Source organism: Peromyscus maniculatus, chromosome 10 (genome assembly GCF_049852395.1).
Source record: "Peromyscus maniculatus bairdii isolate BWxNUB_F1_BW_parent chromosome 10, HU_Pman_BW_mat_3.1, whole genome shotgun sequence".
Lineage (NCBI taxonomy): Eukaryota > Metazoa > Chordata > Mammalia > Rodentia > Cricetidae > Peromyscus > Peromyscus maniculatus.
The window spans coordinates 59496943-59557890 of NC_134861.1; the positions used below are offsets into that span (position 1 = coordinate 59496943).

At 45.7% G+C, this 60948-nt stretch overlaps 1 protein-coding gene across 2 annotated transcripts; it reads left to right on the forward strand.

Annotated features, from left to right (window-relative positions):
* Positions 1 to 29522: 29522 nt before the first annotated feature.
* On the forward strand, positions 29523 to 60102 carry Pgm2 (phosphoglucomutase 2). Of its 2 annotated transcripts, XM_042286015.2 has the most exons (15): positions 29566 to 29688; positions 31956 to 32148; positions 33417 to 33584; positions 35520 to 35626; positions 37483 to 37567; positions 39263 to 39346; positions 39464 to 39657; positions 41518 to 41707; positions 43016 to 43113; positions 43802 to 43982; positions 44341 to 44434; positions 46559 to 46688; positions 48228 to 48417; positions 52369 to 52502; positions 59553 to 60102. In XM_042286015.2, the coding sequence occupies exons 3-15, from the start codon at positions 33498 to 33500 to the stop codon at positions 59653 to 59655; spliced, it is 1677 nt and encodes a 558-aa protein (XP_042141949.1). In that variant the 5' UTR covers positions 29566 to 29688; positions 31956 to 32148; positions 33417 to 33497; the 3' UTR covers positions 59656 to 60102. The 2 variants fall into 2 exon arrangements, with proteins under 2 accessions (XP_006974655.1, XP_042141949.1); XM_006974593.4 differs by lacking the exon at positions 31956 to 32148 and having other exon boundaries at positions 29523 to 29688.
* The last annotated feature ends 846 nt before the right edge of the window (positions 60103 to 60948 follow it).

Below are 60948 nucleotides of genomic sequence, written 5' to 3' on the forward strand. Positions count from 1 at the left end.
TGCTGGGGTCTTTCATTCCCCCATTTTCTTATCTCAGGGAATGGAATCCTCCATTCATGGGGAAGAATAGGGATGTGGCTCCATTTCCATCTGGTTGAGTCGTTGGTATTGTTGGGTCAATACCAAGGTCTGAACAATAGAAACACGTTCCCTGATAAATTGGACAAGTCTGTTTAGGATGCAGGGCCCGAACGTCAGAAGGAGCAATAAAATCAGAAGGGGCCCTATAAGGGTGGAGATGAGGGTGGTGAGCCAGGGGGACCTTCCGAACCATCCTTCAAACCACCCCTGCTGTTCTTCAAAGAGTTTTTGTCTTTGTTCTAATCTCTTTCTTAATTTAGCCATGCTATCTCTCACCACCCCAGTATGATCCGCATAGAAGCAACATTCTTCTCTAAGGGCAGCACATAACCCCCCCTCCTGCAGGAAGAGGAGGTCTAATCCCCTCCGGTTCTGCAGAACTACCTCAGACAGGGAGGTGAGTGACTTTTCCAAGGCACTCACGGATTCCTCCAGTGCCTGGATATCGGTATGCATGGCAACCTGGAGTTGTCTGAACTGGTTGGTTTCCATGAGGGCAGTGGTACCTGTGCCTATTCCGGTGGCGATTCCTCCCATAGTTAATCCACCTAGTATTAGGGCCAGGGTTAGTGAGACTGGCTCTCTTTTTATACGGGGGACCCCTGTTTCATATCGGGCATAGATATCTTCAGGTGTATGGTAGACTATTCTGGGGTACAGTTCTATGAGCACACAATAATCGGCCGTGTTAGCTAGTATTGAGGGGGAGAGGCATGGTGTAAGTCCAGTGCTACAGGCCCAGTAAGTCCCGTTGGGAGCCACGAGATGATGGGGGTCCTGGAACAAGTACCTGGGTGCGATTACACAGGTGTTGGTGGGTGTAGGGTACTGTCCCCAGACATAGTCCTTGTCCTGACACCTCGGAGATTGTGAGCTTATGCTGAGGTGTCGAGGCACATCCTGATGGGGGTGAAGAAGAATTGGTGAAGCTTCCGACTACGGCCACCCCCTCATAATAGGGAGGTGTGGAAACTAGGCATAACCAGCACTCCTGAGTCCGATTTGGGTTGGTAACATTGAGGGCTGAGTAAGCGCCCTCTATAAGATTCAATAGCCGGTCTCCCGTACCGGGTCTGGGTGGCTGGAGGGTGACTGGGGTTATAGCGGCATTCGGAGCCGTGCTTGGGCGAATGGCCGAATTGGGTCGGGGGGGTAGCCCTCAGGGGTGCCGGAGCAGGTAAAGAGGGACGCTTTTGGTCAGAGAGAACCTGGTTGGGACCTATAAAGGCGGAGGGCTCCGTGATTTTAAGCTTAATCGTAAACACGACTCCCTGGTCCCGTCTTGTCATGTAAAGTCTAAGTCCCCATGTTTTACCTTTAATCCAGTCTTGTGTGATCTCCCTTCCCTTCTGAGTGAAAGATATATTCAGGGGGTTGCAGGTGAAATTTACACAGGGACCCCCCCCCTTCCAGTAAGTGTTATCTCTTCCTGACGCGACAGTTCCCCAACAACGTCCTTGGGTAAGGGGACGCCATGAGTGGCTTTTTCCTTGGGTAGCCCTTTTTACCCTAATGAGGTCCCAAGTGGATGAAGGCTTCCAATAGGTATTACCAGTTGTTTCACATCCCCATGCTTTACAGAAGTAACTTTCATAACCCCCACATTGGCTAATCATCTTTCTGTCCCTACCATCCCGGGGGCAGACATAGAAGGATAGTTGTGACAGGGCTGCCCTGGCTTCAGGGTGACCACATCCGTAACACCCGTCACTACATTTGCAAGTTCCCTTACCATCCTGACAGACGTCTGGTGCTCTGGGGTTCATGGGGTCAGTGGTAGGGATGTCCCAGTCCTCTGACCCTGCTGCTAATTGGCAGAGATCTGGATGCAAGTTAGGCCACCATGAAAAGGGGGTGTGAAGGGCGGTCGTTTGCCAGACCGTCTCCCCAGTTTGTGAGATGACCTGCCAAGTGAGCCTCTTAACTAGGTGCGGGCTCTCTGCCGCCCTAGTCCCCTGGGGGTAGGCAGAGATTAAGAGGAGGGGGAGGAAGAGGAGCCGCGGGCCAACCTTATTTTTAAGGGGTTTTGTGTGTGGCGCACTGTCCATGTTGACTTTCTGGATCCTGCTGGGTTGGGTTCCCTGGCAGCCTTCACATGAGAGGCGTGGATCCATGCAGCAATCCCGTCGACCTTGAGTGCAGTGGGGGTGGTCAGCAAGACAGTGTAGGGCCCCTTCCACCGTGATTCCAGGTTCTTGGTCTGGTGTCGTCGGACCCAAACGGAGTCCCCGATCTGGAAGGGGTGGGGGCACCACCGGCTTGTCTAGCTGCTCCTGATAAGCCTTGGCCAGGGGCTTCCAGATCTCCCTCTGCACCAACTGGAGGGCTTGAAGATGTGCCTCTAAAGTAGGGGTGGTGGCAAAAGAGGAAATATCAGGATGGAGGAAGTTTACAACAGGAGGTGGGGCCCCATACATGATCTCAAAAGGGGTTAGGCCGCGTGGGCCAGGAGTATTTCGGGCTCGATAGAGAGCCAAGGGAAGTAGGAGCACCCAATCTCTAGTGCCAGTTGCAAGCGTTAATTTGGTTAAAGTCTCCTTGATTGTTCTATTAGCTCGTTCTACCTGTCCTGAGCTCTGGGGGCGGTATGCACAATGGAGTTTCCAATCAACCCCCAATAGTTTGGCCACCTTCTGACTTACCTGGGAGACGAAGGCAGGCCCGTTATCCGACCCCAATATTTGAGGCATCCCATACCTGGGGAAGATCTCTTCCAACAGTTTCTTCGTTACCACGTTAGCCATCTCATTCTTGGTTGGAAATGCCTCGATCCATCCAGAAAAGGTGTCCACGAAGACCAGGAGGTACCGGTACCCGTAGAGTCCGGGTTTTACTTCTGTAAAGTCTATTTCCCAATGAACACCGGGACAATGGCCTCTTTGGCGGGCCCCCTTGTTTAGATGAACCTTTCCTGCGTTGACTTGAGCACAGGCTGGGCAGGTAGAAGTTACCTGCTGGAGTACCTGATCCTGGTTCAGCAGCACTGTCCAGGTATTTTCTCTGTCTAATAGGGTCTTCATTTTGTTTTTGCTCAAATGGGTCAATGCATGGAGGAATCTCAGCATATATCGGGTATGGGAGGTTGGCATGACCATCCAGTCCCCTAGTATATATACCTGTCTTCTTTGTTCCCAGTCCGCCCCCATTTTCTTTGCTAGCTCATGGTCTTCTGGGCTATATGGCACGGGGTCTCTCTTAGGCTGTGGTTCTTGTATAGCCATCAACTGGCTGTTTCCTGCTGGCTGGGAAGCCACTGTTCGGGCAGTCAGATCTGCCAGCTGATTCCCTCTGGCTACCGCAGAGTCATCCTTTTGATGCCCCGGGCAGTGGACAATACTGAGTTGGAGTGGGAGGAACAGGGCCTTTAGGAGGTCTAGGATCTCTTCTTTGTTTTTGATTTCCTTACCCGCGGACGTCAGCAGGCCTCTTCGTCTGTAGATTTCCCCGTGGACATGCGCAGTGGCGAAGGCATATCTGCTGTCAGTATAAACTGTGAGCTTCTTACCTTCTGCCATCCGGAGAGCTTGGGTGAGCGCAATCAGTTCTGCGCGCTGGGCCGATGTCCTGGGCAGGAGCGACGATGCCCATACCACTTCCGATTCAGTGGTTATAGCTGCCCCGGCTCTGCGTTCCCCCTCCTCCAGGAAACTGCTCCCATCTGTGTACCAGACAGCGTCTGGATCCTTAAGCGGCTGATCTGTCAGATCAGGGCGGGTGCCATGTGCTTCGGCTAGAATCTGGAGGCAGTCATGCTCTTCGGAGGGGCTAGGCAGTGGCAGCAAGGTAGCTGGGTTAAGGGAAACTGTCGGCCCGAAATTTACCCGGTCTGAGTCCAGTAGTAAGGCCTGATAGTAAGTCATTCTGGCGTTAGAAAGCCATCTGTCCGGTGGTTGTCGGACCAAGGTCTCCACTGCATGGGAGGCCAGCACAGTCAATGGTTGTCCCAGAGTCAGTTTTCCGGCATCTTTGAGTAATACGGCAATGGCTGCCACCATGCGGAGGCATGGAGGCCATCCTGTAGCCACCGGGTCCAATTTCTTGGACAAGTACGCTACAGGTCTCCTCCAAGGTCCCAGTCTTTGCACCAGTACCCCCTTGGCAACACCTGAGTTCTCATCCACAAACAGCTCAAAGGGCTTGGTTAGATCTGGCAGACCCAGAGCCGGGGCCTCGAGTAAGGCCTTTTTGATTTGTTGAAACGCTCTCTGATGTTTCTCCTCCCATTGGAACATGGTCCCTGGTTTAGTGAGGGGGTATAATGGGGCTGCCAGTTCGGCAAAGCCAGGAATCCAAAGGCGGCAGTACCCAGCTGTACCCAGGAATTCTCGAACTTGGCGGGGGTTCCGAGGAGGGGGGATGGAGATTATCGTCTCCTTCCTTGCTTCTGTTAACCATCTTTGCCCCCCGCTCAGGGTGTAGCCTAGGTAGGTGACCTTGTCTCGGCATATCTGGGCCTTTTTGGCTGAGGCTCTATAGCCCTTCTGCCCAAGTCTGGCCAGTAAGGCTCGAGTGCCCTCCATGCACTCGGTTCGACTCCTGGCCGCCAGGAGTAGATCATCCACGTACTGGAGCAGAGTCAGGGTTGGGTGTTCGACCCGGAATCCGGCCAGATCTGCATGTAGGGCCTCATCAAAGAGGGTTGGGCTATTCTTGAAGCCCTGAGGGAGCCTGGTCCAGGTTAATTGTCCCGAGAGCCCTTTTTCTGGGTCCCTCCATTCAAAAGCGAATAGCAGTTGACTTTGAGGGTGCAGTTTTAAACAAAAGAAGGCATCCTTCAGATCTAGCACAGTGTACCAGACGTGGGTCGGTGGGAGGGTGCTCAGAAGGTTATAGGGGTTAGGCACCGTGGGGTGTATGTCCTCCACCCGCTTATTGACCTCTCTCAAGTCCTGGACCGGCCTGTAGTCTCCTGTCCCCGGTTTCTTAACAGGCAAGAGAGGGGTGTTCCAAGGTGACTGGCAGGGCTTTAACACCCCTTGGTCCAGGAGCCTCCGAATATGGGGCTTGATCCCCTCATGAGCTTCCCGTGACATTGGGTATTGTCTGATTGAAACAGGAGTCGCGGAGGCCTTTAGTGAGATCATCAGCGGTGGCTGATCGCGTGCCATCCCCAAGCCCCCAGTCTCTGCCCAGGCCTGAGGAAACTCTCTCAGCCAGTTCAGTAGCTCCTCAGGAGTTTTCTCCGGGGGTTCTGCCTCAAACAAACGGTATTCTTCCTCTAAACTGAGGGCAAGGATTTGTAGGGGGTCTCCTTTAGGACCCGTGATTCTTGGTCCCTTCTCATCAAAGTAGATTTGTGCCTTCAATTTGGTTAATAGGTCCCGTCCCAACAGCGGATGGGGGCATTCAGGTATATGCAGGAAGGAGTGAGTTACTTGCCCTGATGCCAGTTGGACCTTTCTCTCGGCAGTCCAGTAATACCTCTTGTTTCCAGTTGCCCCCTGCACCAGTGCAGAATGCTGGCTAAGAGGCACTCCGGCATGGGTTAGGACTGAATGTTCGGCACCAGTATCAACCAGGAAGGTCACGGGCTGCCCCCCGATCTTGAGGGTTATCCTAGGCTCAGGGGGGGGCTCCTGGCCTCGACTCCCCTAGTCCTCTAGATTAAGGAGGTCCACGGTTTTGGGCTTGGGTCGGTGGGGTCCTTGTGGCTTCTTGGGGCACTCTCAGGCCCAGTGTCCCTTCTCCTTACAGTAAGCACATTGATCTTTATCAAGGGGTGGCCTCCTTTGCTCTCCCGACCTATCTCCCTCTCTCCGCTGTCCCTGAGACCAACGGCGGCCAAAACCTTTTTCATTTCCCTATGCTGTTTCTTGTCCCTTTCTTCTTGTTTCTGCCATCTCCTTTCCTCACGCTCCTCAGGAGTTTCTCTCTTATTGAACACTTTCTCTGCTTCCTTCAATAAATCTGGCAAACCTAGCGCCTGCAAACTTTCCAACCGCTGCAATTTGGTTCGGATATCTGAGCTAGACTGGTATATAAATGACAGGATGACACCTGGTGCTTGCCCTGGGTCTTCTGGATCATACGGAGTATACATCCTATAAGCCTCCTTCAGCCTCTCTAAAAATGCAGCGGGTGATTCTTCCTTTCCCTGTATCACGTTCCTTACCTGAGCCAAATTGGTAGGCCTTCTGGCGGCCGCTCGGAGACCCGCTAAGAGCAACTGGCGATAGAGACGTAGATGCTCCCTACCTTCAGGTGTATTGAAGTCCCAGTCTGGGCGGGTCAAGGGAAAAGCTGCATCGATGATATTTGGGAGTTGGGTTGGCCTCCCGTCATCGCCCGGAACCTGCTTCCGGGCCTCCAGGAAAACTCTCTGCTTTTCCTCTACTGTTAAGAGGGTCTGCAGGAGCTGCTGACAGTCATCCCAAGTCGGCCTGTGAGTCACTAGGATGGACTCAATTAGGCCGGTCAAGGCAACAGGATCCCTGGAGAAAGGGGGATTATGTTGTTTCCAATTATAAAGGTCTGAGGCAGAAAAGGGCCAATATTGTAACTGATGGTTGGGTCCTTCCCGGAGCGGGAAGGCTTTGGACTCAGTGGGGGGGCCGGCTCGGCGGCCCCTGAGGTGGCCCGCGATGGGGGACTGGACTGTTTCTTTGTCTTCCTCCGAGTCCCCAGCGAGCGGGGTCATCACGGAGGGGGGGCGGCCGCCGGGGAGGTCGCAGCCGGCGTCGCGACTAGGGCCGCCGCGGGCACAGCCGCCGGGGTCGCGGGTGACGCTGGGGGGGTCGGCTGGTAGGGCGGCGGTTCATTTACCAGCAGGTCTACGAGAGGAGAGTTAGGGTCAGGGGGAAGGACAGGGGGCTTGGAAGGCTCCCTGTGGGGAAGGACTGGGTAGAGAGAAGAAAGGGGGTTAGGAGGCGCCGAAGGCTGGGGAGTGAGAGGGGGTTGTGGGAGGAAGGGCTTGACCCAGGGGAATGGGTTTTCAACCAGGGATCTCCAAATGGTGATGTAGGGAACCTGGTCTGGATGCCCATGGGGGCTGGGGGCAAACACCTTCCTCTCAACCTGTGAAATGAGAGAGAGATTAAATGACCCTTCCCGTGGCCATCCTACGTTCATCATGACCCATTCGGCCTCACAGAGGGTCATCCATTTATTTTTCTTGATGACTACACCTTCATTGCTCCCCCGGCCTTTGACGTCCGACCAATGGTCAGTAGTTAGGCTCAAGGGGGTAACGACAGTCTGTCCCATATTAATTCCTGGATGGAGAAGGATTAGACAAAGAACACAAAACAAACCGACAACACAAACAAGAAACAGTTTCGCTGCGCGGCTCCGGTGTAAAACCGAAAGCAAAAACTCAGATGGGGACACGGAGTGTTTGAATTCTCCGTCCCCTACCAGCACCACGTATTCTTCTGATTCGGGGGTGGCCCCGAAAAACCGTGCCCCAGAGGGGACTTCAGACCGTGCCCCAGAGGGGACTTCCCGTGCCCCAGAGGGGACTTCAGAGACCCGTGGAACGTCTTCCAGGGTCGCAGTGGCGAAGTCCGAGCTCGTCAGCTCCTTCAGCCCCACTGACTCCAGACCGATTCAGGCGCGCAAACAGACAACATTCAACATTCAGACAAACCGACAACACTCAGACAGGACAGAGATGACATACATCAAGGCCGGCCGGCTTACCTCCTGACAGTGGGTCGGTGGTCCCGAGGCAGGGGGTCTCTGATCCCGGACGAGCCCCCAAATGAAAGACCCCCGAAGGTAGTCTTCCCTCTGGAGAGACCCTCGCCCAGAGATCACACCGAGACCACAAGTCAGATGCAAACAGCAAGAGGCTTTATTCAGGAACACAGGTACCCGGGGCAACACAGTCCCTCAAGAGGCTCAAGAGACTGGCGTGCCCACGGGCTGGAGTGGAGGGTTTTTATAGGGTCTGGCAGCAGGAGCACGAGGAGCATGGTTTACAGGGTTCTGATTGGGCGATTCAAATGAGGCCAGGTTCAAACTCAGGACAGTTCGTGGTTTTTCCCCGAGCTCGACACGCCTGTTGACTTGGTTACAAGTTGTTTTTCTGACCTATAGTACCCTGTTCTGGGGCCAGGTGGCCGGCCGTAGACACCCCGTGCTTTTCAGACCTTACTCAAAATGGCGTTAGGCTAAGCTAGTATGCTGGGGTCTTTCACCAGGAAATCCAGAATTAAATTTAGGAAGCACATGCCTGGTGATGTAGCCCAAAGGTAGAGTCTAGTGTGTATTGTAAAGGATACACACTAAACAAAACAGGATATGGTAAATGTGGAGTAAACCCCAATAGCATGGAAGCCCTGTGTTCGTCTCTCAAAGGGTCACATTTACTCCTATTTCCTTAGTGAACCACTTCCTTGATTTTTACATTTTTTTCCCTTTCTGTTCGTTTTATAACTTTTCCATTGCTTAGTTTCACCTCTGTCAAGCTCAAGCCTAAATACAGCTGTGTTGTGCTGTAAGATTTCTTCCATGGTTGACTTCGTGATCAATATAAACAGCTTGAGATCCAACCGTGCTGACACATGGAGCTGTCTGAAGTTCTTGTATTTTGAATGCCATAAGGTATTCCATCATATGGATACATCACACATTACCATTTGTGGCCTGTGCTTCTGATAAACTTTTTGTGTTGTTACTGTTACAAGTAACAGCAAGCTTCCTTCAGGACCCCCTTAGTGCATTTGCACAGCAATCCTAAGACAAGGGTCAGCTCACTACAACCTGTAGGGTAAGACATCTCCCTGCTTGCTTCTATGTAGCCCACGGCTGAGAGTTATTTTACATATATGTGAGTACTTTTCAATTTTTATTTATTATTGTTTATTTGTATGATGCATGTGTAAGTACATTTATGCACATACCATAGCATGCTTGCAGAAGTGAGGTGTTGTGGAATATTAGTTTAAGATGTGTTACATTTTTTAATGCTGTGGAATATTTGCTTAATGATGCAAAGGACGTGTTGCATTCTTTTACACTGCATTTAACTCTGTAAATCTGTGTTACTTTGCCTCCTTAAAACACTTGATTGGTCTAATAAAGAGCTGAATGGCCAATAGCGAGACAGAAGAGGGGTAGGTGGGGCTGCCAGGCAGAGAGAATAAATAGGAGAAATCAAGGCTTGAGAGAAGAAAAGAAGGAGGAGGAGGAAAAAAAGGAGGAGAGGACACCAGGGACCAGCTACCTAGCCACACAGCCACACAGCCAGCCACAGAGTAAAAAGGGTATATAAAATAGAGAAAGATAAAAGCCCAGAGGCAAAAAGTAGACGGGATAATTAAGTTAAGCAAAGCTGGCCAGAAACAAGCCAAGCTAAGGGCCAGGCATTCATAAGCAAGAATAAGTCTCCATGTATTTATTTGTGAGCTGAGTGGCGGCCACCAAAGAGTAAAAACAACAACAACTACAGAGAGAGGATAACTTTTAGATCCAACAACTTTTAGTGGATCCAACGATCAAGCTCAGGTCAACAGCACTTACAGCCACAGAGCCATCTTGCCAGCCCAGTGTTTACATTTCAAATGTCTGGAAAGAGAAAATGCTTTTTCTCATGCCAAAAATGACAAGAAATGCAAATGCAAATATAGACCAAGTTTTATTGGGCCACAAACACACTCGTTCACGTGCGTGTTGTCTACCCAGCAACCACAGCTGTAGTCACAATCTCCTGGGTGTCGGGTGCAATCCCAGACACTTACTGTCTGGCCCTCTGGCAGTGAGCCTTGCAGATTCCTGCTGTAGATGAAACACTCCCACCAGAACCGCTGCTGCTGGAAATACACTGTTAATCTCGGTGTTTTCCAAGGTGGTTGGAAAACTACTACTCTACATTCCTATCCGAGAAGTATGAGGCTCCATGTTCTCACAGTAGAGAGAAGAGACACAAGTCACCCATAGAGACAGCTATGTTACTTTCTGTGCCTCTGTGACTATGTGGTGAAGCTAGTGCCACAGTTTCAACTATTTGTAACAAGGATGGACGTTATTAGCTTGGCTGACCTTGGCTAACCTTAGCAATTTCAGCCAGTAGGGCCCTTGAATGTCCACACCTCATCCTCCCTGGGATCTTGACCAAGCCCATGCCTGGGCTGCCTCACTCCTGGGTGGAGAAGAGACTTCATCTGGCTGAGACCATCTGAGGGTCTCTTAGAAAATCAGGTGAACCGAATGTCATCAGTGTAACTATGATGTGACTGTAAACTGGTAACTGACTCAAGATTTGGAACTGGTTCTGATATCCTCTGAGGTGGGACCTAAACTACTTTCTAATGGGCCCAAGCCTGGCAGCCCCAACAATGCTCAGCATGTCCTCACTCAACAAGATGTCTATAGACAGTTTAAGATCTGCTGTGCATGTAGTTTCTAGCCTCTAAAAAGAGGAAAGACAGCATGTCTAAAGAAAAATACCGAAAGCCAGGCAGTGGTGGCACACACCTATCATCCCAGCACTCCAGAGGCAAAGGTAGGTGGATCTCTGTGAGTTCAAGGCCAGCCTGGTTTACAGAGTGAGTTCTAGGACAGCCAAGGTTTCACAGAGAAACCCTCTCTCAAAAAAATAAAATAAAAAAAAAGACAAAAAAGAAAAGAAAAGAAAAACACTGAAATCCTCAAACACTACCAGTTTTTACATTGATGACAAAATAATCATCATTATAGTGTGAATATAAAATGTTCCCACAGGCTCTGCTGGCACTGTTTGGAAGACTGTGGAACCTTCTGGACATGAGGCATGGTTGTGAAGGATAGTCTCGAGCAGTCTCGGCTGGCTCCACTTCTAGCCTGAGCATCCTCTGCTTCCTGATGTGAAGGTGTGTGAGGGAGCAGCTTCACACTCTGCTCAACATGGACAAGACCAGGTCCTGCCAACATACCTTCCCCATTGTGACAGACTGTGTGCCCTGAGTCAAGAACAGAAAGAAACCCCTTCTCCCTGAAGTTGTTTCTGTCAGATCCTTGGTCACAGAGACCAAAGAAATAATTAAGACAACTATAAGGAATCAAGCAAGAAATGGCTGGGGCTGTGGATGCACCTCAGCGGGTGGATGCTTGACTAGCAAGCAGAAGCCCTGGATTCAGTTCCCAGAACCACATAAACTAGGTAAGATGGTTCATTCCTGTAATCCCAGCCTAAGGGAGGGAGAGGCAGGAGCATCAGGAATTCAAGGCCAACCTCAGCCACATAATGAGTTTGAGGCCAGCCTGAGCTACATGAGACCCTGTCAAAAGAGGAAACAAGGAAGGAAGGAAGGAGGAAGGGAGGGAGGGAGGGAGGGAGGGAGGGAGGGAGGGAGGGAGGGAGGGAGGAAAAGGGAAAGAGAAATAGATTTAATTGTGCCAGAGCTTTAATCTGCTCCAACTCTACTTTCTCAGGTGAACAGAGGCTACTATTTGGAAAAGGGTAAGCATACGGTGATGGAAAGTGCAGTGGTTCTCATCCTTTAAAGGGATCATTTTTCAGCTGTTCCACATGATTCCACTTCACTGGAGGAACCTTCATGGCTATCAGGAGCTCTTGGTGTTTCTTAGAAGGTCATGGCCTCCAGACAGAGTTCTACAGAATTCTGGAAAACAAATCATCAAGAAATCTGGGGTGGCATCAACTTTCTAGATATCTATCAATTTTTTACCAAGTTTTATTCTTCAATGCATGATAAAAACAGTATAAATTTTTCATTTTTTTTCTTTTTTGAAATTAAAATATAATGACATCACTTCCCCCTTTCCCTTTTCAGACACAATTCCCACCAGTCTTTCTGGCTCTAGGCCTGTCTTCACCTTCACCTCCAGAGGCACGTGGGTCCTTGGGGGTTCTGTCTTAGAGCTGGTTGTTCTCAACAGCAAGACTAGAGCTCGGTGCTTCAGGCTGCTGTAGGAGTCACTAGGGTGCCCCCTGCCTCCCACCCACGGGATTTTGTGCTATGACCCAGCTGCCCCATTTTCTTTGTTCCAAAATCTCTATCTTTCTGTTAGCATGGTTTTAGAAGTGGAGGCCAATGTGCAGAGCTCTGGTTTGCTGTTTTTGAAACAGGGCCTCCCTAAGCATCCTAGGACTTGGAACATGCTAAGCAGTCTAAGTTTCCATGCTCCTGCATGAAAAACCAGAGAAACACCTGGCTCCTTCTGCTCTTTGAGGACATGGTTGTAGATGTAACCAACCGTCTTATTAAAATAAGAAACACAGAACCAATGTAAAAGAGAAAGCCGAGAGGTCAGAGCTCAGAGCTAAAATCTTACCTCCTGCAGGGCTCCTAGCTCTCTGAAAGAGAGCTACTTCCTATGTCTGTCTTTAAATAATCTTTCTGTTCTGCCTTCTCATTGGTTGTAAACCCAAACACATGACTGCCTCTTCACTGTCTGTAAGTACCGCCCTCCAGGTCTTAAAGGTGTGTCTCCAATGCTGGCTGTATCCCTGAACACACAGATATCTACCTAGCTCTTCTACCAAGTGCTGGGATTAAAGGCGTGCGTCGCACGCCGCCGCCGCCGCCGCCGCCGCCGCCGTGCTCTTGCTATGGCTCTAATAGCTCTGACCCATAAGCAACTTTATTTATTAACATACAATGAAAATCACTTTTCAGTACAAATAAAATACCACCATACATGGCAACAAAGTACTATCCATTAGAAGTGGGTCCTCATGCTCGGGAGGCAGAGGCAGGCAGATCTGTGTGAGTTTGAGGCCAGCCTGGTCTACAAAGTGAGTTCCAGGAAAGGCACAAAGCTACACAGAGAAACCCTGTCTAAAAAAAAGAAGAAGGAGAAGAAGGAGGAGGAGGAGGAGGAGGAGGAGGAGGAGGAGGAGGAAGAGGTGGTCCTCAGCAGACACCCAGTCAGTATCACCTTGATCTTGGATTTCCAAACCTCCGCGACTGTGAGAAATCCATCACTGTGATTTTAAACTACCCATTCTGTGGTATTTCCTTAGAGTTATCTGACTGTAATAAAGCACCTACTTATATCCAAACATAAATGAGCATTGAGATGTAATAGTGTCTCTGTCATTCAGAAATAAGATTAACTTTGCTGAAAAACTTAAATTATTCAGGTGTTTAACCATAAAGTATCTAAGCCTTTAATTTGAAAAGAAGCCTGGATTGAAGAAATTGCATTCATCAAATCATGTTTTGATAAGATTTCATCAAGTAACACTATGATGTAGTATTTTTCAGACCTGACAATTACCAGGAGCCAAGAACCAGAGGCATTTTCCCTGAGTGCTTTTTGCCGATATCTTTATCTCTGTCCAAAGACATTTTGCAATGCCAACCATTAACATTTTACCAGTAAAAAGTTTTATGGTGTGTGGAGAAGCAATCTGATTTTCTTATGGCTAAGAAGGAGCTAAGGACTCCTGCTCACAGAGGCCGAGGATGGCTCCACACATCTTTAGGGAAAGGAATACTGTTGTTTCCTAAGGGGCTCTAATAGGTGGAAATGGCAGAGGAGTTAAAAACTTAAACCACTAGAGAAAACTAGGATTAGAAGAAAATTGAATAGCAATTATAATGGGAAAGACAACAGGTTTAAAATTTTTCTTTGGTGAACAATAATTCCAGGAAAGAAGCTGTGTCTGTAGAAAATGACTGATTAGAACTTCATTGCTGTGAAGAGATTGGAACACTGCAGGTCCAGAGGCTAAATACCTTATCTTGGGCTAATTCTAGCCCTTCTGAACATCCAGCCATTCCTTGCCCACCTCTGTCTGTTAACTGTCTTACGACTAAGAGAAAAAAAAAAAAAAACTTTTGGAATCTGTTAACTGACCACTAGCAAATGTTAATTATGCCAACAGAGAAGATCTGAGGCCTATAGCAAAGCTCCCCCATCTTGCTGTAACCGCCTCTCTGATGTCCCCACCAATGTATTTTAAACTTGCCTTAATCTATACATTTCTTTGTTCTGTAAAGCTAAAAACTTCAGGAACATGGAATCTGGGGTCACCCAAATCTGTGTTTCTGAACCACGGTCACTCAAGGGCATTCCAGAGTAAACTATCTCTTGTTTCCTTCAAAATGGCAGCTATGGTGTTTGCATTTACACTTTCTTAAGTTAAACATAACAGCATTTCAAAGGCTGCGAGGCATGCCTTTGATCTCGGCACTCAGGAGGGAGAAGCAGGTGCCTCTCACAAATTCAAGGCAAGGCTAGACTGCATAGTGAGGTATAGGTCAGCTAAGGATACAAAGTGTGCTCCTGTCTCATCTCCCTCCCCCCCAAAAAAAAACAAAAACCCTTAAGGCTAAGGCTGGATAGCATTTACCTGTAATCCCAGCATTTGGGGAAATGGAGGTAGGGGGGATCAGCAGTTCAAGGTCACCCTCTGCTGCAAAGCAAGTTTAGCAAATTTGAGACCAACCTGGCGCATGTCGCATGAGGAGGGTGTCAGAGCATTAGATGGGTGTGAGCTGCCTGACCTGGATGCTGGAAAACGAAGCTTGGATATTCTGGAAGAACAGCAAGTACTCAACCACTGAGCCGTTTCTCCAGTCCTGGCAGATCATTTTCCTGGAAGCTAGAGTTTCTTTTAATAGTCTGGCCATGTCTCCTTTTTAACACTGTTAGTTTCATGAAGCATGAATTCTACATGAACACAGATAGACTTAGAAATAAGAGTGAGAAGGATCAATGTCATTTTGGTGGGTGAGGGAGGCCACACTGGACCAGGCTGCTCCACTTGGAGCAGTACGACTTACCTTAGTGCCTACTATCCTGCTAAGATTCTACAGCAATTTATAGGAGTACATTAAAAAACAACAACAACAAAAACCCCAATACTTTGAGAGCAGGGGTGTCCAATCTTTTGATATTGCAGTGTGACAGTTTTAAGTACGGAACAAACAAGTTGAACTGCATTCATCACCATCCTGGGATACATTCAGCCTGTGGGCTGCAGGCCAGATGTGCCTGTTTTTGTGCCATCCAGCATCCACACAGGATTTCCCCCTGTTCCCACAGGGCTGGGATACCGCTCTGACCCACCAGACACTAACTTCTTAGCACTTTTACAGCAGTGCCCTTCTGAGTTCCCAGATCCTTAGTGCTTGTGAAACATCCAGGTCCCTCAGGCCAAAGGACCCAATGACACTGACTCAGGGTGCTGCCGAGAGTGTGTCTCCTGTCCTGGGGTGGTTGTGACTGGCATGTGACAGACACCCATGGGGAAGGGGTTGCTGTCAACTGGGTTCCTTAGGAGGAAAGAGAAGAAAGAGGAAATATCTCTGCAGAGACACAAAGCAGACAAGGGGTTAATTTTTCTTTTTCTTTTAAGCTCTGGAGATCAAACATGGTCTGTGCACACTAGGCAAGTTCTACCCCCATGCTACATCCCCAGTGCTCGGGTTGTTAGATTTCAATAACCAGAAAGTCTAGCGGGAGCTGAAAAGCAAATTATTAAAATGAGCAGCGAGAGAAATCAGTCCGTTTTAAGAATGTCATGGAAATGGGTACAGTAATAGTTTTAATTTTCACTGGCAAGGCTGCTGCATGGGAGCCAGGCTGCAGAAGCTCCCACTGTTCCTGGAGTTGTGGTCTGTGGCCAGTGATGGCTACTGACAATGAGCTGTCATTGAATTATTTATCCTCATCGGCCTTGGAATTAGGTCATGAGAACATAATGAAAACAGCTTCATTTTCCTTTGCTGAATCCTTTGCTCACTAGAAAAATTATTTAAGAGTTACACCTGTATATTATTTACTCTATTTTAATTTCTTCTTCGTGAACCCTACCGCTTAGTGCTTCAGCAAACACTCATCAGCTACCTATAATGAGCTCAGTATGTTCTGTACACTCGAGACACAGAAAAAAAGGAGGAAAGATAAATAATACTTTTATTTATTTATTTATTTGCACTGTAAAGTTTATAAAATTGGCGCAAAACATTGTGGTAATGTTACAATACCAGTTTTAAGAGTTCAGTGACTAATGGGGAGCCGATGGGATACATGCAGAACTGTGAAAGCGATCTCACTTAGCCAGCTGTACACGTAGACTGTAAATCTACATTCAGATCAATTCTGAACTAAGACTATCATCTCAGTTTATCTGTTGAGGTCAACCAGGAAACCCTAGAATATACCTTGATTTTTGCAAAAAACAAAATAGGGGGAGGGGTTTCTTCAGAATTTCAGTCCACGAGTAACAGTATCCTAACAGGCAAAGTGTTTTCTCACTGTCAACATAGAATGAACTGCTGCTGGAGGTCAACTTGGGCTTTAATTTGCATTAGCACTTATATGCATAGTAGTCCAAGTTGTTGATCTCATGACTTTAAAAAGTAACTCTAAAAAAGTAAAATGGTCCTTCTTGGAAGACTAAAGAAAGACATCCAGCCACAGTTGTAGAGAGTCTCATCAAAACAATATACCCTTTTAGAATTACACCTCAATTAAAAAAAAATAGCCCCAAATAAGAAGCAGCTCTGAAAAAGAAAATATAACTTAAGATATTTGAAAAAAACAAGGTGAATACAGGTTCAAAAATAATTAAGATACATTTTCTTAAGACTACCTAGAATTAGGCTTTAAAGAATTCTACCATTTCAAGTTTACCACTAGCTACTAGATACCCATTTACAAACAAGATGTTCACATTTTTTGTTCCTTTATCGAAAGAAAAATCTACCTTCAGACTATGAGGGTGGTGATGGGGAGGGACTAGAAAACAAAATTCAAACAATCCCATGCAAATATCACATTTTTCAAATGGAAGAACTCCAAACTGCACTAGAAGTTCCAATCACTAAGACACTTTCCATTGAAATGATTTAAGTACAACTACATGGCACCAAGGTTTAGGCCTAACATAGGCCTGACAACCAAGTCCCTGTTCTCTGGAAGAAAAGCCTCAAAAGTCCCACTCAATTCCACATAACAATACTTCAAAGATCAATTAGGTTTTCCTTTCCTTAATATTTTTGTTTTCGACTTCTAATCTTAAAGACTAGATTAAAACCTAGCTCATTTCCCAGAAGGCATTGCTTCCCTTTGCTCTATGAAAGAGTCCACCAAGACCTCTTCCTCAAAACCATCTAGCCCCCAGCCTCCAGCCTGTGCTTGTGATGCATCTTTCTCAACATCAGCTTGATCTGCACTGACAATGATTGTCGAAGCCTAGAATTCAACATTTACAAATTGTCATTCACACACACAAAACACACTATTATCACACAACTTGTGTCTTGAGAGAATCTTCTGCTTTTTAAATCTTTGGCCTCCCAGTCAATCCCAAGTTCAACCAACTTTAACTAAAACTTCACTCAGAATTTCACCAAGCTTTTCACCCACACATTAATGCTTGTCGTATCTTTCATCAACTGTCAAAATCTGAAGCCTGCTCGGAGATCTCCAGGTATAGGTGAGTTGAGACTATTGATATTGATGGATATTAATGACCAGTGATTGTTAATTCCTGTTATTTTTTGTGGTTGTGTTGTGAGGTCCTTCTGTGGTGTATGTTGGTGTGGGATTATCTATTGCTTGATTTTTCATGGATGTGTTGAGCTTCTTTGGGTTGAATTTTCCCTTCTAGTGCTTTCTGTAGGGCTGGGTTTGTAGAGAGGTATTGATTAAATTTGGTTTTATCCTGGAATATTTTGTTTATTCCACCTATGGTGATTAAGAGTTTTGCTGGGTATAATAGTCTGGGTTGGCATCCGTGGTCTCTTAGTGTCTGCATGAGATTTGTCCATGATCTTCTAGCTTTCATAGTCTCTATTGAGTAGTCTGGTGTTATTCTGATGGGTTTGCCTTTATATGTTACTTGGTCCTTTTCCTTTGCAGCTCTTAATATTTTTTCTTTATTCTGTGTGTTTAGTGTTTTGATTATTATGTGGCGAGGGGACGTTTTTTTTGGATCCAGCCTATTCGGTGTTCTATAAGCTTCTTGTATCTTCATAGGTATTTCTTTCTTTAGGTTAGGAAAGTTTTCTTCTATGATTGTGTTGAATATATTTTCTGTGCCTTTGAGTTGGCATTCTTCTCCTTCTTCTATCCCTATTATTCTTAGGTTTGGTCTTTTCATGGTGTCCCAAATTTCCTGGACGTTTTGTGTTACGGCTTTTTTGTCTTTAGTATTTTCTTTGACTGACGAATCTATTTTCTCTATCATGTCTTCAGTGTCAGAGATTCTCTGTTCCATCTCTTGCAATCGGTTGGTTATGCTTGTTTCTGTAGTTCCTGTTCGTTTAGTCAGGATTTCTATTTCCAGCATTCCCTCAGCATGTGTTTTCTTTATTGTCTCAAATTCATTTTTCAGGTCTTGGAATGTTTCTTTCATCTGTTTAATTGCTTTTTCTTGGCTTGATTTGATTTCTTCCCATTTTTTGTTCGTTTTTTTCTTCCATTTCTTTAAGGGAGTTTTTTATTTCCTCTTTAAGAGAGTTTTTCATTTCCTCTTTAAGGGAAGTTTTTATTTCCTCTTTAAGAGAGTTTTTCATTTCCTCTTTAAGGCAAGTTTTTATTTCCTCTTTAAGGCAGTTTTTCATTTCCTCTTTAAGGAAAGTTTTTATTTCCTCATTGAGGGAATGTTTTATTTCTTCTTTAAGGGCCTCTATCATCTTCTTAAAGTCATTTTTAGGGTTGATTTCTTCTGTTTCTTCTGTCATGGTATGTTTAGGTCTTGCAGGTATAGAATCACTAGGTTCTGATGTTGCCATATAGGTCTTGATGTTGTTGCCTGTATTTTTGCACTGGCGTCTACTCATCTTTTCCTCTGTGCGGTGCAGGTGGTGTCTGTGTCTGAGAGTGCCTCTCTTGTTCTAATTTTTAGTCTTGGTTTAGTAGGGGTTCTTGGTTAAATTGGTGCTATTGGGCTGTTTCTTCAGGGACAGCTGATTTCAGTCAGTGAAGTATATACTTATGATTCTGGTGATCTGGTTTAGTGGCTGGGTAGCGCCTTCTTCTGTGTTCCCAGATCACGTTTTGTTCATTTGTCAACTCCTCAGCTGATCTTGTTTCTTCAGACTTCAAACTGTAGGCATCTGAATCCTCTCCCAGGTGGGTTTCAGCTGAGCAGGGTAGTCTCACCAACACCTCCAAGTTGTTGGGTTTCACAGGATCAGCAGTTGGGCCCTGGGTTGTCCCCAGACGGAGTGTCCAGACTCGCCCTGGTTCCGACCCACGGAGATAGCCTCTTCCCCAGATGTTGGGGCTAGGGGCGTCCCCGTTCCAAGCTGTGTCCGCCCCTCTCTGTCCCCGGGCCTGTCCACCCCTGTGGCCTGCCGCCACAGGCCCACCTGCCTCTGCCCGTCTCCACCGCTGGGCCTGTATGTCCCTGTCAGCTGCCGCTGGCTCCGTCCACCTCTGTGGGCCACCAACGGGCCTGTATATCTCTGCCGGCTGCCGCCGCGGGCCTACCCACCTCTGCTTGTCACTGCTGCTGGGCCCATCCACCTCTGCGGGCCGCCACCGGGCCTGTATGTCTCTGCCGGTCGCCGCTGGGCCTGTATGTCCCTGTCAGCCGCTGCCACCGGGCCGTCCACCTCCGCAGGTCGAATACTTTTATTTTATTTATTAAATTTATTAAGGATTTATTTTATATTTCATTATGTGTACCATATGTGCACATGAGTGTATGAGCCACAGGAGCCAAAAGACGGGGTCAGACCTTCTCAAGATGGAGTTGTCATGGGCTCCCCAGTGTGTGTCCTGGAGAAGAGAAAGCGCTCTTAGCCCCTGAGCCATATTTCTAATGCAACAGATACTATTCTACTGATGAAAGATTTAATACCATGGCACACAATGATAACTGCCTGGAAGAGAAACTAAAATAGAAAAGAGATTGGTGAAGGCCTTTTTTGGATAAAGTGACCCGTAGGGCCAGGGCTATGCTGCTGGTGGCTCCTTCTTGTTCCTGAGCACGCACTAGCACACTTTCGACATTGTGCAAGCCAGTCATTACGGAAAGGTCAATTACACCAGGTGGGGCAGCCTGAGACATAATCACAGCACTCAGCAGGTGGAGGTGGGATAATTGCGGTGAGTTCAAGGCCATCCCGAGCTACACAGGGAGATGCTATCTCCAACACAGCAAGGGGAATGGAACTCAGATGGGAGAAGTGCTGGCCTAGCATGCAAGAGTGCTTGTGTTTGAACCTCAGAACCCCATAAACTGGGCATTTGGGAGGTAGAGGCAGGACGACCAGCCAATGAAGGTGATGGGCACTCAGTCTGTAAGTGAATCTGAGACCAGACTGGGCTTCATGAGAGAGACTTTCTCAACAAAAACAAACAAAAACCCAAAACACTAGCAGCACTTTTAATTATTTTTTAAAAGTTAAATTATAGTAACCTACAAATGGATTCCATTAAAAAAAACATAACAAATACTTGAGACACCACTTCATGCCTGGCCACCTGTCATGATTCAGGATGCTCTCTAAGCATGGTCACCTCACTTAATGACGGGCTGTGTGCTGAAAATGTGTTTTGAAGCAGTTTCGTCACTGGGTAAACATTTTTCTTATGCAACCTCCACAGTACAGCTTGCCACACACCGCAGCTGTGTGAGTACATGCCTGTGTGTCTCCCAAGTGTCAGTGTGCACAAATGTGCTTGCGCACATAGGCCTTTGCTCTTAGGTCATGATGAATAAAACCATTTGAAATGAAATCACATGCAGGGAGAAATGATGAGCTCCTGTGACCCGGGAAACGAGAGCCCATGACACCACAGCCTGGGGAATGTAGCCATGGGGGGACATAGCACATGCTTCTCAGCAGGGTTTTGGTTGGGTTTTGATTGGTTTGGTTACCTCACCACCACCACCACCACCACCACCACCACCACTACCACCACCACCCACATGACAGGGTTTCTCTGTGTGACCATGGCTGTCCTGGAACTCACTTTGTAGACCAGGCTGGCCTCAAACCTCAAACTCAGAGATCCACCTGCTTCTGCCTCCCTGTATTAAAGGCATGCACCACCATGCCCAGCTAGGTTTCCGTTGTTTGTTTGTTTTAAATAAAATGAGTACATTCTAACAAAATGGGTAAAGACTGGGAGATGGCTTGGTGGGTAAGAAGAGCCTTTGCTGTACAAACATAAGGACCTGAGTTCAAATCCCTAGCACCCAAATAAAAAGCTAAGCATGGGGCTAACAAGGGAGCTCGGGAGGTGCAGGCATTTGCTGCCGAGTCTGGAGACCTGAATTCAGTACCCAGAACCCACATGTTGCGGGGAGAGAACCATTTCCCACAAGCTGTCCTGTAATCCCCACATGCATTCTATGACATGTGCTCCCATAAACAAACAAGCCAACAAATAAACAAACAAACAAATAGATGTATGTCAGTGGGGGAGAAAGCCAGCTCCACACATCTGTAACCTCAGAATTGTGGAGGCTAGAGATATAAATAAATAAACAAACAAATGGGGGGAGGGAGGCACGGGGGAGGGGGCACTCTGCACATCTGTAACCTTAGAATTGTGGAGGTTGGAGACAGATGGGTTCTGGCTGCCAGCCTAACTTCAGACTCAGTGAGAAGGTCTATCTCAAGGGAATAAGGCAGAAATTATAGAACAGGATACCCAGTGTCCATCCTCCTCTGGTCTCCATTCACACGTGTGTGCCCATGCCCCTGAACACATACAGAAATATAGACCACATATATATCACATGTGTACACACAAAAACCATCAACCCGTGGTTTAAAAGTACAGGAACAATGGGGAAAGCTTGGTAGAGCACTTTCCCAGACCTCATGAAGTCCTGGGTTTGATTCCCGGGACAGAAATGAAAGTCAAACAACCAGACGAAACAGTGACATTGAGCTGTCGGGCGTTCTGTGCTGTATCCTGTTGTGGCCGTCAATGAGAAACTGCACAAACCCAAGGCAGGCAAATGACAAATGGTCCGGAGCCATCAGGAATGAAGACGCGGGTCATCTATCCAAGTAAAGCCAGCTAGTGGCTCGCTCTGCCTCTGTCTCCAAGCAAGCTTTGTTGTCAGAATACAATCAAAATATCACACAACGAAGCGCTAAAGCCAGCTGAGGTGCTTCTGGAAGGTAGGAGGAATCCTGATTGGGTGGTGTGAAAAGATAGTTATAAATACCAATTATGGTCATGTGGCCAATTACAGGATCAAAAGTTATAATCGTCATGAGTGTTTATTTCTATTTTGTTAAGACTATCTTTGTACATATATATATATATACACTAATATAGTGTATATATATATGTATATATGTACACTATGCTGATATCCTTATTTTCTTTACTATTCCTTTACCTTATAACATAAAATCAGACAGATATTATTACATTTATATTATAATTTTAAGTTATATCTGGATATAAATTTATATATATATGTATATATAAAAATATACATACACACACACATATATATATATATATAAAGATATAACTTAAATACTGTCACTTATCCCGGAGAAGGCATTAATGTTTTCAGTTGTGTATGTCATGGTTATATCACATAGGGCATAATTATGATTTTGCTAATTGTCTTTATTCGGGGGTGACATGTGGCATAAGGAAATAGGTTTGGTGACAAACTGACAAGTGAACTGTGGCGGTTAGTCTTGATTGTCAGCCTGACTGCCTGGAGGGAGGGCAGTCTCTCCATTGGTCCAGGACGCGTCTGAGTATGTCTGTGAACACTTTCCCAGACAGGATTGGCATGTGTGAGAACAAACAGGCCAGGCCAAGGGCCTACCGTGAATGCTGAAGTGCCATCCGGGAGGCTGGAGAACCAGACACAATAAATCGAGAAGAGACTTGAGCCTGTGGAAGGTCCTCCCCTGGTGTGTCTCTGGCTGCCGCTGTCACCCACAGACATGAAACTCCAGTTTCCACAGAGCTCCCGTGTGGTGGGTCTCACACCAGCAGATCTGCAGGGAGCTTGCAGGCCAAAAGCCTTGACGAGGAATCCATCGCTGGTCTCCATTATTCTGTAGTCCAGCTTCTTCAGCTGAGCAATGATTGAATTCTCTGCCTCTCCAGCGTAGAGAGAACCGTTCTTAGACGACCCAGCTTCCTGTTGTGTAAGCCCATGGAGGAAGTCCATTTATAAACACACACACACACACACACACACACACACACACACACACACACACTACTGGCTCTATCTCTCTAGAGAACTAGGACTAATACATGATTATTGCTTCTACCTTAGAAATAAAAAAACAGAAGCCAAAAACTATTAAAGGACTTACTTTCCTGAGGTCCCCAGAAAAGAAAGGGAGGAATTAAGAACCACCACCAGCAACCTCACTCTAAAGTCTTCCAGGTTCTAACCAGAGGAAAAAACCAACAGCCCCTTGATTTCCTCATTTTTGAATTTATTTATTGAAGATTTACAGTGTTAGATTCTGTTTTTTTTTGTTTTGTTTTGTTTTGTTTTTTGGTTTTTTTCGAGACAGGGCTTCTCTGTGTAGCTTTGCGCCTTTCCTGGAACTCACTTGGTAGCCCAGGCTGGCCTCGAACTCACAAAGATCCGCCTGCCTCTGCCTCCCGAGTGCTGGGATTAAAGGCATGCGCCACCACCGCCCGGCAACAGTGTTAGATTCTGAGTAGACAAAGACAAATAAAACAGTGTTTCTGTCCTTGGAGAGTTCAGTTTAGTGAGGAAGGGTCTCTCCCATAAAGAGAAAATTGTAACAAGTGGATTTTCAGGAAATGGAGGCAAGAGAGAAACTGGCCAAAGAACAGAGGCAATCAGCAAAATCCAGACTTCACGCCAAGGGACTGTTTCTTCGCAGGTGAACTCCAGGAAACTAAACCTGTACCTTAGACTGAAAGAGACTTGAGAGAATATCAACCAAGCTTCCTGGGCTCCTAATTCAAGCAAACTGTAAACAAAGCTTAAGTGAGATGGGATAGAAATGGACATTTGGTAGCACTAGAGGATAATAAGTTTAATTTGGAAATGTTTAGGTGAAATTGTGATGTTATGGTTACTGTTAAAGTAACTGTTGGGGAATATTATTTTAAAGTGTGTTACTTTTGTTTATGTTGCATTTGTTTAACTCTGTGAAGCTGTGTTACGTTGCCTGTCTAAAACACCTGATGGTCTAATAAAGAGCTGAACGGCCAATAGCAAGACAGGAGAAAGGATAGTCAGGGCTAGCAGGCAGAGGGAATAGATAGAAAGAGAAATCTGGAAGGAGAGAAGAAATAGCCAAAGAAGGAAGAAGACATCAGGAGCCAGCCACTCAGCTACACAGCAAGTCACAGAGTAAGAAATAAAGAAAAGTATACAGGAATAGAAAAGGAAAAGCCCAGAGGCAAAAGATAGATGGGTTAATTTAAAGTTAAGAAAAGCTGGCAAGAAACAAGCCAAGCTAAGGCCGAGCATTCATCATTAAGAATAAGCCTCTGTGTGTAATTTATTTGGGAGCTGGGTGGCAGGCCCCCCAAAAGAGCAAAAACAATCAACAAGTGACCTTACGTTTCAGAAAAACAGAAGCGAAAATATCTGTAGACAAAATGATACAATGTCTGGAACTTTCTTCAGAGTAATTCAGGAGGAGGCAGTAAGTGAAGGATGCAAGACTGGCCACAAATTGATTATGTGGCTGCATGATAGTTACCTGGGGATCAAAGTCAGCAAATATTTTAAATTTCCCATATTAAAGAGCTTTAGCAGAATGGTGCCGGGTGTGTGTGTGTGTGTGTGTGTGTGTGTGGATTCAAAGGGGCTGAAAACTGCTGATGTGGTATTGGGTCCCGCGGGGACACTTCCCAGGAAATTAGGATATTCATATGAGAAACAGGTCTTAGGCAGCGGAGAGCATGACAAATAGATGAAATCACTCAGAGCATCTCCTCACACTGTCAATGTCAGAGACGAAGGGGGGGGGACCGGGGGGCGGCGTGAGTGAAGCCCCAGGATTGGATGTCTGTGTAGAAAGTCAGGAGAATAGGTGTGGGAATATGGGTTCTGTCGTTAACTAGTTGTAACTTAAAGACAGATTCTTAAAACAACAACAACAAACAGACTCAGGCTGGGCAGTGATGGTTCATGCCTTTAATCCCAGCATTTGGGAGATTGAGGCAGGCCAATCACTGGGAGTTCAGGGCCAGTCTGGTCTACAGAGCAAGTTCCAGGACAGCCAAGACTGTTACACAGAGAAACCCTATCTCAAAACACTAAAACAAGCAAACAAGCAAAAATAAATAAATAAATAAATTAATTTAAAAAAAAACCACCCAAGATTCTTAAACTTCCAGTTTCTCATTTCCTTGTCCATAATACTTGAAATCAGTGATCTTCCCTAAGTGCCTAAATTATTTACTTTTCTGTTGTTTGGGTAAAACACCATGATCAAGGCAATTTACAGAAGGAAGAGTTTATTTGGGTTGGAGTCTATGATGGCAGCAGGCACAGGGCTGGAGCAGCGAGCTGAGCGCTCACCTCCCCATAAGCACAAAACAGAAAGAGAGCAGGAGGAATGGTACACGGCTTTTGAAACCCCAGAGTCAACCCCAGTAACACACCTCTTCCGGCAGGCCACACCTAAACCTACCCAAACAGCGCCACCCACTGGGGACCAAGAATTCAAATACCTGAGCCTATGGGGGACATTCTCATCCAACCCACCATGGTGCTGTCCCTGGTCCAATCAACTGTTCAACATGGGTCTCCCCAGATGTGACATGACATAATTGTTGCAGGGTACCCGTGGGAAATCAGCAGCTTCAGGTCACTGTGGTATCGCTGTCGGGACATAAAGACCTCTAGTGTTGGTGTGTTTGTTATAACACACCCCAAGAAGGATTTCTGCATACAGAGACCCCCAACGTAGCCCAAAAGACTGTTTTCTACCTCATACAGGAAGTGGACGGGTGTGGTGAGCCCTATCTATTGCGCGTTGATTTTCAGCACAGTTCTTAACAACGTGGCCCTCTTCTCTGCAATGGAGAATTGGGTATGATGTGGTGATACTGTGGTTCATAGCTCCTCTCTGCATGAACACACTCTGTGCTTCCTTTGCTTGGTTCTGTGGAGGGACATTGAGAAGATTGGTGCAGCTGGTGAAGTTGAAATAGTTCTTAGTAGATGTCACCCTGGGCCCTTAATTCCTGATACAATAAAAGGTATGAAAACACCCATTTTGCTGCCCCTCCCCCGACTCTACTACCCCTCCCCCCACTTTGCTAACCCCCCTTTTTTGACTCAGCAGGGATTTAGCTGCAGTAACCCATCTGTCTAAGGGTTACGGTTATTGTGATGAAACACAACCAAAAGCAAACTGTGCAGGAAAGGGCTTATTTGGCTGACACCTCTATATCCATAGTGCATCACGGAAGGAAATCAGGACAGGAACTCAAACAGGGCAGGGACCTAAAGGCAGGAGCTGATGCAGAGGCCATGGAGGGGCACTTCGTACTGGCTTGCTCAGCCTGCTCTCTTATAGAACCCAGGACTATCAAAGCAGGGGTGGTCCTATCCGCAATGGGCTGAGCCCTCCCCCATCAATCACTAATTAAGAGAATGCTCTACAGGCCAGTCTTACAGAAGCATTTTCCCAACTGGGGCTCCCTCCCCTCAGATGACTCTAGCCTGTGTCAAGTTGACATCAAATCAGCCAGCACTGTCCATCATGGAGGGACCAATACGAGATCTGATGCACTGACCTTTCATTCATGGGAAACACCCGGCCCCCATCTCAGCAGAAGGCAGTAAAGACCACTAACACAGAAGGAGATGGCAGAATTAACAGATGGGAAAGAAGGCTGACTTCTTGCTATGGTTTCAACGTGTTTGCTCAAAATTCAAAAGATAACGGACTTCCTGGTTTCCAGATCCACATGCAAAAGACACCCCTGTCATTTATACCCAGTTTGTGGTATTCAGCTATCGCCGCGGAAACCTGGCTAGGAGAGTGCCCTTCTTTTCTTCTCTTCCTCTCTGCTCCCATCTCCCAGCCTTTTGGTTCAGAGACAGGAACACATTGTGTCTAAAAAGCATCTGCGGGCTGCCATCCCCAAGGCCGGCCATCTCTGCTTGCCTGACTCACCACAAGCTGCGAGTGCTCTGAGAAGCCTCCTCACACCAGCAGTCTCTTAATCCTCCCCCTCAGGACTGCCCTCACTTCCCTGCCAGCCTTGTTATCAGATAGTAACTGCATGCTCGTTCCTCTGTACAGATACCATACATCCTAATATGTGTGCTTTTATCTAGTGCTTACAGTAGAACACAAAGAAAATGCAGAACTCTTCAGACTGTGGCTGGGTATGGTGGTGTATGCCTATAATCCCAGCACGTGGGAGTCAGAGACAGGAGCAGCAGGCGTTCAAGGCCACACTTGGCTACATATTCAGTTGAATGCCATTCTGGGTGACAGGAGACCCCGAACCAAACCAAGCAACCAACCAACAGCTCTATGGATTATTAATAATATATGTGAATGCGTTTATATCATCTCCATTCGGGTGATAGAATAGGTCCAAGCGAGGGGTGACGGCAAACATCTATAATCGCAGCTGCTCTGAGAGGCTGAGGCAGGAGGATCACACGTTCCAAGCCAGCCTTGGTTTACAACTACAGCCGGTTTAAGACCAACTTGGAAACCCTCTGGCAATGCTGTCTCAAGAGAAAAAAAAGGTGGGGGTTAAGGGGGCGGGATTGGGGGTGTAGCTCTGGGTAAAGGGCTTGGCTGGTGCAAGGCCCTGTTCAATTTCCAGTACTGGTGGAGGTGGGGGGTCGGGGAGCGGTGAGCAGGCACGGAATTCCTCCTTCCCAAATATAACCAGTCTCCTGATGCCCGAAGGTTTGACTCCTTCATAGTTTGTGTGTTAGTAATTTTTAAAGATTGAGATATGAGCCAGTGAGATGGCTCGGCAAATGAAGGCGCTTGCCACCAAGAGTGACAACCTGAACTCGACCCCAGGACTCATATGGTGGAAGGAGAGAGCCGACTCCCTAAAGTTATCCTTGTACTTCCATACGTGAGCCACAGCATAAACACCCACTCCCAAGATGAATGTTGTTTTAAGAAACTTCAAAATTGAGATATAACTTAGACCCAGTGACCACGGTTCTGGATTCAGGCAACCACAAACTCAATGAACATACAAAGTTGTCCCTGCCCCATAACCACCACCCCCAGTGACCTTTGTACTGAACCCCCGTTTCCAGTTTTGAAGACCACTAATTTGTTTTCTTTCCTTATACTTTCCTTACTCTGTGTCTATCAGAGCTGGTATTCTGAATTCTTTCACTCTACGTGACGTTTACGAGCTACCTCCATGAGGCTGTGTGCAATGGTTGTTCATTCCCACTGGTCTGTGTAACTCATCGCTGATTTGCCATAATTTATTTATATGATTGGGATGAGTGTACCACTGTGTAATTATCATTCTATTGTTGGCCATCTGTGTGTGTCCCATTGGAGCTTTTTGTGACTAATGATGCTAGACACTTTTAAAACACTAAAGATGTATTTATTTCTATGTGATGTTTGGGGATTTTGCGTGCATGTATGTCTGTGCACCACAGGTATGTGTGCCCTTGGAGGTCAGAAGAGGAATCCCCTGGAACTGGAGTTTCAGATGGTTATAAGCACTCATCATGTGAGTGCTGATAATCAAACCCGGGTCCTCTGGGAGAGAAGTCAGTGTTCTTAACTGCCTTTTTTAAACCCACGGTGACCTGGAACTCACTGCCTAGGTCAGGCTTTGACCTCAACAGCAATCCTGCCTCAGGCTCCCACTTGTCAGAATTGCAAGAGGGACCACGTGCAGCTCGGAAACATACTTGGTTGTGCTTCCGCATGCCCAGGCGTGGACATCACCCAACTGACCCTGAATTCACATCTGTGTGTGATGACGTTACGCGGGTGAGTCGACTTTCCTCTTAACATTTTCTAGTGTGAAAATCCAGTTGACCCAGCACCCTGAAATTACTAGTCCTTCTGGGTGCTCTTCAGCGCCACTTCTGACAGAAACTGTCTCTGCAAGTGTGGTCTCGTTTCTGAATTCCCTTTTGGTTCGCTGGTCTATTTGATTTACGTCCCACTTGGCTCTTCCTTTTCAGGATTGTCTCTGCTCTGCCATATTCTTTTTAACATTTAATTCAGATTTTGAGATAGGGTCCTCACTATGAACCCCGAGCTGGTCTGGAATTCAGACAGGATTGGCGTAGATCATATTGGCCTTGAACTCAGGGAGATCTGCCTGCTTCTGCGGTACCTCCACCGGCCTGCGCCAAAGAGCTCCGCTTCCGAGTGCAATCATCCCAGCATCCCAGACACGAAGGGCACCATGCACACGTGATGCTTGCAGGATGACCCTCGGTATGCCTAGGAGACTAGGGTAAGGTGGCTTCCGGCTCCTCTAGCCACCAGGCATCCCTGCCCCTACTCCACCCCACCCCACCCACCCTCCCAGCCTAGCCCTCCAGGAGGCGCACCCGTAGGGACAAGTCCGGAGCCGGGCGGAGCTGCACGTCCTCTTCCAGCAAGCTCTCCGTCTACGCCGCTGTCCCCGCCCTCTCCCCGCCCTGCCGGAAGGGTGACCCGGCCTCCTTCACCCGGCGGTGGCTGCGGCGGGATGGCGGCGGCAGCGGCGACACCGACACCAGCTCCGGGAGTCAGTGGCTCGGGCATGGACGCACGACTGGACCAGGAGACCGCGCAGTGGCTGCGCTGGGACCGGGTGAGGGCCGATCGCTGGCTCCAGGGTTCCCGGGCGCCGGGGCTTGTCCCGGGTACAGCGGGGCCCAGCTTCCTTCCTCTCCTGCCCCGCCGCCCCGAGTCTGCTCGGAAAAGCCTATTGGGGGACGGGGACAGCTCTGTGGCCCGCCGGGCTGCTAGACAGGGTAGAGGAGCGAGCCCGGTGGTCCCGGCAGGAAAGGGTTTCTGAGGTTCTGTGATGGGCTGTGCATCCTCATCCATTCAGAATCCGCTCTATCCCGCCTTTCCCGGGACCCGGACCCCTCCACAGTCTAGACCACCCTTCCTGACAGCATGTTTACTAACGGGTCCCTGGTGGGCCAGGCAGACCAGGAGTTTCCCAGAGGACACTGGCTTCACTGGGAAGGTGACAGAGTATGCTTTGGTCTCGGCTGCACCTTTCCCCTGTAAACTGGCTTATGGCTGAAACGGTCAGGTGGCCAGCCCCGGACATCATTTCCTCTGTTCTCTACAAGTTTTTTTTTCCGAACTGTGCTTTCCTGTTTCCCATAATATTCCTCTTGCCTGTGTTCAGTTGACCTTGTTTCTCTTGTTGGTATTCCTGTGTGAACTTACTGAGGTCTTCCCCGTCGACGACGTTCAATTTATTCCTCCCAAACACTCTCGGAACAGCCCAGTCTTTTGCTTCCTGGCTCTTAGTGGGATTGGAAGAAACACAACCAGCAACCCCTTGCAGGCTTGTTTTAATTTCTGTTGGTGTACAGGCCTGACTGCAGGAGGCGAGACCTTTGGTGGGCTAAGCCGTAGTTTTAAAAAAGCTCCGCTCTCAGATTCTCTATGGTTAAATATGGATCCTTCGTTTTAATTTTTCACTGGCTCCTGAAAATTATGTAGCTGGTGTGTGTGTTCCTGCTGCCGCCTGTGGTCTATAGTACTCGGCACATAGTAGGTCCATGAAGCATTTGTTGACTAGACAGAGGTTGCAAGGCTCGGCAGAAGCGGTTCCCCACTCACACCTATGCCAGCCTGTTTCCAGGATGCCAGTGCCAACTCCTTGAGGGAGGGCCCCCCTCTTGGAAAGTTAACTTCAGGATGCTTAAGGGAAGGAAACTGTTTCCATTTCTGATAACTTAGTAGCTTGCATTGTGTAGATTCTCTGAAAGCCAGAGTTAATGAGGTATTGTTCTGTGTACCGGGCTATTGGATCACTTGCCTAAGTATCTGGCCTAGACTAAAGCGGAGGAAAGAACTGCTTTGTTCACGCTTTGAGATGGTTTCATCCTTCCACGGTGGAGAGGTCATGATGCCTGGGAAGTAGAGAGAATACAGGAAGAGGCCACCACAAAACTTACTGCCTAGTGACAAGTCCCAGGAACCTCTACCCTCAACTAGCTCCCCGTTCTACCTTCTGTCACCTCCCCATAATGCCACCATATTATGAACCCGTCAAAGGAGTGACCCTTTGATTCTGTCAGAGCCCATGATCTAATTAATTATCCTTGGAAGCTACTTCACGGATACCCCAGAAGTGAGCAGCTTTGCCCACCTAGGTATTTATTTCTCAATCTCATCAAGTTGAGACTCAAGCTTAGTCATCTCATTCCATAAAAGAAAACCAGAAAATGTAATTACTACAGAATATGAAATCCATCTAGGGATGGTACCTCCGTGGGTAGAGGTGGAGGGAAATTGCCCTTTCCTCCCTTGGAGTTGTTTCAATGTTCTTTTTCCCAGTCAGAGGTGTGTGTGTGTGTGTGTGTGTGTGTGTGTGTGTGTGTGTGTGTGTGTGTGTGTGTGTGTTGTATGAATGTGTCTGTGTCTATGTGGTTGTGTGCAGGTGTATGTGTGCATGTCCATGCAGAGGCCAGAGGTTGGCATCAAGAATCTTCCCCAGTCACTCTCCACCTTGGCTTAACTGAACAGCCCACTCTATGTATCCATAGTCTGTGTACCTCCAGCATTAGTCATACAGGTGAACTCAGCTTGTTGGCGCATGCTGGATATGAACTTGGGTCTTAAAGCTTTCGTAACAAGCACTTTACTGATGGAACTGACTGTAGTCCCTCTCTGTTTCTTCAACTGGAGATAGGCGCCTCTCTGGGAAGGACCCATTCATTTTTCAGTGAAACTCCCACCAGCCGAAAGCGCGGAAGCTGCTAACCCACCCATGCTGGCAGGCACCCGTCACTGTTCCCCACCTCGGGCTTCCCTCTCTGTCAGTTTCCATGACTTCCGGGTCCGACCTCTGCTGCTCTCTTGACTTTTTATCTCTCTGCTTTGTTCTCTCAGGCTGCTGAGTCTTTTCTAGCTATCCAAGGTCAATATTAGGACTTGTGAGGTCTACCGTAGAACTCAGAGAAGCCCTGGATATTGGGTGTGGCCAGGAAGTCTGTGTTTTCTCATCCACTCAGCAGATGGCTGCTGAGCTCCTTGTGTATACCAGCTCTGAGCCTTTCCTTGGGGGCACCTGACAGTTTAATGGGTAAGAGTCTTCTGTGTGATTGGGATCTATTGTTTTTAATTAAAAGGTTGGTCCAGGTGCCTGTTGAATCTGGAACAATCTGGAACCATGGGCTCGATTCCAGGAAGCCAAGGTTTTATTGCGACCACATTTCAAAGTTTAATTATGGGGCCTTATCTTGCCTGGTGTTCATTTTAGTGGATGCTGAGTGGAAGCACAAGGGTAAAGTGCTTACTCAGTCCTTCTTCATTTCTTAATTCAGAAGTCCGTGTGGCGTTAGGTAATCACTCGATTTCTCCAATCTTAACAGCTCCTGCAATTATTACACAAAGAAAGCCACGCCGTGTGTGGTGACTTAATGACTCATGCTCGTGTCTATTTTCAATTAATGTAATAGAAAAGGCACTAGGCTGATGCTCATCAGTTTAAACAAGCCACTCAGTTTCTTTCTTTTTTTTTCTTTCTTTTTTATTTATTTATTTGTTTATCTTTTTATTTATTTATTTGTTTAACCATTATTTACTGGTTTTTCGAGACAGAGTTTCTCTGTGTAGCCCTGGCTGCCCTGGAATTCACTTTATAGACCAGGCTGGCCTCAAACTCACAGAGATCCACCTGCCTCTGCCCCAAGTGCTGCAATTATTCTATAGTATAAAACACTACTAAAGATATCAGCTATTTATTGGCCTGACTTCTAGTCATTGAAACTTGACCAGATACAAAGGAAACATTTTGTAAAAAAAAAAAAAAAAAACTGCAAAGCACCACAAAAGTAAGGTTTTGATTAAATTGACTGACCTACCACCCTGGGAAAGTTTGAGGACCTCAGACAAGGAGATGAATATCACAACTCAGTGTCAGGCAGAGAAAGACAAGCGAATTTAAAATGTCGGAAATTGTGCAAGAGAGGTTCTAGCTGGTTCCCCTTTACAGATGGGAAAAGAAAGTACTTAAGAAACTCTATAGCCTTCTCAAGCACAGGTTTGTAAGTGAAGAGTCTGGGCACTGCCGGGCGTGCTAGATGTCTGTTCTGAGACAGCACCTTGTTCATTTTCTCTAAAACTGCCTACTTCAGTCAGGAAGAAAATGATACATCATACTATCAAAAACACCAGAAAATGCAAAAGCCTGTATATAGTCAGGTTATGCCTAGAGGTTAAAATTGTGTGTGTGTGTGTGTGTGTGTGTGTGTGTGTGTGTGTTGAGGGTGAGGGTGAGGCTGCTTTGCAGATTTTCTGTCGTCCTCTCCTAACCAAGCTGTATCTAATACATCCACGTCTGTCTTTCAGAATCCCTTAACTTCGGAGTCAGTGAAGCAGCTCGTGGCTGAGGGTAATAAAGAAGAGCTGCAGAAATGCTTCGGGGCCCGGATGGAGTTTGGGACAGCTGGCCTGCGAGCGCCCATGGGAGCAGGGATTTCTCGAATGAATGATTTGACTATCATCCAGACCACGCAGGTACCATGATTTGGTCACTGCTGATTACTCCTGATGTATCTCCTGATGCATCTGATGGATTCAACTTGCTTTAATTATGGATGTGTTCTTGGGTCTGATGAAGTAGAGAAACCGCCCACTCTTCAATCTACAAAATGAGGCTTGTGCAGTCCTTATTTAAACATCCATTAGCTTTCTAGCCACCTTCCATCAAATGTGTTGAATGCCTACTGGTTGTCAGGCATGGTCAATTGATATGACTAAGACGGATTCCCTTGTGGAGATTTTTGTCTTATACAGAGCCGTTGACTAAAGAATGTGCCAGCCAGAAGCTGTATTGGATCGTATTAATGAGCTTTGACTCAAACAAAGTAACTTATTCCTGCTATGTTCCGTCTGTTAAAAGAGAAGGTCAGCATCACCTGGTGGGAGTATGTCTTGCCCTAGCCATCTTTGGATAATCCAGTTTGTCACACTGGTGGCTGGGAGGCCTGATTGTTAGTGTTTCTCTGGATTGCAAATTAACCTTGAGCCTTTTCGCCTGTGTTCAGCTCTATCTTATGTCCAGACATGAGGAAATGTGGCTCGGGAAGTTCTCAGAGCCCTTTGGCCCACCTTTCCCCTAGAATAATGGATCTCTTCTGAAGTGGGCCTCGGGAGTGTGAGTTAAGAGTCCTTTGAAACCATGATGAATAGATGTTTTAAACATCATCTGATTCTATCAACCACCCACTGAAGCGGTCCTTAGAAGCTCTCTATTCTGCAGTGACTAACTCATCCGTGCTGGAATGCTTTCCATGAGACATAAGGATGCTCAGGGCTGAGAAAGTTTCAGGAAAGCAACAGGTTTATCTCTGACATCTTAGGAGCCACCTCGGCATTGAAGGAGAGAGGACTTCTAGAATGGCCAGCTCTGGCTGCCACCCCAGCTGTGGGGGGTGGTCCCCGATAGAACATTGGCATGAAGCGTGCTTGGTCACATTCTCACCTTCACTGTGGCATGGACACTCCCCCTGCTGTTCTTTTGGGTACGAGGCTAAGCCTGGGGATACCTTAAAATTGCTCAGCACCCACACCCAGGAAAAGCCATAAGCTGATCTTTAGTATACAATGTACGCTAGACATTGTGTGTGTGTGTGTGTGTGTGTGTGTGTGTGCATGAAGACCAGAAGATAACTTTTGGGGGTCACTTCTCAGGCACTTTCCACCCTTTCTCTTAAGACAGGGTCTCTTACTGGCCTCGAACTCACCAAGTAGGCTAGGCTGGCTGGCCAGGGAGCCCCAGGGATCTAGGAGCTGCCTCTACCTCCCCAGTACTGGGATGGCAAGCCTGTCCCACCATACCTAACTTCTTTTTTGAAACGTGGCTTCTGGGGATTGAACTCAGATCCTCAGGCTTACGAGGCAAGCATGTAACCAACTAGCCCCACTTTGCACGCTTTCAGTTTACGTAAGTCTTATAAAAGCTCCACATGGTGCCTATTATTGCTGTTACTTTTTATAGACGTGGAAACTGAGGCATCAGAAGACTGAGGAACTTGTCTCTTTCTCGGGGGTGGCAGAGTGGAGGTCAAACCCATTTTCTGGCCCTAGAGCATACTTTACACCCTACACTGCCTCTCATCAGACCTGGGTATCAGCCACATTCTGCTGCCCTTTGGGTCTGAAATTGGGCCTGCCCCGGCTCTTCTCTGTGTTCCCATCTATACGATGGAACTTCTGAGTAAGGGGGTCTGAACCTGGAGATACTCGATTCTAGCTGTTCTGCACAGCATCTGACTTAGACAGTGAATAAGTAAATAAGCTGTTTTCATCTTCCTGTTCAGTCTGCACAATTACTGCCCCCCACACCCCATGAATGATGTGGTCCTGTGAAAGTGGGAAAGATATAATTTGGGGCTGATTTTAATATCGTATGTATGAAATATGTGCTTTCAACCCCTGGGCTGTTTTCAGGGATTTTGCCGGTACCTGGAAAAGCAGTTCAGTGACCTGAAGCAGAGGGGCGTGGTGATCAGCTTCGATGCCAGAGCTCACCCGGCCAGCGGAGGCAGCAGCAAAAGGTATTTAGGTTTTTGAGGGACTCTGGGGATGGAACCTGGAGACATCTTTCAGAAATAGATTTTTTTTTGTAATTTCTTTTATACTTTATTTTCAATCGCCATTTCAATAATTTGCCTTTTTAAAAAACATTTTTTAATTATGTGTGTGCAGGTGGATATGTGCATGTGTGTGCAGGTAGGTGCTCACAGAGGCCAGAGGCCTTGGATCCCCTGGAGCTGGAGTTACAGGCAGTTCCGAGCCTCTGTAAGAACAGTAGGGGTAGCCGGGTGTGGTGGCGCACGCCTTTAACCCCAGCATTCAGAGACAGAGGCCGGTGGATCTCTGAGTTTGAGGCCAGCCTGGTCTATGAAACTAGTAAACTAGTTTCTGTATAGCTAGGGCTGTTACACAGAAAAACCCTGACTGGAAACAGAAAGAAAGAGAGAGAGAGAGAGAGAGAGAGAGAGAGAGAGAGAGAGAGAGAGAGAGAGAAAGAGTACAGATTCTTAACCACTGAACCACCTCTCCAGCCCTTTGATTTTTCTTTTTTAAATAACTTGATTTTAAACCCATAATTGCAGAATTGCTTAGCTGTTAAAAATGATGATTTAGGCTGTGAGGTCAAGGCCAGCCTGGTGTGCATAGCACTTTCAAGGACAGGGATACATAGAGAAACCCTGTCTCAACAACAAACAAAAATGACGGAGTAAGATCTGCTAGTAGCTTTAAAATTTTTGATTTTATATCTAAGTTAGGAAAATTAAGTTATTTAGGTATTTAAAGTGTAGTATTTACCCCCAAGGAAAAAAACCTATCCAAACCAGCCTCTTCCCTGCCCCTTACAGGCTTCATGGCCTCTTCCTTTCTCGAACAGACACCCTTCCCAGGCTGAAGCTTGGTGACGGTCCCAGACCACAGGGACTCCTGTTTAGCTGTGGGCCGATGGCGGTGAAGATAATGATGGCCGTAGTGGTGGCAGTTTTTTGAATGCGGATTGGGTATTTACGATTTGAATCCCCCAAATGACGTAGAGAGCATTTAAAATTGACCCTCTGTATCCACCAAGATTGGTTCTAAGACAACCTCAACTCCCACACCCATAGGCGCACAAATCACCTGTCTAACCAGGCACATGGTTTGGGTAAAAGCTGTGTATCATTTCTCACGCACTCTTTCATCGTTTCAGTTTGGAAACTAGCTCTCACTAGCTCTCCCTGGTACTGAATTCATGATTCTCTTGTCTCAGTCTGATTACAGGCACACACCACCAGGCGTGGTTCCCATATCCTATAAAGCACCTCTGCATAGTGACATAGGATGCCACGGCAGCTGGACCGTTCTTTGTTGTGGGGCCCGCCCTATGCATTGTAAGGTGGTTAGGAGCTCCACTGGTCTCTACCCACTAGTTCCCATCAATTGCCAGGGGCACATCCCTCTCCCGAGCATGACAACTGACCGTGCCCGCCACATCAGAGACCCTGTGAGGGACAAAGGAGCCCAAGCAAGAACCACTGAGGTGGGCTGAGGCCGTGGTGAAAGACTTTCACGCACGCCTGCCTTACATGCTCGGTGGCCTTGGGCATGTGGCAAGGTGACCTGTGAGGCCTTTATCCTAAACAAAAGGTGGCGGGAGAGGACTTTAGAGCTGTCCTCCGCTTTGGTGTTCTGGACCAGTGTAAACAGCAGGAAAAAAAACATCCTCCTTCTTTTCCTACCATGCCCAATCTAAAGGCACGGTGGGAGGGGCCAGGGCTGCAGCTCTGTTAGAGTGCTTGCCCAGCGCGCATGCGCACATGAAGCCCTGGGTTCCACCCCAGCGTGCTTGTTCATTGCTCGCAGCCCTGACCCCAACTCTGTCCGGTTTCTGCATTTCTAGGTTTGCCCGGCTGGCTGCCACTGCATTTATCAGCCAGGGGGTTCCCGTGCATCTCTTCTCCGATATAACCCCAACCCCATTTGTGGTAAGTAACCATTTCCTTCCTTCCCAACTTCTTGTCACCGGACCTGGGGTGGGACCCTGCTGGGTTGTATGAGCCTTGGTACTGTTGGGCTTCTGCTGTTTTGGTGACAGACAATTCCTTGACGTATGCTGGGCTAACTCCTCCCTCTCTAAGGCAGTTTCACCCACATCCTAGCAATGTGCTTGTGACATGCAGCTTTCCATTCCAAATTGCTTTTCTCAAAGTCTAATAAGGGTTGGGGCTGTAGCTCAGTGGTCGCACAGGTGGAGCCCTGGGTTCAAGCTCCAGCACCAAAGGAAAAGTAAGGTGTCATTTTATTTTGTTTGACTTCTGTCTTAGTTAGGGTTTCTACTGCTGTGAAGAGACACCATGACCACAGCAACTCTTACAAAGGAAAACATTTAACTATGGTGGCTCACATACAGTGCAGAGGATTAGTTTATTATCGTCATAGCAAGAACCAAAGCAGCATGAAGGCCAACATGGTGCTGGAGAAGGGGCCGAAAGTCCTTGCATCTTGACTCACAGGCAACAGGAAGTGAACTGAGACACTGGATGTGGCTTGAGCATATAGGAAACTTCAAAGCCCACCTCCACAGTGGCACACTGCCTCCAGCAAGACCACACCTACTCCAACAAGGCCACACCTCCTAGTGGTGCCATTCCCTTTGGGGGCCATTTTCTTTCAAACCACCAAATTCTATGGATCTTTTGGCAAATTAGCAAAATGTTCATTTTTTTTTTTAATTGGTAGGTAGTTCTTTACTGCAGCTATCACAATTAGGAAATTTCTTGAGTCTAAATCTCTCAAACATTATACTACTGTGTCTTTGACAAGTTGATGTACCTACCAGCTTTAAATATGAATAAATGTAGCATGAATCTTAAAAGGTCTTATTAATAAAAACAAACCTGGAGCCAGGTATTGGGGTGAACATTGAAAGGCCAGAGAAACGGAATGAGCCACATCCAACCTCACCTCACCAATTCCTCGGCTGGTCTTGTTTCCTCAAACTGGAAGCCTCTGTGTCCTCATCTGGAATGAATCTCAGCTGAACTGCTACTAAAAGCCTAACGCAGAATGGAAGCTTGGCCAGTCTTTGTCTTCAAAGACTTTTCTGGCTCTATAAAAGAGAAGACAGAAGGAGGGGGTGCCTAGGAAATAGTGCACCTGTTTTGTGAGGATGAACATTCTGGAACTTTGGGCAGCCCGTGAGTTCCCACAATGATAAGATTATAATAATCTCTTCTTAGCCACAGGCCTGATAGTGAAAGCTACAGACAATATAAAAGTTTATACAGCTTGTGGCCTACAGTTTAATTTGTGGGTTAAGGCTATAAAGGACTAACAGCAGTAGCTGTTATATATAATAAATAATAAAACACAACAGTTGTAGTAGTATCCTGGCATGAAGTCATGTGAGTGTGGGCCCTGCTGAAAGAGTTAAGACAGAATATTCATCTTCCTGGACCACGAGGAACTGAAAGAGAGCAAAGCCACAGATGAGGGGGATGCTGTATGTTGCTTGGATGGGACACGGGATGCTGAGTGGTGTGTGTGTTATGATATTAGGGTGGTGAAGGGGGATGAGCAGGTCTAAACCATGCATATTAGGCATTTCTGTTTGATCTTTGTATACAAGGCATTTCCATTCTGGCTGATCTTTGTTAAGAACCGTCTCCTGCCCTGTCTAGCCTTACACAGTATCACATCTGAAACTCTGTGCCGGGATCATGATCACAGCCTCGCACAACCCGAAGCAGGACAATGGCTATAAGGTACGCCCCTGCCCTCTCCTCTTACACAGTGCTCTTACAAGGAGCCCCTCCCCGAAGCTGTTTGGGAGTGGGTACTCTGTACCCTGCACCTGCTAAATGCATTCCTGGCCTCTCTAGGTCTACTGGGACAATGGAGCCCAGATCATCTCGCCACACGATCGAGGCATTTCTCAAGCTATTGAAGAAAATCTAGAGCCCTGGCCTCAGGCTTGGGACGAGTCTTTGATTGACAGCAGTCCCCTGCTTCACGACCCCAGCACTTCCATCAGTAAGGACTACTTTGAAGACCTCAAAAGATACTGTTTCCACAGGTAACTGGATGGGGCTTCGCCTGGGCCAGTGTGACTCAGCTGGAGTCTATGTCTGCATTTGGTTATTCCCCTTTACTTGGTGCATACACTGTAGCTACTTGTATAAGGGCCCCAGCAGAGCTGGCCACCTTTTCTTAAAGGAACTGATAACAAATCCTTGTGACTTTGCCAGCTACATGGAGCTGGTCTTCACCCCTTAGAATTGCTGTTCTGGTATGTAAACAGCACAGGTGACCAGTCAGGGAAGCCACTTAAAGTGTTTTTTTTGTTATTGTTTTTTGTTTTTTGTTTTTTGTTTTTTTCCGAGACAGGGTTTCTCTATGTAGTTTTGGTGCCTGTCCTGGATCTCACTTTGTAGTCCAGGCTGGCCTCGAACGCCGCCGCCGCCGCCGCCGCCGCCGCCGCCGCCGCCACCACCACCCTGCTAAAATGGTTTTATTTACAAAAGCAGGTAGCCAGCCCGTGGGCCACGGTTTGAAGTGCTGTAAATATATGTGTGTGTGTGTGTGTGTGTGTGTGTGTGTGTGTGTAGTTAAACTTTCAGGGCTGGGGATGTGGTTCAGTGGGTAAGCACTTGCTGCACAGGTGTGAGGACTTAAGTTCCAATTCCCACTACCCAAGTGTGGTTACCCAATGCTGCTGTGCCCGTTTGTTCAGCCTGGGGCAATCGTGATACTCACAACCGGGCACTGAGCACGGTGGCTGTGCTATTGTTCTCCGGGAGGACTTAGGTCCCACTACCCCTCATTGTCCCTCAGCCAGACACTGAATGCCTAGGTTGTCTGGTGCTGCATTTGTTAGACAACCTGGGCCTGGCAGTTCCCGTGCGGAGCAGAGACTCCAATCCCACACTGGCTAAAAAGTCTCCCTGGACCACGGATCTGAGTTCCCAGGTCATTGAATTTTGTTTTTCTCTACAAAAGGAATCTAAAAATGTGGTTATCATTTTCCTCCCATTGGTGTGTGATGTAAACAAGATACATCTGTGGTCTTCCCCTCTGCCTCTGTCACTTAGTTTTAGAAACACAAAGGGTTAACTGGGATTTCTTTCATCACTGAAAGTAGTATGAAGTACCAACCGCTGCTCACGTATGCGCGTGCGCGCCTGTATGTATAAAATCTTGCACAGTATATAATATATATCACAGTATATGTAATAGATAATGTATATGCATTTACAAGGTTGAAGGTGATCGGCAAACTGCCCGCCAAGAATATTAGAGTAGTTGGCACCCACCGCTGCAGCCTGTGGTAATGATATAGGACCCCACGTATGACCCTGCGCTCAGCGTTATCAGAATTATCATTTCCCCCCCATTTGTGAGATGAGAGTGATAACTCATCTTCACTTATATCCCTTAATTATGAAAAGCTTTTTTTCATGTTTATTTGATGTGTCTTTGTCTTTTCTATGTATTTGCTTGTCTGCTGTCTTTAGAATACAATATATTTGTTTAGGAAAGCAGTCTTATTTATTTCAAGTACCTACATTGCTATTGTTACTTTCCAAAGTTTTTATTGAAACTCTAACAATTTTGTTAATATTTGGTTGTCCTTTAAGTTTTGGTTTCCGGGTTTTATTCATACTTTAAAAGACTCTATCCTAAGATCATAAGGGAGAAATTCTGCCTTTCGAGCTTTTGTGTTTGCATTTTGTGATGCTGAATTTTTCAGGTCACCTGTCCTTTTTGATTCTGTGTGGAGGACATAGCTTAGGTCGCTCTGAAAGGCTCACAGCTGCACCATCAACATAATTAAAGAGTCTTTCTTACAGTGCCCAGCCCTAGGTGTTTTCTAAGCCCTCCCCTCTGGAGAGCCTTGTTTCTAGCCTTTCTCATTTTCCAGTCTGTCTCATTCTAGGAGCGTGAACAAGGAGAGCGCTGTGAAGTTTGTGCACACCTCTGTCCATGGTGTGGGTCATGAGTTTGTGCAGCTGGCATTCAAGGCCTTCGACCTTGCTCCTCCAGAAGCTGTACCCCAACAGAAAGATCCAGATCCTGAGTTTCCAACTGTCAAATACCCGAATCCTGAGGAGGGTAAAGGTGTCTTGGTAACCCACTTTTGTTATCTACCTTTTGTACTCTCAACCAGTGGGTCACAACCCCTTTGGGGTCAACTGGCCCTTTCACAGGGGCCGCCTAAGACCATCAGAACACAGATATTTACATTTTGATTCATAAGAGTAGCAAAATCACAGGTATGAAGTAGCAACAAAATAATTTTATAGTTGGGGGTCACCACAGCATGAGGAACTGAATTCAAGGGTCACAACATCAGCAAAGTTGAGAACCACTGGTCTAACATTGTTACCAAGTACATTATGTTTTTGTGGGGTTTTGTTGTGCTGAAAAACATGAGTTATATCTCTGGAAATATGTATATTGGATGGTCATAAATTTCTTAAAGGAACTTTCAAACTTGACATCTTACAAGAGGCTATAAGAGCTAAAATCTAAATTATTCTTTAAATTAAATTAAAAAAAATATTTATATATTTTTATGTTATGTGAATTGGTGTTTTTTCTGCATGTATGTCTATGTGAGGGTGTTGGATCCCCATTGAGCTGGAGTTACGGACAGTTGTGAGCTGCTCTGTGGGTCCTGGGAATTGAACCTGGGTCCTCTGGAAGAGCAGCTGGTGCTCTTAATTGCAGAGCCATCTTTCCAGCTCAAATTAAATTAAATTTTAATTGACAGTTCCTTTATTGCCAAGGAGTAATAATAATAGGATGGTGAGGGGTTTTTTTTAATTTTATTATTTATTGTTAAAGAATATTATTGACATAATGGCTCACAAACCATTCTGAAAGGTTAGATAATAATAATACAGAGAGAGTTCATTTGGTCTAGTTTGTGTGGCCAGACACACACAGTGCCTAGAAATGCCAGTCCAGCCACAAGGCTGCCACAGTTGTATGCGGTCACAGGGCAGGGATGGGCTGTACATTGGAACGCTCATCATCTGACCTCTAATCTAGAAAGATAAAATAAAATCTGACTGAGCAAAACCAGCTCCAGGGGGAAAAATCAGAAAACAAAACAACACCAACAAAACCCTGCAGCTAGCTGGGCGGTGGTGGCGCACGCCTTTGATCGCACCACTCGGGAGGCAGAGGCAGGTGGATCTCTGTGAGTTCGAGGCCAGCCTGGGCTACAGAGCGAGATCCAGGAAAGACACAAAGCTACACAGAGAAACCCTGTCTCAGGAAAAAACAAAACAAAACAAAACAAAAAAAACCCTGCTGCCCCAATTTTGGGGAAAGCCCTTTTTAGCTCATAAGAACAGGCATGTTGTAAACACTAAGATGTGTTCCATGTTTTCCTTAAGTGATCTTTTATTTTCTGTACTTGTTTTCAGACTTTATCTTTCGAGTTGGCTGACAAAATCAAGGCCAAAATTATCTTAGCCAATGACCCGGATGCTGACAGACTCGCTGTGGCAGAAAAGCAAGACAGGTGAAATTAACTTTGTGTGTGTCATGAAAAATAGAACGCCGTCTTTAGCAATAATATGTTTCTGGGGAGGGTGAGTCCACGTGGGAGTTTTGCAGGTAATTACATTTGTTTTTACAACAAAACCCCTGGTGGTGGTGGGGGGGACAGTTTGCCGAGCCCAAGGGCAGGGGATCGTATCCTTGACTCGTGTAACATAGAACAAAGCACTCTGGTGTGCTGGGGATCGAAGTGACTCTACGTGACCCCCGCATTTTATAATTGAATTTAATATGGGAAGGTCTCCATGCCTGAGAAGGCAAAGCCCTTGTCACGAAGCTGGCTTTGCAGTCCATTTTCTGCCGGGGGACTTGGTAAAGCACTGGACCTTCAAGGCAGTCTTGAACTTAGGGGGAGCAGACAGGTGTTGACATAATGATTAGACAAGTCTCACCACGTGGTCTATGCAAAGCATATTAAAGAGTGTCTGGGGCCTTTCCAGACCACAGCTTGTCCAGGATGGAAATGCAAGCATCCTTGGCTGATACATAGAAGCGGCTCAGATGTTTGTGATGTGGCTGGTCCATTTCAGCTCAGTTATTTAAAGACTGGAACAGATTTATAGAAAGTGTGCCGAGCTTCATTTGCCTAGCTCTGGGGACTTCTGCGCCTTCCTGAAGGATGCTAAAATGAAGGGTTTGTTTCCTTCTAGTGGTGAGTGGAGAGTGTTCTCAGGCAATGAGCTGGGGGCCCTGCTGGGATGGTGGCTCTTCACTTCCTGGAAAGAAAAGAACCAAGATCGAAGTACCCTCAAAGACACATACATGCTGTCCAGCACCGTCTCCTCCAAAATCTTGCGGGCCATTGCCTTGAAGGAGGGCTTTCACTTCGAGGTAAGATGTTCGTGTGACTTTGAGTTCCCTGTTTCCTAAGACAATTTTTTCCCCTTTCTTTCGATTTTGTTTTTTGTTTTGTTTTGTTTTGTTTTTTTTGTTTTTTTTTTTTTACTATTTTGAGACAAGGTTTCATATAACCCAGACTGGCCTTAAACTTCATATACAGCCGAGGATGTCCTTGAACTTCTGGTCCTCCTGCCTCCACCTGACCAGAGCTAGGGTTACAGAGACGCACCACCACACCCAGTGTATGTGGTACTAGGGACTGAACCCAGGGCCAGACAAGCACTCTACCAATTGAGCTGCATCCCCAACACCAAAACAGTTCTTTTTTTCTTTTGGATTACCCCTTCAGGAGACATTAACTGGCTTCAAGTGGATGGGCAACAGAAGCAAACAGCTAGTAGACCAGGGGAAGACGGTCCTATTTGCATTCGAAGAAGCTATCGGTAAGAAGTGATAGTGAGATTCAGAGTATGTATGTTTATATAAGATATATAATAAACAAATGAGAGAAAGACTTGAATTTGAGCTCAGAAGAGCCCAGTAAAATGGGAGCACACAGTTTCGCTTGCTGCTCTTGTTTGGGTCAAGTGTCGAGAAACTACTCCCAAATTGGAATCTCATCTCTTTTTAACCAAAAAAAGAAGAGCATGCAAATAATTGGGCCAGCCACACATATCCGATGGTGGTGAGGGTCTGCACAGGGCTGGGCAGTGCAAGGGCCCCGCATTTGTGAAGCTGATTGTTAGGTCTCAAACCTGGCACACATGGGTAACCGGGGTGCCTGTTTAACACATCAAAGTGGACCTGACCACCAAGTTCTCCCAGCAACCCTCAGTCCCTACATGTTACGGGGTACATGCTCTGTCCCCTACCATAAACCTCTGCAGTCTAGGGGCTGGGCTGCCCTCCCCCCAGCTGCCCTTTCCTATATAATCCAGCCATTTTGGTTACTCACCTTTTTTGTCTATCCTCTCCTCTCCTGGCTCCACCCAGCCCCTAAGCCCCATCTCCTTACATGGCCTGGCTCAGGGCCGTGTTCACTCTGGACTCTCCCAAATGTCCCTGCCTCTGGCTACGCTCTCCCTCATGTCTACAATAAACTTTCTCCTCCACCATACCCAGGAGCGGTCATGTCCTTCCTTTCTGATTTCTTTCTTTTTTCCATTCACTGGTAAAGTCCACCCTCTTCCAGAAGTCTAATGAGGATGTGTGCTGAGTCTTCCCAGGGAGCAGAAGGCTGCTAAGTGGTCTCCTGTCCTCACAGTCATGGTCATAGGAGACGACACTGAAAGTTTGGCCGGAATTACTGAAAGGCCCTGATCCTCAACTGTCAATCCCGCCTGTCTAAGTGGAAAGGGAAGCTAGGCGTGGACATCGGCCGTTCTGTTGCTGGTGCACTAACTGTTGGCTTAGCAGTTAACTCAGTAGACTCCCTGACTTTATGTCCGTGTGTTCGTTAAAGCAGACCTTTCTTCAAACCCAGGACCTCCTGTGTGTAGACCAGATACCATAAGCACTGTGGTATGAACTCACGTTCACATTTAAATTCTCAAACACAAAGATAAATGAAAAACACTCCCTTAACCAACTCATTGCAGAGGGCTAGCCCAGAGGGCTGCTGCCTTTCAGAAGTCACGTTTTCAGAGTTGTGTTTCTATGGCTTTTGTTAAGGAGACATGTTCACCAGGTACTAATTGTAGATGTTACTCAGTGACTCCGAAATATGTGATAGTGACCTTAGCCTCCAGCAGCTCCAATTAGTAACCACGCCAAAGAGGGTAGGGGCCGGCTGTCAAGATGTGTCATGTAAGCCGGGTGGTGGTGGCGCACGCCTTTAATCCCAGCACTCCGGAGGCAGAGCCAGGCAGATCTGTGTGAGTTCAAGGCCAGCCTGGGCTACAGAGCGAGTTCCAGGAAAGGCACAAAGCTACACAGAGAAACCCTGTCTCGAAATACCAAAAAAGAAAAAAAGATGTGTCATGTAACTACCGAGAACCACCAGACTTCAGAGAAAAGTGGAAGACAGGTCTTGACCGAAATAAGTAGAACTAATTGCATCTGACCTGGAGCTATGATGGTGAGTCTGGTCAGTGAACACCCTTGCCAGCAGGGGAAATCTCCACACAGGCCATTCAACACAGGCTGCCCAAGGATGCTATATTCAAGACACTGGGCTAAATGGTTTTGTCTTGAAGACAAGATCTTACATGACTCAGACCAGCCTCCAACTCTATAGCCAGGGATAATGTTGATCACCTGATCCCCTGTCTCCATCTCCCATGAGCTAGCACACATCACCACTCCCGGCTCAGTGTAAGCTGATCACACTCTGGTCCACTGGGGGCTCAAACCCAGGACCTTCTATGTGTAGAGCAGATACGATAAGCATCGCGGTATGGAACCGCATTCACATCTAAATTCTCAAACACAAAGATAAATGGAAAAACACGTGTGTGCTCCAGACCAGACCCTAACATGTCATGGCCAACAAGCCTGCTCTCCGGCAGCTTGTTCTAGTGTGGTGCCAGAATCCACTGCTAAGGCTGCGTCTGCTGCTCTGTCTGCAGGGTACATGTGCTGCCCCTTTGTCCTGGACAAGGATGGAGTCAGTGCGGCTGTCATCAGTGCAGAGCTGGCGAGCTTTCTAGCGACCAAGAATTTGTCTTTGTCCCAGCAGCTGAAGGCCATCTATGTGGAGTAAGTGTCTACAGCAGTGATTTCCAACCTTCCTCACGCTGCGACCCTTTAATGCACTTCCTTATGTTGTGGCCCTTTAATGCACTTCTTCATGTTGTGGTGACCCCCAACCACAAAATTAGTTCATTGCTGCTTCTTAACTGTAATTTTGCTGCTGTTATGAATCAAAATGTAAATATCTGAAATGCAGGATATCTGATAGGTGACCCCCAAAGGGGTCATGACCCACGGGTGAGAACCACTGGTCTAGGACATTTGAAGGAATGTTGGCCATATTTCAAGGGCTCTTATTTTGGTGACGGTGTTCTGTTTCTTAGGAAAACCAAGATCACCTTTTCCATTTGATGTGTCCCCACAATTAGTAATGGCCATTTGCGGTTCCGTGGATTCTAACGCATGAGAACGTTGCACAAACGGCTTGATTGAAGAGGGTGACTTTAAGTAGTCAGTGTCATAAAAAGATTAAACACCTCGATATGGGGATCAGTCTTTGTACCACGCACTGAACTGTGCGGGTGTGGTGTGGAAGGTGAACAGGCGGCAGGAATGGTAACCCTGCAGCACGGCGGTGTTCTGGAAAGCCGTAACTTACCGAAGCAGGCTGATCTAGGGTAGATGACTGATTCATATTCTCACTGTGTGTGCGTGTTGTTCAGGGAACAACCTCAACTTTCCTTCCTCGGGCAGTGGCCTGTTCTGCCTTAGCCTGGAGTTTGACAAGTAGACATGGCTGCCTGGCCATCAAGCCCCAAAGATCCGCCTGTCTCTGTCTCCTGAGTGCTGGGACCATGAGCGTGCACCTCCATGCTCATCTTTTTTTTTTTTTATTTGGGTTCTGGGGATTGATTAATCAGATCCTCAGGCTTGGAAGGCAAGGATTTCACTGATTGAGCTGTCTCTTCTACTCTGGACTTCTTTTTTATTTTCTTTTTAAATTTGTTCACTTTGATTTCATGTGTGTGGGTGTTTTGACTGATGTGTCCGTGGACCATGTGTGTGCCCGGTACCCAGAGAGGCCAGGAGAGGCCATCGAATCCCCCTGAAATTGGTGCTGCAGATGGGTGTGAACTGCCATGAGGGTGCCGAGAATTGAACCTGGGTCCTCTGGAAAGAGCAACTTATGTTCTTAATCACTGAACTGTCTCTCCAGCCCCTTTTTCTTTTCTTTTCTTTTTTTAAAAACATTTATTTGTTTGTTTGTTTGTTGTGTGAGTATGTATACATGTGGGTGGGTGAACACATGCTACCAAACGCATATGTGGGGTCAGAGGACAACTGAGAAGGATTGTTTCTCTCCTACCGTGTAGGTTCTGAGGATCAACTCAGGTCATCAGGCTTGGCAGCAAGTGCCCTTACCCACTGAGCCGTCCTGCCAGAACCAACATCTTTTTTAATGTTAGATTATTCTTTTGAAGTTGGTTAGGGCAACCTGTTTCACTTATTCTACAACGTGCTAGCTGGTACATCTTGCATACAGTCTACAAAATTTTTGTGGCTTGTTTTTGCTTAAATTTATGGGGGATTTTTCTTTTCTTATAGGTATGGCTATCATATTACCAAAGCTTCATATTTTATCTGCCACGATCAAGGCACCATTCAAAAATTATTTGGAAACCTAAGAAACTACGATGGGAAGAGTAATTATCCCAGAACATGTGGCAGATTTGAAATCTCTGCTATCAGGGACCTTACAACCGGCTATGATGACAGTCAACCTGATAAGAAGGCTGTAAGTCATGTTTATTTGGGTCAGTGAATTTATTTTGTCTTTACCATTTCTACAATTTGAATAGATTCATTTAGTCACATGGTTGGTTGACGCTGACTTGGGCCACTTAAGTGTCATTGTAATAAAATACATGGAAAATTAGGGCTGGTGGTATATAGCTCAGGGGTAGACTGCTTGCCTATCATGGATTAGACCCCTAGCATTGAAAAACCGAATAAATAAATGAAATAAGCTATGTGGCCAAACTAGGAATCATGGGCGAGAATGCAAGTGACCTCACAGGTCATTTGGTGATAAATGACATCCAGAGCCATCCTTTCACATGCAAGGAAATTGTGACTCAGAAGGGCACTAACTGGTAAGGGTCCAGGTGGAGTTGAGACCTTTTGACTCTGGACCCCGCTTTTCCTCTCCATCAGCACATGTCACTCCAGAGAGTATCTGAGTCACACAGAGGGTGTGTGACTAACTGGTACTAGCTGGGTATGATGACACATACCAGTAAAACTTTATATCTCTACACTTGGGGGATCGAGGCAGGAACGTCAGAAGTCTGAGTCTGAGGCCAACCTGGACTATGTCATGATATCCTGTCACAAGCAAACAGTGCTGAAGGCCACCCTGGAGTTCTTCATTGAGTAGGTCTGAGATAAGGCCAAAGAGTTTGCACATCTAATAAGATTCAAGGTGACTAGACGCTGGTCAGCTCTGAGAGGGCCTCTTGTTTTCTGAGGAGTCTGGCCTTGTTCTCTGACTGCGTGTGGCCTGTTCACTGTTGACTGCATGTGGCCTGTTCACTGTTGACTGCATGTGGCCTGCTCACTGTTGACTTCGTGTGGCCTGTTCACTGTTGACTGCATGTGGCCTGTTCACTGTTGACTGCATATGGCCTGTTCACTGTTGACTGCATGTGGTCTGTTCACTGTTGACTGCATATGGCCTGTTCACTGTTGACTGCATGTGGCCTGTTCACTGTTGACTTTGTGTGGCCTGTTTACTGTTGACTGCATGTGGCCTGTTCACTGTTGACTGCATGTGGCCTGTTCACTGTAAACCCTATGTTTGCATTAGGATCTCTCTTAGAACCAGAGGTAGCAGAGGTGTAGGGCTGGCTGTGTCCAGTTTAGGAGAAGAGCAGGAATAGCCCAGTGAGCCATTAGATGTCCTCCTTGATATTTACCTTTTTGTGTTTTGTTTTAAATTTTTCATATGAACACAATATATTTTTTTAAAGATTTTTTTATTTATTATGTATAGTGTTCTGCCTGCATATATCCCTGAAGGCCAGAAGAGGGCACCAGATCTCATTACAGATGGTTGTGAGCCACCATGTGGTTGCTGGGAATTGAACTCAGGACCTCTGGGAGAGCAGTCGGTGCTCTTAACCACTGAGCCATCTCCCCAGCTCCCGAACACAATATATTTATAAGAGATAAATTACATTAAAATGATTATGGTGAAGTATGACACCTTACAGCCATACTGAGACAACCAACCAACTTTCTTCTCAATGGTTTCTCCTGGTGTTGGCCAGAGAACTTTTCTCTCTCTCGTGTAGATAAAGAATCCATGCATACACTTCCTGCATTCACTAGCCCCGGCCTGTCCTCATGAATCACATCCGAGCCTTGAGTACAAGCCTGAACTATCGGCTAAGCATTTATAATTCATGTTCAGCCTCTGAGTCGGTTATTTGGGACTGGGCAGTCCCAGGACAGGAAAGGTCCATTTACATTGCTCCATTATTGTTCAGTGTCCAAGCACTGTGTTCGGCATCTGCTCCTCTATCTAGTGAAGAATGGAGTCCATGTGTGATGCCTTCGAGGAAATTAACACCATACTCACTCATCATTTCTTTGCAACTGAGTTTGTTTGCTCAATGAGAAAAATCTCTCTCTCAACTCAATGTTCAATTTCAATGTGTTGGTTAGCATTTCTCTTTGTTCAGTGTTGGGGTTACTTATTAGATGCGTCAGACTTTTTGGTACTTGCAACAAAATACCTGAGAGAAGCGGTCTAAATGAAGAAAGGTTTATTGGGACGCATTGTTTTGGTCAATGGTCATGTGGCTCCACTTCTCTTAAGCGCAGTGGCAGTGTAGAAATCTTGACAGAAGGAAGGAAGGAATCTCTTCACTCTGCTCCTTACAGACAGGAAGCAGGAAGAATACAGCGAGAGGCCAGGCTCAAGTTGTACCTTCAAAGACAGGCTCCCAGAGACCCCCTTCCTCCAAGTAGGCCCCACCTTCCACAGTTCCACGCCTTCTCAGGGCTCCACTAAAAGTCTGCATTATCAGTGCATAAACCATTGATTAGGTCAGAGTCTTTATGATCTAACTTTATCTGGAAATGCCCTCGCAGACATAGCCAGAGTGTGCTGTACTTTTCCTAGTCACGGCTTAGTCCAATCAAGTCAGCCATCACGGTGGGTCTCTCGGTCTGTGGCATCATTTTCTTCGGGTGTCTGTTTCCTTGGCGATGTGTCCAGGAAGGGGGGAGGTGCTTGTCTGTTTCCTTGAAGAGGTCCTAGGTAGACGCTGGCTCTCCAGGATGGATACCCTTCCCTCTTTGTTTCTTCTTGTCCCGCTCTACTCCTTTTTCGAGGGGTTTTTCTCAACTTGTAACTTTTAGTGTTCCTGTTGACTGTTCAAGTCTTACTCTAACTTTTTTTCCAGAATGACATGCTATTATTGTTTTTGTATACTCTACCTTCCTAAAGATTCTTTTTAAAAACTAAGAGTATTTTTTCCATCCCTATATCCTTTACTGCCCCTGACTTTGGCTTTTTGTTGTTTATTTTTTGATTTTCCTATTTGTTTCGGACTTGTTACTTACCCACTGTCCTTCCCTAGGGGTCCCCCAGCATCCTTTGCATACTTAACTTCTTATAAGTCCTGTGTGCGTATGACAAATGACCTAATGCACTTCTGGGGATCTTAAGTAGCAAGACAGCTAATCTAAGATTGACCTTCATTTTGGAGCTACTGAGCTGGTTCAGAGCCTAACTCTAACTGGTTTCCTGAGGGACATAAATTGTCTTGTCAAGGTCCTAGAGGTGTGGCTAGGGGCAGGTCTGGGATGTCTCAGTGTGTTCCATCATATCGTACACTCCATGGTACCTGGTGATCCTAGTTTCTGAGCCTTTTTAGTTCAAACTCCAGGGACCTTAGGCATTCCTTGCAGGCAGAGAAGAGCTGGAGCTCCTGACTCCCGAAGCGAGGAGGGAATGTCTTGGAGCATCTGGTAGTTTCTCTTCAATCCTGTTTCTGTTTCATCCCTGCCTTACCCCAGTCCTTGGCATACCTGGTACTTCTAATTCTTGAGCCCAGTTGGACTTCTGCAGAGCACAGTGTCTCTGTTTCCTGTTTCTGTCTCCCCCTCAGGTTCTGGGACCCCGTGGTCACATGTTTCATCACACCATTTCTGAATCTTTATCTGTTTCCTGTCTTCCACGACTGAGTGACTGCCTGCTCAAGTGTTACCGTTTCTCTTCCTCTGTGCCCTTGTGTTTATGCCTGTGAAACGTATCTACGGGGAACTTTAGTGATGTTCTGACGTTAACAATTATAAATACAGCTGTCACAGCTTTGTACCAGAAAACAAACAAACAAACAAAGACTCCTTATGAACCCCTTTTGGCCAAAATTTCAGTTTACAACATTGAGGTATGATCTAATTTTCTGTAGTACATTATTAAGCTGAAATAATGTGTTTTAATTTGAACGAAAGCTTGATAATGTCTAATAAATTTATGGAAGTAGAAAGCTAGTCTGTGAGGTTACTAAGTGGTCACACATTACTAGGAATCACATTCTCTGATTTTTCTGAGGAATGTCTTTGTAGCCAATGTACTCGTCTGGTATTAATTTTCTTGCTTATTTGGGACAGTATTCACTGGGTCAGAATAGCTTGTGACTGTTTAAGTGTGTGACATGTACAAATTAATCTCTAGGTTCTTCCTACCAGTAAGAGCAGCCAAATGATCACCTTTACCTTTGCTAATGGAGGTGTGGCGACCATGCGGACCAGCGGGACAGAGCCCAAAATCAAGTACTATGCCGAGCTGTGTGCTCCCCCTGGCAACAGGTATGACGTGGATGGTAGCTGCTGTGACTCTAATTCCTGAGATGTCCGGGTTCTCATCAAGTGTGAAGTAAAAATTCTCATGTGTACCTTAGTTAGAAACTGTGGTGATAGCATGTTATCAAAGACTCCTTAAAAATGAAAAAAAAAAAAAATAGCCGAGTGGTGGCGGCGCACGCCTTTAATCCCAGCACTGGGAGGCAGAGCCAGGCGGATCTCTGAGTTCGAGGCCAGCCTGGGCTACCAAGTGAGTTCCAGGAAAGGCGCAAAGCTACACAGAGAAACCCTGTCTCAACCCCCCACCCCCAAAAAATTAAAAAAATAGCTGGCGTGGTGGTACACACCTTTAATCCCAGCACTCAGGAGGCAGAGGCAGGCGGATCTCTATAAATTCAAGGCCAGTCTGGTCTACAAAGTGAGTTCTAGGCCAGCCAGGGATACATAGCGAAATTCTGTCTTGAAAAAGCAAAAAAGAAAAAAAAAATGAAAAAAATAAAATAAATTTATAATTTTTTTTAAAGAGGGGTGGGGGGTTAACAGTGATTCTTAAACTTGGCTACACATAATCTGGAGAGTTTTCTAAACCTGATATCTAGGTCTTACCAGTATGTTCTGATTTTTAATTATAATGGGGTATGACCTGGGAGTCAAGGTTTTGTTTTTGTTTTTTGTTTTCTTTTAAGATTTTCTTTTCTTTTTTTAAATTATGTATATGGAGGAAGGGGCAGGCTGCAGGTACCCTTGAGGGCCAGAAGCATGGGATCCCTGGAGCTGGTGTTACAGATGCCAGCTGCCCTGTGTGGGACTAGAAACTAAATTCTGACCCTCTGCTAGAGTGATGCACTCTTAAAAAATTTTTTTAATTAAAACACACACACCAAACACACAAAAAAACCTCTTGAGCTGGAGAGCTAGCTCAGTGGTTAAGAGCGCTTGCTGCTCTTCCAGAAAACCCGAGTTTGGATTCCTAACACCCATGTCCATATCGAGCAGCTCACAACTGCCTTTAACACCAACTCCAGAGGATCTGATGTCCTCTTCTGGACTTCATGGACACCTACATACATGTGACAGATAAATACGTACACATAAATAAAAAACTTGTAAATAAACCTTCAAAAAACAAACAAACAAAAAAACCCTTCATGAGTCTCCACAGGTAAGCAGGCTCATATTTTTCAACTCTTCTACCTCTCTGTATGGGAAAATGACATTCCTCATCTTACTGATAACAACAAAACTTCCTTTCTCCATTTTTTATTGGTGATTAGTGATGGTTTTAAAAATGATAAGTGGCACTGGTTACCGGCCCTGGTTACCTCGTGGTAACAACAAGACCCAGTATCAGAGCTTTATTAGGAGGAGGGAAGGCAGATGTGCAGAGAGACAGAGACAGAGACAGAAAAGAGATGTGGGGGGAGAGAGAATAGAGAAGGCAGGAGGGAGGTCTGTGTCTGGCTTTTTAAGGAGCAGGTGGGCTTACAGAGCTACGCCAGGCATGCGCTGTTGGCGTGACCATGCCATGCGAACATAGTCACCAGCACACACTAATGACTAAGACACAAGACCGCTTGCCTAGCTCCTGAACTGTGCATGTGCAGTCATGCAGCTGGAACAAGGGCAGAATCCTAACAATTAGTGCCAATGGATTGTCCTCTTTTACTCCTGTGATAAAATTAATTAAAATCCATTCCACATGTACTCAGTAAATACCTGAGTGTCTGCTCCGGTCTGAGCTGGGTCACAGGGCAGAGAAGGAACCAGATCAAAAATCATGCTGGCTCACCTGGAGATGGTGGACTGGATGCTCCAACCTATGCCTATGACCTCAGCACACAGTTGAGTTGGGAGTCATTGCATTGTTTTGAACTTGATATCCCTTGGTGCACATCCTTAGCACATGTAAATGCCATAAGCCATAGCTAATTGGTGCTGAGGTATTTCTTTGACCAGGATGTGGCTGAGGACCAGGACAGTGCCTTTAAAGGTGAATGTAGCCAGTGCTTTGGTAGAAACTATACATAAAGCCATGGCCACAGTTTAAGAATGTCTACCAACCACATTTGAAAAGCTTAAAAAGAGACTGATGAGATGAATTCCAGTATTTTATTTCATTAACATGAAATAGTACATCCCCCCAAATACTATCATTACAACATAGAATCCGTGTAAGAAAAAAGGTAGCGAAATAGCTTCCATTATCTTTTAAAGAATTTTAAGCTTCCAAATATACACTAAACATATTCACACAGCATATCTCAAAAAAATTCAAATGGTACAGTTTTATGGAACTAAACATAGTTTTAAAATTTGATATTTTGAAAAAAAAATTGATATTTTGTGCAAAATTTTAACCTATAGGCAAACAGAAAGCAGCTCATTTTTTAAAGAATTCTAGGTTGTCAGTATTCCATTCCTAGTGTTCAAGTATCAATGTTTTTATATGGTTAAGTAATGAGTTGTTTGCACTATATTGAGGCGGGTTTTCCATGGTTGTCTCTGTTATTTCATCCCCACTTACCATATTTTGTTGCATGATTCTTCCAAAAGCCCTTTTCTCTTTTAATAGCCTGTGAAATGTACATAATGTTTCAGAGTAGTTTTCCTTATAATAACAGTAATACTGTTTACATGTCAGACTCTGTGCTTTTCACACTATCATGTCACTTTTTTTTTTTTTTTTGGTTTTTCGAGACAGGGTTTCTCTGTGTAGCTTTGCGCCTTTCCTGAACTCACTTGGTAGCCCAGGCTGGCCTCGAACTCATAAAGATCCACCTGCCTCTGCCTCCCGAGTGCTGGGATTAAAGGCGTGCGCCACCACCGCCCGGCTCATGTCACTTTTTAGAATAGACTTCATTTCAGACCTTTATAAATTGGGGTGAGCTTTTAAAAACTGTCCTTGTGTTAAAAATCAGTGACAGGTGGCTCCGATTTATTAAAGGGACATTGGGTTCTAGGTTGGGCATAATGTCACAGCTCAACGGGACATCAGCCTACTAACATGCAACAGCAATAAAAACACAGCTAAGATAAGCTTAAATATCAACAGACTTCATACCATGCATTTCATTTATTAATAGAATCATCTAACTTATGAATTGGTTAGAATCAAAAGGCCTTTCAAGTCTAGGTTCTGCTATTTAAAAATTATTTTTTTGGAGATTTTTTTCCCAACTGAAATGATAATTCACTGAGTCCTCGTGTTCTTCACCCAGGCCACAGGTTGGCAAGTGTGTATGGACAGAGAGCTAATGTCTTAGTGTTTGCAGGCCCTGGGATTCTGTTGCAACTACTCAGCTCTCCTGTTGAAGTGTAGAAACAGCCATATATCTACCAATGAATGGACATACTGTGTCCCAATAAAACTTTATTCACAAAAACAGACCATTAGTTCCTGGTTGTTTTCAAACAGTTGTGTCAGAGAAGCAGAGCCAGTGGACTGCGTAGAAGGGGAGAGAGGTTGGTGGGAGTGAGGTCACGTGACAGTGCACGTGCCGGTGGGGAGGCAGGCTGGAGTTCTTAGGCGTGGGGTGAAGTTGTAGATGTGGATTAAATTCCTCAGGAAAAAATGTCCTTTTGAATCTTAATTGCCTTGATTTAAAGTGAACTATTTGTAAGTGGCTGTCCCATCTCCATAATCCTTTCAGAGCAGCACCAAAATTTGAAAAACCAGGGATGGTTTGTAAGCCTCGCCTGGTCAACGTGAATTCAGACATGCCCCAAAGTCCTCAAAATAGCTGTTGTTGTTTTTTCCCCAATTCAGAATTTCATTGAGAAATCGGATTACTTCGGTTGTCATTTATTTTACATTGTTTTTTGGCATGGTCAGAGAGACAGAGAGATGCCACTGACTGACTATGAGAGACACTTCAATATCCATTTCCATAAAGTGACCCACTGAATTTAAACTTAGGAAATAAGGATTCCTAACCCAAGTTTATATCGCCAGGCAGCGTGTCCTTGTTTTTAAGATATAAAATATTATTCTACAATGTCACACTTGAAGTGTCAAAATGGATCATTTAGGATTAAGATGGGTAATATTAAGATCAAACTGTATTTTTAATGATTATTACATCACCAAATCCTATGGAGTGGTAAGAGGGCCCCCCACACACATTAAACATGCAACTTGGGAACATTAACTCAATAAGTGAAGGAATCAATATATAAATGTGTCTTAGGAACTAAAAGATTTATAAGGAAGTTAGTAATTGGCAAATTCACTGAGTTTGAGTTTTACACTTTGCTTTTAACTAATTATGACCATATTTGCCTTCCTGAGAGTTATTTTCTTCAAGGCACATTTGTGGAGGACAAAGAGACCAGTGTAATTCACATGCATGTATGAGTCATAATTACTGTACATGTTGTTAATAGGAATAAAAATAACTATAATGATAGCTCTTTTTATTGAGATCTTTGGGCTGGGCTCTGGACTAATTGCTTTATACAGTATATCTCACTGTGTACAATAACACTCTTGAGAAGGGAAAGTCTTTATTCCAATTTTACAGATGAAGAATATGGGTCTTAGAGAGCCCAAGCCACTTGCCCAAAGGTACATAATTGATAGAGCCAGAATTAATGTCTGCAATGAAATCGGTTGCCTTTATTAATATTATTGCCAGTTGCAATATCAAAATGATCTTAACTGATTGCAGGAATTGTCATTTCCTTTCGGATAAACTGCATGTAAGTGTTGCAGGTGGTCAAGAATGAAGTAATAGAAAGTGTGTGAAGGGTTAATTTCCAAATCCAACTGTATGGTAGCACACATAAGACTGTCTAAGCTGCTAGAAATCCGTTTCACTGGGAGTTAGGCTTATGTATTGTTTTCACTCATGGACCTGGTGTATACAAATAAGTGCTTCCTACATGCTTGAAAACTCGGCTTTCTTTCTTTTCTTTTCTTTTTTTTTTTAATTTTAAAATTTTTTTAAAAAGATCTATTTACTATGTATACAGTGTTCTGGCATGTATGCCTACACACCAGAAGGGGGCACCAGATCTCATTGTAGATGGTTGTAAGCCACCATGTGGTTGCTGGGAATTGAACTCACAACCTCTGGAAGAACAACCAGTGCTCTTAACCTCTAAGCACTCTTGCCAGCCTGAAAAACTTGGCTTTCTTAAAGGGATCAGTTCCCCTAGATTTTTGTTTATCTTTTAGCTGTGTTTTTTTGTTTGGTTGGTTTTTGTTATTTTGTTTTGTTTTGGTTGTGGTGATAGAGCAATAAACATTCAACACCATGGCTCCCATTTCCTACCTGTTAGAAAGAAAAAGAAAAAGACCACCACCCCAACTGAAGCAACTGCAGGGCAAATTTGACCCTTGATCATGAGGGTGAACTCAGAAGAGCAAGCATAGGGAGACTGGAAGTGTGACTGTCTTCTCCCCCTAGGCTGGAGTCTGGCTAGTTTTAAAAGAATGGGCACAAAGGAGATAAGGGAAGGGGAAGAGTTAGCTGCTTAATTCACTTAAGCAGGGAATGCTGTAGGACTTTGTGTAAACAAGGGTTTTACTGCATAGGGTAAGGCATTAAGATATTTGCAGAAAGGTTTTCCAAGGTGTGTGTGTGTGTGTGTGTGTGTGTGTGTGTGTGTGTGTGTGTGTGTGTGTATTTGTCTGTCTGTAAAGATTTGAATTCCTTGTTAAACACAAGTTTTAAAGTATTTGATTGAAAGACATGTAGTTGGCTGGGCGGTGGTGGCACACGACTTTAATCCCAGCACTCAGGAGGCAGAGCCAGGTGGATCTCTGTGAGTTCGAGGCCAGCCCGGTCTACAAAGCAAGATCCAGGGCAGGCACCAAAACTACACAGAGAAACCTTGTCTTGAAAAAAAAAACAAAAAAACAAAAAAGAGAGAGAGAGGGAGGGAGGGAGGGAGGGAGGGAGGGAGGGAGGGAGGGAGGGAGGGAGAGAGAGAGAGAGAGAGAGAGAGAGAGAGAGAGAGAGAGAGAGAAGAAAGAAAGAAAGAAAGAAAGAAAGAAAGAAAGAAAGAAAGAAAGAAAGAAAGAAAGAAAGAAAGAAAGAAAGAAAGAAAGAAAGAAAGAAAGATAGATGTGTAGTTAATGTTTCTTGCTCCATGAAGAGGCTTCTGTCTGGGCCCTTCCTGAGAAGACAACTTGACTTCTGTGACCCGAGGACAAACAGCATCGGGAACAGCTTGCCAGGCAGACTGAGGACTTCACAGAGATGTGGTCAGAGTTGAGCGGGATTGAAGCAGGAGGGAAAGAAATCAGGACTGCTTTCTCTGTGTTATTAGATACAGACAGTGGAGATCCCTGGGGATGCCAGGGCTAAAATTGTGGTTCTTCAAATTCTTAGCAGAAGAGCAAAGAGTAATTCTGTTTATTGTAAAGATCTTGGTTTGGAAAACCTTTAGGGAAAAGAATACATATTGCCTCCTGGGACTTTTTTTCCTCCCTAAGTCAACAAATGTGTTCCCACGCAAAAGTTCATGGAGTTCTGTTCTTTTCTGAATTCCACCTCTTCAAGTTTAGTTTCTGTCTCACGAGGTCCATGAAGGGAGCATTTGAAAATGCAGTTTGAAGGAGCTAGAGAGACTCTTTCAGAGGATCCTAATTCTTTTCCTAACACCAGGGTTGGATAACTCCCAACCACATGTAACTCCAGCTCCACAGGCAACTGCGTTTACATGTACACTTGCACGTAATTAAAAATGAAATCTTTAAAATACACTTATACATGTTTTAAGATTTTAATTTTGCTTTGAAGCTGGGAGTAGCGGCTCATACTTGCAATCCCTAATCCCAGCACTCAGGAGGCTGAGGTCGGAGGATTGTTGTGATTCCAAAGACAGCCCGGGATACATAATAAGAGCCTGTCTCAAAACCAAACCAAGGCTGAGCATGCTAATGCATTCCTTTGGGAGGCAGAAGCAGCTGGGTCTCTGTGAGTTTGAGGCCCGCCTGGTATGCATAGTTACCTACTGAGACTGTCTCAAAAAATATCAAATACGTGTACTTGTTTTGCTTTGGAATAATCCATTAATATGAATTCTCCTCCCTCCCCTTATATTTTTCAGTGATCTGGAGCAGCTGAAAAAGGAGCTAGATGAGCTAGTCGGCGCCATTGAAGAACATTTTTTCCAGCCACAAAAGTATAACCTGCAGCCAAGAGCAGAATAAAGCATTCTAGCATTGGCCATGACTACATTTACCTCAATTAAACTGAACTTTAATCTTTTGGGTTTGGGTTTGGGTTTTTGAGACAGGGTTTTTCTGTGTAACAGCCCTGGCTGTCCTGGAGCTCACTCTGTAGTGAGTCAGTCTGGCCTGGAAAGCTCAGAGATCCGCTTGCCTCTGCCTCCAGAGTGCTGGAATTAACACGTGCACCACCATGCCAGGCTGAACTTGATTTTTAAAACAACATTCTTGAGGACCAAGTGTTTTGGATAATCACCACAAGTATTTGCATATTTTCAACAGCTCTACCTTCCTTGGGTTTTATATTTTTGGCCCAAAAAGTGAATAAAGAAAACATGACCAAACCCAACAAACCAACATCTCTATGAAAATGTTAAGTCTGGGCATTATCTGAATTTTTTAAATAAAGATTTTTTTTTAATTCAAAAAGTAGATTGTAAATAATATGCCTTCATTTGCATACACATGTCTTCTGTGTGATTCTTTCTATGTATAATTGAAATAGGGAGAAAAACAATATAGGTCCTAAGTTCCAGGGTGTTGTGTCTAAGATAGCTTTATAACAACATTTATACCTATGTTTCTGTCAGTTACTTATAAAGTAAAATAAACAAACAAATGAGCTAATAAGGCTTTTTTTAAACCTAAGATTTTTAAGTTTTAGTAATATTGTACAGGTGCTAAGAAAAAAAAATCAGCCTAGCCACTGTAAATTTAAATTCTCCGAAGAAAATGAACCCACCTATGTTGGAAATTCTACTAGACTGAATAACTGATTCGAATCTTGTTTGTGGAGAGTCAGAATTTTATAAATACAGTACCAAATTATCTTGATTTACCTTTAGTCCGTTCAATAGCCCTTCACATCCTTTTGTTTTGTGTGGAGTGGTGGGGAGGTTGCAACAGGGTCTCACTGTGTAGCCCTGGCTGTTCTGGAACAAGCTATGTGAACAAAACTGCCCTCCAACTCTCCAAGAGAGCCACCTGCCTCTGCCTCCCAAGCCGTGGCCCGCCCTTACATCCTTTTGACTTTCAGGGTACACTTCTGAATGTCTTCTTAGCAGGTACCCAAATTCTACCAATTCAAAGCTAAGCACATCATCATCAGCTAGCACCCAGACCTATGGCATAGATTGTCCTGTGGTCCCCACCAGTGCATTTGGTGAATGCCTACACTCATGACTTTCACCTGTCATGAATGAAAGCTCATGTAACCAGTTCCATGTTGGAACATGGTATTGGTGGAACATGAACCATGGTGTTCCTGAGCCATGG

Bases quoted from the DNA above. Each gene is read 5' to 3' on its own strand.
- Pgm2 (XM_006974593.4), top strand. From the start codon at position 29,584: ATGGCGGCGGCAGCGGCGACACCGACACCAGCTCCGGGAGTCAGTGGC. The intron at 35,627-37,482 runs GTATTTAGGTTT...CTGCATTTCTAG, and splicing joins AGCGGAGGCAGCAGCAAAAG to GTTTGCCCGGCTGGCTGCCA. The intron at 37,568-39,262 runs GTAAGTAACCAT...TGCCCTGTCTAG, and splicing joins TAACCCCAACCCCATTTGTG to CCTTACACAGTATCACATCT.